This window comes from Pelecanus crispus, chromosome 3 (genome assembly GCF_030463565.1).
Source record: "Pelecanus crispus isolate bPelCri1 chromosome 3, bPelCri1.pri, whole genome shotgun sequence".
In the NCBI taxonomy this organism is placed as follows: domain Eukaryota; kingdom Metazoa; phylum Chordata; class Aves; order Pelecaniformes; family Pelecanidae; genus Pelecanus; species Pelecanus crispus.
Window position 1 is genome coordinate 40,878,014 of NC_134645.1, and position 71,790 is coordinate 40,949,803.

Genomic DNA, 71,790 nt, shown 5'->3' on the forward strand with positions numbered 1-71,790 from the left:
TATGTTATATAATAAAGAAAACTTTCTATTTCACTTGCTAAAAGCATTACATATAGCTTTACTTGGATAGTACTATCAATAAATAGTTTATATCAACCTGTAGCAAAACATTTCTGGGGCCTTTGAAAAAGGTGACTGGAAATAGTCAGCATGGCTCTACGAAGGGTCAGTCATAATTGACCAACCTGACTGACTCCTGTCAAATGACCAGGTCTTCAGCTGAGGGGAGAGCAGGTGATGTTTTTTTACTTTGACCTTAGCAAGGCTTTCTACAGTGTCCCGCAGCGTACTCCTGTTTACAGTCTGAATGGGAGGATGACTAGACAAGTAAAAAATGGTTGAAGAGTCATCTCAAAGGGTAGCTGATGGTTCATACTCTGCCTGGACAGCAGTGACAACTGGAGCTCCTCAAGGGTCTGCTGTGACCCACTCTTTTTTTTTTTTTTTTTTTTTTTAAATGTCTTTATCAATGACCTGGAGGAGGAGGTGGAATGCACCTTCATCAGGTATGTGGTAGACATAGAACTGGGTGGCTCAAAGGCAGGGTGGCTGCCCCTGGAAAGGCTAGAGGAGTGAGCCTGCAGGAATCTTACGAAATTCAACAAGGGCGCATACCAACTCCTGCTTCCAGGATTGGTAACCCTCCTGCAGTGCCACAGACTGATTGGATTGTAGCTCTACGTAGAAGGACCTGGTTCTGGTGAACAGTAGGCTGAATACAAGTCAGCGGTTCATGCTGGTAGTGATGAAAACAGCTTTATTCCCCTTTAGTTGGCATTTGTTCCAGATGTTCACAGACTGCATCTGTAATACTGTGTCCAGTTTTGCTCCCCTTCTCCCTAACCCCAACAAGAACAACATTGATAAACTTGGGGCAGGTCCACCAAGATGGTCAGGGAGCTGGAGTGTATGACCTGTGAGGGCGTGCTGAGAGCCTTTCATGGCCTTGTTTACGCTGGAGAAGAGATGCTTAGGAGGGACCCAATAGCAACCATCTGGCACATACAAGGACAGATACCAAGAAGATGGAGCCAGTCTCTTTACTGAGATGCACAGTGCAAAAACAAGATACAGTGGTCATAAATTGAAATGGGTGGACATATGTTGAAAAAATTTTACTGGAGGGATGATTGTTAAGAGGTTATAGGAGGTAACCTGTAAGCCTCTGGAGGTTTTCAAGACCCGAGTGGATAAAGCTCTAAGCAACTGGGACAGAGTTCAATATTGACTACACTTTAAGAAGGAAATTGAACTGGATGACCTCCTAAGTCCCCTCCACTCAGAATCATTCTTTGAAGAATTACCCATGGCAGGGTCCTAAGTAGCCAAAATAATCAATACATTTTGTTTTATTTGGAAACCTGTTTCCTTGTGTGAGTGGCATTTATTTCTAGTGCTGATAAATAAAATAGCTTGAACATAGTTATTTACTCTTGTTGACTATTTTTGATATTAAGTGTTAGTTACTTGAAATCTACCTATTGAGTAAACATTGAATAAGCAAGGTACCTTCATTGAATAAGCTCATTTCATCTAAGAAAGGAAAAATATTCTTTCTCAGTGTTGAAAAAGAAGTTTTAGAACTTTATAGGGATCTGTATGTCTTGTCTCTCGCTTGCCTTCACCCATTATTCTGAACCATGTTGTAAAACAAAACAGTTTGTAGAGTACTTGTTGTTTGAAGTTACTGGGGGGGAAAAGAAAGATACTGGGAAGGATAGTTACTGGAAAAGGAAACTAAATCTCAGCTTCTTTGATACTGGTTCACTTCCCTCTTTGCCCAGGCCTATAAAAAGAATCTGTTATCCTGGATGCTACATGTAGACATCTCCAAAGCGGAGAAGACTGTAGTCAGATTCATGCTGCAGAAATTGCATGGTGGGTTTAGCTGTGATAGCTCTTCTCATGTGTTTGTGTGAAAAGCTACTTTGTTTCTTTCTGGTAACCAAGATAACTTTGGTGAATAGTCAGGTGTGTTTCTGCTTTTGCTTTTAAAGAAATCTGTAGTGGCTGGTAACAGGCTTCTTAGTCATAGTTTCTGTGCTTTAGAATAAGTTTGAATCTCAATTTTTAGTCTTTTCCTTTGAGTCCAGGATCTGGATATATTCTTGTAAATTATTGCATTAGTATGCCAGACTTTTCCATCCTCTCTCCACTTAAATGTGTATGCACATGCATAAGTATATGCAGGCTCTTTCTCTGTCACATAGTTGTACATATTCCTGGTTTGGAGATGGATTTGCTTACACCTCTGTGAAGGTGGTATGTATTGATAGTGGTAGCTTTTTGGCAAGTAGTGGCCATTGAGTGGTGTAGCTTAGATCACTTCATGCTTTCATCTCTAACAAGTGAAAGGCATTCACATGATCTTTTGCTGCATTGCCTTAGACAAGCAGGAAATTCTTGCCTACTTTGGCCGCTTCGAGTGGTTCATGTATTTTATTAGTTCCAGTGTAGAAGTTGCTGTTAAGCAGTTCTTGAGCTATAGATTTTATTGAATATTGTGTTGAACTTGGGGAGAAATTGGTCAATTCTTCCATCTTACTACTTTCAGACTCACAGGCTCTTCTGCTTTATTCACTCCTAATATACAAGGAAGAGTCTCTAAAGTGAATCTTTATCAGAAGGACAAAGATCTGGAAGAAGTTTGACTTTTGTACTACATTCAAGGTAAGACTTTCAAAATTGTCCATGATCAGATGACAAAAAGCATGAATACTGAGGCTTGCAAAATGGTACTATTTCTGTCTTCTTGGCTTCTTGCATATTATACTATTCCTACAGAATATTATTAATATTTATTAGTATTAAATACTTCTGCATAATTCTGTGGAAATACACTAATGAGCAGAGACATATAAGCTAGCTGTGGCTATGTTCCTTAACTAAAACAATTAAGTAGGTTGCTACATGTAACTAATGTTTGTTATGCAGAGCTGTCTTTTGGGTAGCATAAGTGTTCCTACTTCTAAAACTGATACACTAAGCTGCATGATTTAAAATGGAATGTCTTGCTAAATTGGCAGTGTCTTAGTAACCCTTTTTGGCTTACTTAAGGTCCTGTGCTAAGCTTGTTGTAATGTCTCTGTGAATGCAGTATTATAGCTCTTGAGTGACATTTCCAGTCAATCTCAAAATATCGGGAAATAATTGCAAGTTGGAGGGCAGGTTTGCTGCATTTTGGAAGGAAAGGTAGATACATGTCTTTCAATAAAGCTATAGCTTCAAGCACCTATGCAGTTGTCATCTGTCTGCAAGCTAGAGCACTGATCAACTGGTAGGAGCCATTGACATCATTCAGCAGAGTGATACCATTGCCTTCAGCTTCCATGCACAGTTTAACAAAATGTTTAATAATATTTGTTGTGTCATTCCCACACCGTCCCCAGGGAAGAGTGGAGGATATAACAAGGACTAAGGGGATAAAGCCTGTAGCAGACAAAGTGGAATTTCCTCCAGGGGGACCAGTCTTGGGGAGTATGTCAATGGACTGGGCTAGCATCATGTTCATGGCACTCAAAGGGAGGAACTGAAAAAGTGGTTCAGAAGAATGGAGAGGCACGTAGCTATCCCTTGCAGAGATGGTAGTTTGTGTAAGAAGGGGAATACAAGGCCATAGTATCCAGCCATAGAACAGATGGTAAAGGCATTCATATGGAGTCACTCAGAAGGACGTAGGAGATGTTTAGGGGACTGGAAAGTACAAGTAGCATTTAATGTAGGCAGCTGATTGCCTAATGCTAGCTCTTCAGTTTTGCGGGGGTGGAGACCTACTGAAACTGGCACTCATTGTGCTGAGTTCAGCACCTATTTGAAGGCTCAGATCAGCAGTCTTCTATTCACATACCTATTTCTAATTTGTTGTGACTGTGCGGTTCTGTTTTTCATATAGTAGGTTTTACTGAATTATCTGTGTAATCCCCAAGCTGAATGTCTACTTTTCTTTTTAAACTGCTAAATTCATCAGATTCTTTCAGTTGTCATTCTGCAAAAGCCTGAATACTTGAGTATTCCTCTGTGAGCCTTGATTTTTTTTTTTTTTAATGGATACCTAGTTTAATCCAGGCAGTTTGTTAAACCTAATATAGAATACATGCAGGTTAAGCTTTACATGTAGTAAAGTGGTAAGGCTGAGATGCAAGCTTTGGGAGATAACCATTTTAAAGTATCTTGACATGTTGCCTCTATAAATGGGATAACAGAGTAGGGTGTCTGCCCCCTTGCTACAATTAATGTGTTCTTTTATGCATCTCTGTGCTAAGATGTTCCTGTCACCATTCAGTCCAGCAAGGGCATGTCTTGCAGCCAACAGTGTACAGGAGCAGTAACCTTTGGTGAAGCTGGAGATGGTGTCTTAATCCGTGTTATCCAAAAGTGCCTGCAGCTGATGTCTGACCTGATGAATAGCGTAAAATGAATGTTGAATTATTAACATGCTTGCTTCCCGGAATCCTTTTTGCTGTCAAGTCCATGTAGACCTATCGTTACTGCATTGACTGCCTGTAATGCCCTTAAGCACCCTCTCTAATATTGATTTCTGAAAACTGGCATGGTCGTCTTGCATGGTAGTTTTAACATTCTTATTGATAAAATTGCCCTTTGAATTTTTGCAGGTATTCGACATGTATTGTGATACTTGCATAGTGGCAAAATTAAAACAGTTTTTACCTCATAGATCCTTTTGAAACTTCAACACTGAAATATATATTGCAAATCAAGAGAGTTTAAACTCTATTGATTAAAAGTGAGTCAAACTGATTTATTGTGAAACTGAATTTGCACTACTAATTGGACAAAACTTTGAGTATTTAAGCTTGTGAGTTGCCATATGGCTGCTTCTTGCCAAGTACTCCTCTGTTTAGATGACAAGTGAAGCAGTTCAGATAGCCTCAATGCAGACACCTGAAAAAGATTCCATGTGTCCAGGCAACGATACTGGAGACTGCTGCCAGAAAAAAAGGTAATGGAAATTTGCTTCCCTCTGCAGTTCCTAGAGATAGTAATTTTTTTAGACTTCAGACTTCTTCTTAAAACATTTCTCTAGCCTGATGGAAAAAGTAGAGCATGCTATAAAAGTGCAGGGGGCAGTACTGTGTTCTCTGAAATAGTCTGACAAGCCATCTGTGATCTGAAACCTAACTTTCTATAGCATACTGTGGATTGAATAGTATGTATCATGTGATTACAGGTATATTCATTCTGTTACAGTATGGCAGTGTATCATTACATATCATGTAGGATCAGCTGTTTCTCTTAAGCATTTGTTTGTAACTGCCTTATATGCTTTGAGATATGCCTTACTTGAAATAAACCAAATCAGTTCGACTGGGTTGATTTAGGAAGACGATAAATCTGTGTTAGCAATAGGGGAGTGACTTTCTAAGCAAGTAGACCCTCTTAGAAATTTTACTATGTCCTTACATTTTTAAGTGCTGATTCTCTTCATACTAATACAGTACTGTTACTGATGTAACTTTGCTAATAGGTAGAAAAAATGTCTTAATATAGAAGAGACTAAGGAAAAGATAAAAAGGTGTTCTAAAACTGTAACTGAGGTATAAAAATAGCTACGTATTTTAACAATTCCTATTTGGAGGCTTCAGTTCCTGTATTATTTAAATTAGTTCTTTTGGAAGATTGCATGTGTGTAGGCTGTTGACATAACAGATGCTTGAATTATCTCTTTCCAAGTTGTGTGCTTTGCAGTAAACATTAAAATGTCTGTAGCATAGTAAGTGTTAATATTTGGCAGCTTGTAGTACTGGTGTTCTTCTGTTAACAATTTGAATGTGCTGGTGACTTTATTGTGGTGTTGAATGACCTTTTTTTTGGATTTAATTTAACTCCTTTTGTGTATAAACCTAGCAAGTGGTTAACATAGCTAAAAAAGCCACAAATAGATCCAAGTGGTTAAGTAGTGTGGCAGAGAATTTATGCCTCCTGTAAATGTCTGCACAGGTACATCAGCAATGTCAAAGTGTGTTTTTTGGTTTTTTTAATCTGCTGTGATGGCTCAGTTTTAGTTCATTTGTATCTGAAGGCTTACTCTTAGAAGATGAGGGTAGAATAAGAACCCTACTTGCATTCTTGGGCAGCAGGGAAGTCCTTCCCCTAGTCATCAGTATCATATATAAGGAAATAAAACCCCACTCTTGCTATCCCTTATAAACTTGATAAAACTTGATTTTTGTCATTGTCAAACATATCAATGTTAGGGAAGTGTTACTGGTGTTAACTGAAATACTGTAATTTTGATCTTTTTGCTCGTTTTCCACTCCACTTTGTGGAGTTTAAATTCCTTCTAAATTTTTTATATATTCATGGTCCTGCTTAGGGTTGTGTGTATTATACATGTAAGATAGGGAAAAATGTGATTAGTTCACATGCATACATTGTAATGGCTTAATTCCCCTGATAGACAAAATGGGATGCTTTTGAGAATTCTGCGTGGGATATTTGCTCTAAAGACAGGTTCGGTACATAAAGATATGTTGTAGAAACAGGATTTAAGCTTTTTTCTGTCAGGAGCAGCAGAAATACAAGATGTGGTATTGAAGATAAAAAAACCTCCTTATTGGCTTCAACGGTAGTAGCAAGACTTCATTCAAAAGCTGCTGACTTGTCCTAAATGCAATGCTAGCCACTTGATGCTAGGGTGAGATTCTCTACCCAGATAAAAATTAATTTTTGGGAACTCTAGCTGTTAGCTGGCTTAAAAATCACTGAACACTGTTCAGAGAAGAATTAGTCAAGATAGCCTTTTGCAGAGAATCTGTTCTCGTCCTTTGTTAGCATTTCCTATGAGAGACTCACAATGATATAAATCCTTTGAGAACTGTCAAACTTCCTGACTATATCCTACAGCTAGAGCATCTTAAAATTTTGGAGCTCAGTCACCTTTGCTGTCTTAGCAATGAAAGTAGCCAATTATGTCAGGTTTCTTACCTCTGTCCTACAGTGTTTTGAAGTCTGTAACAATGGAGTTGCTTTATTATCCAAATGCACATACTTGCTACAGAATTAACCGATCTGAAATCTGTTGCTTTCTCTGATTTTTCCTGACAACTGCTTCTGTTAAGAGCTTTTTGTGGTCTTACACTTAAGATGTTTTCTTGAAAGGCTTAGCAAGAAAGGGCTAAGCCCTTTCTGCTGCGTAATCAACTGAGAAAGTTTTTATTTGTGTGATTACTTCTGAATTTGAATAATACCATAGTTTCCTAACACCTTGCTCTTTTTCCCGGGGAAAGGAATGAGAAACTCTGGATGCTCTTTAATAGTGCTATAGTAGCTAGGGTGGATGAGACAGTTCACTTCTGTGTGAAGTGAGGTGTGGTTTAGGGACATGCTGTTTTGGCCCAGAGGACTTCTGAGTAGATGTGCCCTGTAATGTTATCAGATGACAGGTGTGGTGGATTCTTTCTCAGAACATTTCACCAGTGTTCAGGCTGTGATTTCTACTTGTTTTAAGCAGATGGATATTTACAAAATCTAAGTAATCTACCTGGAGTGACTGTGGTGTGTGTTTTTTGTTTTTTTTTTTAAACATTGATTTGAAGGCCAGATGTTCAGAGACAACACATGGACAGATGGTGCAAACTGACTCATTAGCTATTGCTATATAGGTGTTCTAGCTCGTAAGATGATAATAAACTTAACCTCATGGGGAAAAGCCATAGGAACGTGCTGAAAAGATAAGTACTTCAGTAATAGTAAACACAGTCTGATGTTGCCCATGCAAATCACTCTGGTGTGTCTGAGCTGGAATTTCGAATCCCCATCAGGAAGATGGATGTTTGCAGACTCTGCCCTTTGCTTTAAGAAACAAGAAACAGAAACCCATGCAGAATATGAATACATCTTCCTCAATCTGCGACTCCTGGATTGCAGTGGAAGGCATATCTAGAACTTCACTTACACTATAGCCATAATGTAAGCTATGATAAAAGCTAGTTAAGAGACTTTTGCAAGCTATTCTCTAGAAAGTCCTAGCAGCCCCAGTAAATGTGTTTGTTCAAAGCAGAAGTCCTCTGCTTACAATTCTTCTTTGTAGTTTTAATTGAGATTTTTTTTGTGAGAGAACACTAACACATAAATGCAGTATACTTTAACTCTTAAGGATACTCTCTTCTCCTTAATTCAACTAAAGATCAGGTAACTGAAGAAGAAGTTTTGTGCTTGGATATTTTTACTGAAGTGTGTTAGATGGCCTTTCTCTTCACCGTTCCTGAAACTGGGTGTTTGAAAAGCTGTCCAGCGTAACTGGTGGAGAGACGATTCTGTATTTCTGTGCTTGAGTTATGCTAAGCATAACTCTGATCTCTTACAGGAGAACAGAGGAGTAAGTGCTTGCCAGGAATCTCCCAGTAGGCAAATGTAGATTGCATACGTACATTCTGAATTCTAGTAAGGCTGGCTTTTGGTATTCCTTCATGTTTTGCTTGTATAATTCAAGAGAGTTTGAGTTACTCATCAGCTAGATGAGCAGTCTCTGCTTCAGGCATTCACTTGTACCAGCATAGCTATCTGTGTGGCTGAGCAGCAGACATTAGCATGGAAACAGGAACAAGCTGCTGAGAGCAAATATTGCTTAAGCTACCGCTACTGCCAAGACATCTATGTAGCCATAATGCAAATTTGCTGATCTAAAGCTTACTTAAAAGAGAATTACAGAGAATTTAGGAATAGGAGGTGCCTTACAAATACGTATTAAAGATAGGTCTGCAAGAAAAAAGTTCAGAATAGCTTTTCTAACTGCTTTCTAGATGTATCAAAAGGCAGCTTTCTGATGCTGCAGTTTAAGTCCACCACTGTGAGGTGATACTTAAAAGTATGGACCTAACCAAGATGCTAAGCCCATAGTATTACCAAGCTTTAGGGCTAGGGTAAAATACTAGTCTAATAGTGTATTCCTGTTGGAAATTCAGCCTTGAATAGTTCAAATTACTAACTTGCAATAAAAATTTGAACTGCAAAGTTCAAACTGCTGAACTAAATTCTCACCAGAACCCCAGGTAAATTTATTTTAAGGCATTTGCCTTTTTAAGAAACCCTGGGTGTTAGTTCTAAAATACAGTGGAAAGATACCATTGCACTTTTTACAAAACCATAATGCTTCAAAAAGGATAAAGCATTTAAATTACTTCATAGAGTTTTTAGTTTCAAACTTTTGTTTATTCTCCTTCCTTTAACTGTTGTAATAGTGAACATTTTAATGCAGCTTCCACATTTGAAGAGGGGCAAAAACCAACAAAAAAACCCCCACACCAACAAAAACACAAATCAAGGCTTTGCCCAGTCTTGGTTGATTCACAAGGTTTTTGTATAGAACCAAGAACCACTTAGCAAATGCAGAGAGAATTCATTATCCTTTTATTACAAAGGATGAGCAACTTTCTCTTTAGGGTAAAAGTTGTATATTGTCTCAAGTAATTACACAGAAATTAACTGCTTTTTTAGTTTGGGCTTTGTCATATATATAGACTAAGGAAGAACTACTGCATGAACTTGCAGCACAACTAGTGTGCTCCCTTGGCACATGCTCTTACATTCCTGGTAAAATCAGGTAACCTAATGAATGCATCTTTTAGGAGAGGGATGTTATCTTAGTTTAGCATATGTTGGGAACATGCAATTGGGAGATTGCAGTATACTAGCTAACCTGTGGTAAGCTTACACTATTGCTCTTTTCCTTCTCCCTCCTAGTATCTTTTACTTCTGCAAAATCTTTTACTGTCTTCTGTGTGAACCTGTTTACAGTTCTGGGGGGTGATGTCGGCAGTGGTGGCGTTATGATGTCATAAGGTCAGTTATGACATATTAGATTATAGCTCATTCTGTTGATGTTCAGGGAGCAGGTTGGTTGGTTTGTTTACTTGTTTTAAAGCAGCACTGGTTTGGTTAGCCGTAAAAGCTCAGAGTCATACCTTGTTGTAGAGCAGAATAAAGCCAGTGTTTTTCTGGTGCTCCTCTGACCAGAGTCTGGAAACTTGCAAAGGACTGGGTATGGTAGTGGGTTTTGTTTGTTTTAAACATTAGGATTCAGCTTGAGGATCATTAGTGCTTTGCCACTGGCGTCATTAGGTATGGATTTAATCATCAGGAAGAACAGCATTTAATGGCTATCCTTCTGTGAAATAACACGAGAAGTTCTTCACGTTTCTCTAGACCGCATAATTTTTTTCATGTGCTTACTATTGAATACTGGTTTTAGTTCTTTAGCAGTGATTTACTTATGATGGCTTTGGCTGCATAGTCTTTCCCTTCTGAAGAAAATACTGTAAACATGGTGAAATTCAAATTCTTTATTAGCCTATGAATATGTAAGTTGTGCTCAATTAAAAACTATTCGACTGTAGAGTACTGGTATCTTAGCAAAAAACTATAAAAGTTTACTGAACTAACTTAGTCCTACTGAAATATTAAGTGTTTATGTACCCGAAAGATTTAAGGAGCCAAAATAAAATGCTTAATACATCTTCTAATTTCATTAAGCCTTTAATAGGAAGCATTCAGCTTTATTCTTGTGATGTAATGCATGATTACCAATCTGGATAAAACCTGTGTATGTGAGCATTTTCTACACACAAATTACCGGGGGCCAGATATAATAGCTTGTTATCCCAAAGCTGTATCATGAATCTGAGTGTCTTTTCCTATGGAAAAAAGTTGTGCAGCTTATTTGGAGTCACTACTATGCAGAAGTAAGTAGAAGTAATGTCCCCTCTTTGTGCAGTGTTCAGTAGTAGAGTATATATCTTAAGATATTTTTGTGTTTTGAGATGCTAAATACCTGCATTTCTTCTGAGAATTAGTGTAGATAGAATTTGGGTGAATAGGAGCATATTCTGGGGTAAGATGCTCTTAGCCCAAAATACCTACCTTTGAATCTGCCCTACTGAAAGCAACCTGTCTCCGGGCTGAAAGTCACCCTTGTCTCATGAATGCTCTTGCATCCTCTGTAGAGTAGAAGACTTTGGGAGGGGTCAAGCCTCTTGCTTCTGGGAAGCATAACGCTCATCTTCTGGTCTGCTTTTGAGAGTCAGGCACTTCTGAAGACTACTGGAGTAGCATCAGAACTGAGGCTCTTCAGCACTTCATCATGCAAGCACCCAGTACCCTCATAGTTAAGGGTATCTTCTGAAGATGGGAGACAGTGCTCGAAGGGAGCTGTGTTCTGGTCACGCATTTTGTGTTTGTGCCCTAGTCACTGTTGTATTTAAGAAGAGGGAATTAAGCTACTTTGTGCAACTTTGTGAATCTGCACTACTGGTGTTTTGGTTTTTTTTTCCTGAAGTTCTTGGATGTGGAAACAAGTTTTTTTTTACTGATCAACTTTTTAACTTTTTTTTGGGAGGGCTTTTGCCATGTAGTCCAATACAATGATTTAGGATACTTGCTGTCTAGTTCTTTCAAAATACTTTTTCAGAGTTCATTAATGATATAATGGATGCTGCTTAAGGTGTAGTTTTACAATACCCTGAGCAAATCTGAATCGGCAGCAGCTGCTGGTTTTGCATTTCTGGCATTGGCACTTGTCTGATCCTGCATTTCCTAAGCTGGGTCAGACAGCTCAAGTGGCAGAAAATAATTGACTTTTTCTGGCTTAGTTTGATTGCTTGAACCATCTATCCTGTTGTGGTGCCTAAGAAGAGAGAATGTTGGGGAAAATACAGAGCTTGCAGCAGAGGGACGTTACAGGCATAAAACTTGCTGAACCCCTACAGTTGTTCTTCAAACGGTAGCAAAGTGTTCCTTCTTTTGAGGAATTTCTTGCTTGTGACACTTTTTGGTAGTTGAAAAGCACTATTTAGCATTTGGAAGAGACAAGCCATAATGACATGTTGTCATAGCTCTCCATTCGTTGATCAGTGGCCTTAAAGTTAAGGTCTGCAGTATGTCCACTTTATCACTCATTCAGACTCATCAGAGTGCTGTAATCAGTTTAAAATCATCAGTGTTACACTAAGGCTTGTATTTCCCTCATGCTGCAAAGCTGGCTGTTATCGAGAATTCTTCCTGTGATAGTTCCTTCTACCTCCTACTGTCCTTCTACTAGGATAGTTCCTTGTCATGGCAACTTTTGTAAGATGCAGTGGTTTGTAAGATTAAATATGTAGTGCCTGATCCATGAAGGAATTTGGGTATTTGCATCCTGTTCAAAACAATGAGTTGATGTGTAAATGCTTTTGTATCTGAATTGTTAGTTATCTGCTGCTTTTACATTTTAAGCTGAATTTATGGTTAATTTTATAGAAACTACTTTTAAAGAAACGTAATGATTCTTATTTCAGAGGAGCTGAAATACTTCTGCAACTGAAGCTTATGCTTTTGTTTTAAACTCTTGTGCAATTTTATGTCTAAACAAGCAGAATAAAAAGCTTACAAATTATACATGCTGCACTTGGTGGGTCCTGTCAAACACTCCAGTGTACTGCCATGTGAGCAGGTGAATAAAATTAAGCAAATAGCACTGTTATGTTAGCAGGTGTGCAAAACCTATTCCTTCTGTTACTGAATTTAGGGACTTGAATGCCAGGTAGTAGGCTAGATGACTTTTTAAGTGCTAATCTGTGCTGGTGAAGGAAATAAGAAAAAAAAAAAATCTGATTCTTTGTTAGCATGAACCTTTAATGTGGTGTTTAGAGAGTGTACTGAAAGGTCTTTTGACATCCAGGTGTAGCTTTAGTTCAAGCACTTCTATTTAGGAAAAACTTGTATTCATGAAAAAATTCATGTACTAATCTGTTGCAAACCATTTGGAATACCTAACTACTTTCTCTGTTTCTTTCTAGGAAATACCAAAATAAAGCAGATGTTGTGTCCTGTACTGTTATCTCAAGGTTTTGCAAGTCATTCTGTTATGTGCTTCTTGGCAGCAGGAATGTAAACTAATTCTCTCGGCACTGAACTAGAACCTTGACAAGGTTGCAATTACAGGTAAGAACAAATTCTGCCACTTGGAAGTTTATGGGAAAGTATAATTGCTCTTATTTTGACTGTGTTTTAATTTGCAATTGACCAAGAATTTAACAGGAATTTCAGAACAGATTGGATAAAAGGATGTGTTTTTTCTTCTTTAAATGCATTTGAATTTTGCTTAATCTTAGTTTTAATAGGGAAGAAATATAACTGAAAGTATAGCTTCTCTCTGCTATAGTACAAAACACTGTTAATAAATCGAAAAAAAAAAATGTAATCTTTCACACTTAAATGTGTGGTGACCCAGATTTTGAGGAAGGTATTTTCTCTTTCTCACACAAGACTGTACAGTGTAAGTCAGGAAGAGCCATGAAGTGTTTTGCCACTGTGTGGTGAGATCAGTGTACTGTCTGTGTGGCTTTTTTCCCCTCAAGGTGTGTATTTCCTTAAATGCGCTAATAGCAGCAGTACTACTTAAGTTAACTTTTTTTTAATCAGTTACAGAAAATCTCTAAATTTTTGTTACAAGTCCACTGTAGCTTCAACTCTTGAATCACCTTTTCAAGGGTAAAGGTTGATGTCTTCTTCCAGGTCAGTGAAAATGTTTTGGCTGCTGGTTTTGTATCATAATTTTATTGGACAATGATGGAGATAACTCTTGTCCCACTACTCAATCAGTATCTTCTGCACTCATGTGTAGGGAGCTAAAAGGCCATGGTTGTTTTTTTACTCTGACTTCTTTTAAAAAAGAAAAAAATTCCATGCTACAAAACTATATTAATGAAAAAAAAAAAACCCACCCATCCCACACCACCACAAATACCTGTCATAGAGATTGCATGTTTTTGTTTGTATGTTTCTGAATAATTTGTTTCTGTTTTTAAACAGGGAGTATGTGTTTTGAAGACTATACATGAAATAGCTTTATTGCATATGCTGAATCTGCAGTATTATGATCAAGTTAAGGCCTTTCAGTCTTGATTTCACATTTTGGTATCTTTGACAGGAAGAGTTGCTTGCCTTAGGCTGCACTTGTCAATAATGGCAGGACAAGAGCCTGGACTGTTGGTATCAAGCAGTCTAGTCTGTCTTACTCTGAAGTTGGATGATGCATAGGTCAGTGACAAGTGTGTGCCAAGGAGGTGGCATTGATTGTTCTACTGCTACGATGAAAGAAGGGATCAGATGTGTTTGGGGGTTTGGTGTTTTTTTGTAACTGTGGTCTTGATTGAATGTTTGTACTTAATTTGCAGTGATGTAACAGGTTGAAAAAAAGGCATGACGACTCTTATGCTGTGCAAGTCATAGACTAATTTATGTTGGAATGGACCTCTAGCACTCATTGAGCCCAACCCTTGTGTCTGACTTAGATTTGTGTGTGAATCAACAAGTCACCCCTCAATTATGTAAATAAATGGTTTAGTGTTTTGCTGTGGTTCTGCAGACCTGCTGCAGAACACTTACTCTGGTCTTTCAGACCTGTATAGGAACAATTTATTGATCATATGAATTGGTGATTCATTGCTGCCCTATTCTCGCAAAAATGTGCCTGAAGCTTTTGGTAAACAAACATTGGAAAAGGTAAGAAAAGAAGTTGTCTTAAATGCCTAAATATAGAATAAGGAAGAACTCGGTGACATACTGCTTCATGCTAATGAGTAAAAAACATTCTTCAATTTTTAATACCAATAATGTATTGGCTAAAATTGGCGCTTGCTCTTCAAAATCTTAGGTGCTATTTCTTGAATAAAAACCTGGCTGCTGGTGGTTAGATTGATTGAAAAGGAGCAAACTGAATTTAACTCAAAACAGTTGGTCTCTTACTGAATTTAGAGAACAAGAAAAATGATTTTGCATAGAAATAACTATAAACTTTATTAGGGAAGAATCATTGCTTTGTAGTATCAAAGTGCCTCATGCATCTGTTTTTAGTAGCCCAGTAAAGAAGTGAGAACATGCTTATTGGCTACAGGAAGTGTGAGCGGATACAGGCAAACAAGGAATTTCAGTTAATATCATGGGATATAAATCTTGTCATAGTATGGTCAGTAGGGATAAACAAGAATACAGTGCTGTCTTCTGGGTGGTATAATAAAGCCACATCTCGTTGCAGAGTTTAAGGACAAAAATGTTGCTTCAGGGTTAATCAGCCTGAACAGGTAATACTTGGTTTAAACAAGTAGGCCCATTTCACTTGGGTGCCAGCATACCAAACTCCTACTTCAAGAAAATGGTACAAGAGCATAAATACTGGCTTACGCAGAGCTGTCTTGGCTCTTACAGACTTTAGCCTTCATTCTGTTCCCATGGAGGTGCTAAAAGCAGTAGCCTGTTTGCTTTGTACTGTCTGGGCCCAGTGGTGTTGTACTTGGTGAACTAGCCTGGGTATTTATGTATCTTACATATCACTTTTTGTATGGTTAATCTGTAACTCGGATAAACTGTTTGCAGATAACAAAGGCAATTGAATTTCCCAGACTTTCATAGTGTTTGGAGGAAATGTTGGTAAAGAAAACCTGACGTTGTTACCTGGAAAATTAAGATGAGTGACATTAATGAAGAGATTGACTATGGTAGTGTTTCCTACTGAGAATGACACTGCATTCCTCTTCTTCAGTAAGTCCCTAGCCGTGGTGCCAAAGTGAACTAAGGGCTGCTTGCTGTCAGAAGTCATGCTGGCAAGCACAGAATTACGTGTGGCTAACTAGGAAGGACACTGCATATTTTATTTAAGCTTTCATTTGTCCACAAAACTGTGTGAAGTTGACTTCTGCAACTTATGTAAGGGTGAAGCTGCATGATAAAGGCTTGGTGACTGTAAAAATGCATCAACCTGGGCACTGATGGCTTTGTACTACATGCTGTGATTGCAAAGCTAGATTCAGAGTCCGCTTTCAAGTTTTCTGTGGAGTTCATCTTGAATATCTGAGGTATGATCTCTAACTTTGCACCTACCAAACTGCATTCCAGAAAAATAAGAAGCCACAGCACAGAAGTGTGCAACTTGTCCGTGAGACACAGACGGTTGCCATATAAGCTGCACTTGAAGATATGCAGTTAACTAGCTTCATCCATGTTTTAATAAGGTGCAAGAAAGCAGAATATGAAATGAACCTCTGAAAAGACCACAAGCATGTATGTTTTTTCTGGTCTTAACCTAGCTGAAAAGGTTATAGCTCTTAACCTAGCTCCTGGTGCTCCTTTCTGTTTTTTCCCCACTGTCTTCTCTGTTGAAGGTTACTGCCCCCTTGGATCTTCTGTCTAAGCTGCTGGCTTCTAAACCCACTGCAGTCAAAGTCACAGTTTCAAAATACTAAAGCTAACTTTACACCTCTTCAGTGAAACAGTTCAAAGAGTAAGGGCAAAAATGTCTCAGCCAGCAGTTCTGAAAGAAAAGATATTGCTGGTACAATGTAGTTGGTGAGTAGCTGAGGCAGAGCAGAAGCGATAACATTTTCAGGTATTGCTACTGCCATTGAAAATAGATGTGAATTCACAGTGTTAAATTACGCCTGTGATTGTTTTGTACCTCCAGACCAGTTTAAAATGGCTGAAGCACATTCTCAGATCTTCATCTCCTTTTTAACTTGGTGGTTTAACAATAGTGTGGTGGGGGGATGCTGTGTGTTTTGTTTGTATTTGTTATTGTTTCTTTTCCCCCAACTGTTGTAACAGTAGAGATGGAGAAATTAATTTCAAAGTTACAGCTATAGCTCCTAGGCATGTATTCTACCTGGTGATGGGGATGACTTGCAAAATTTTTGAAATTCTGGGTTTAGAAGCCTGTTGGGCTGCTTTCATGTCATCCTGGCAGGAAAAGTTTTTTATATCGGGCTCTATATTAAAGGTTTATATTGATACTTAATTTCTTTGTGTCAGTACCTTTGGTCAGCTGAGATCCTTCCTGATGGTGACTCCATTTGGCAACAGATTATTTAAAAACAAAACCAAAACAAACCTCAAAAGAAATAAACCCCTTAGCAAGTGGACATGAATGGTAATCACTGTCCTTTTATATATTTTGGTTTTGAGTGAAAGTAAAATACCCAAATCTCATTCCTAGATTCCAATAATTGCTCTTTGACTCTGCCAGTACTTGTGGCTATGTATTTAAGAGTAGCTGTTACAGCCAAGCTTCAAGTGGAGCTCTTGCTCAAAAATTAAATAACTATTTCCCTAATGTAAATTTTTATAGTGCCAGCATTTTCAAGGTTAGTAAGTCAAAAGCAATCCCAAGTTTTCTGAGATCAAAAATAAAGATCTTTAAAGCGGGTTTCACTCATCAAATGGACTTGTATTTGGTATACATACAGTATAAATAGATAGCAATAGTAAAATATGGTGATAGTATAATGATAGTATATTGTAAGTAAACACAAGATTAGTAAAAGATTGCTTACAATATTCTGTCACTACTTCTTGTTTAAGCTGAAGGGTGCAGGGAATCTTGATGAATGTCAAAACTATCAACAGTCTGTGTAGACACATGTAATGTGTAGAGTGTGTGTATGCACATACACACAGGAGAGAGAGTGTAAGATGGAGACAGAGGGGCTGTCTACCAAGGCTAAGTTTGAATTTTTTTTACTTAAACCAGAAAAGTTATTTCTTCCTGCACTTTCAATAAGCTTTGAAATTGTTTGTCACAGATATTTTGATTATTTATTTGTCACTTAACATCTTTAATATCTAGTGCAGCATTTTCTCTGTTGAAACTTTTTTGTAATAGCAGGAGCACATGTGTTTTGTAACAGGAAACTCTGGCACTGTTTCTTTTCCACTGCACTGACTTATTAAAAATTATTGGCCTGTTGAGTGAATCCTTCTGAGGAAGAGACATTTTACAGTATACTTTTATGACCTAAGCCCAAAAGATTGATGTTGGACTATTCTCATTATATGAAAAGATACGTTATTGCTTTTGGGACTGTTGGCTGTCAAGGTATTAGTCTAGTTCTGATGTTCTCTTTGAAACTGACATGTGATCTGAAAATTATTTTATAGTATCTACAAAAACTTTGATTATGACTTTTAGACCTTTATAATCTAATTACATTTTGGCTACCTTTCTGACAGCCAGCAAGTAAATATTTCTGCCTGTTAAATATAGATCTATATGGAAAGGAGCATGCTTTTCATTTAAAGTAGCTGCCTATTTCTCCTTCAGAAAATCATGGATATCTGTAACTGAGCCAGAACCATTTGCTATTTTATAAGTAGATCTTGGGAGAAAATTGGTGGTTGTGGTTGTTTTTCTTTTAAACAAAGAAATTTAAAATTACTCACAGACTTGATTTTTAAGACCCTTTACTATATGGCTGATCTAATACCAAAGAAAGTCTTCACTGTGTAGCTGTGGGGAAAAGGATGCTTACCATAAATTTGTCTTCCATGTCAGAGGACATGGCTTTTGTCTTCATACTTCCATACCTCAAATGGATTGATGTCTTTCGTTTCCTGAGGCTGAATTATTGCTTATGTTCCCTGTAAATGAGATAAGGACCTCACGTAGGATTTGTTTCAGGTAGGAAGCATCAAAGAAAAATATGTTAGGAATTCAGAGAAGTAAGCCTTGGGTTAGGTTTTTGCCCTGGTAAAGGGATGTCGGCTTTTGTTAGAGACTCACAGCCCTGAACTGGAAATGGCTTAGCTATTGATGTAAAACCAGAGATGAAGAGTGTACAGTAGAGCAGTAGCTAGAGCTGCTGCTTTAGCACTGTATTGCTCAGACTCAGTTTCTTCCATTGCCAGAGAGGGGGAAAGGCTAGTATTTTCTTCCTCTAAAGGCCTTCCAAAAGCCTTTGAGACTTGGTGATTATTGCCACCTACCAGGTGATTGATTTTTTTTTTTTAATTATTGTTCTCTTATTTCTCCCAGAGATGGGAAGGCTACTGGAAGAAAGGAATCCTAGGTTTCCATTCTTGGTCTGAAGAATATATACTGTTTTAGAGAATAGTCTGTGGAGCATTGATGAGGACCAAGGCCTTTTCCATTTCCAGGGAAGCTTTGGGAATTACAGTGGACATGCTCTTGTAGATTTTGAAAGTTTCAGCTAATAATCTTATGTGGGGTAAATATTTTCACCAGAAGGAAATTAAATTGTTTTCTTGGGCCATCGGGTGGATCCAGTTGCTGTCTTCCAACTATGTAATGGGAGGGTATAGAGAAGGTAGGGCTATGCTCTTCCCAGAGATGTGTAATGAAAGACTAAGAGGCAAAGGACACAAGTTGCACTGATGGGAGTTCTGTTTTCATTATGAATGTGGTCAGACATGAACTGGTTGCTCAGAGGCTATGGAATCTCCATCCTTGGAGATGTTCAAAACTTGACAAGGATCTGAACAGCCTGAGGCATCTTTGATGTCGGATATCATATTGATTGAACTTTGAGTAGGGGTTTGGACTAGATAAGCTCTAGAGGTCTCTTCCAACTTAAATCATTCTGTGATTCTGTAACTTGTGAATTCTGACCTGACTTAAATGTTATCTAGGTGCTTGTGTTAAGATTGACTTGTACCTAGGCTAGTGTGCTTAAAAAAAAAAAAAAAAAAAGAGATGGAAACACCAGGTTAGACCTATGATAGGCTTTGCCTTCTGTAGGATTTTTGCAGGTCAGCTTGGCTGAGTCCCACTTTTAGGTGCTCAAGTCTGTTTACTGATCTAGCCTGAGGTGTTGAGGGACAAAGGTAGATGTGAGTACCAGGGTACTGTTTTTCTAGTGGAACTGTTTTCTTTTTGGAAAAAACAAGTAGTGTTTTGTTTGTTGTGGGTTTTGTTTAGGTTTTTTGGTGGTTTTGGGTTCTTTTTAGGCTGCTTTGCTAAAAAAATAAAGTTTGGTATGATACCACAAATTTCATTAAAATATTTCTGATTTACTTTAATTTGTACATAGGTAAATACACAGCTGAGTTTACTGCTAGAGATGAGATAGTTGTGTGTATTGGCACTGTAGATGTGAAGTTCACATTACATTTGTGCATAACACCTGATAAGGATATACTGTACTCACCTGTATGCCATGTTATTTGCTTGTTATTTCCTGTAACTTCCTAGTATTTTTAAAATGCTAAAAGCTGTTACTGTTAAAAATGAAATTTTGAACTGAACAGGTGTTAATCCATTTTAAGTTGTCTTTGTACCTCACTATCACTGATAATTTTGATTGAAAACCTGAGTTTCAAGTCAGTGAAATCACTGTTTCTTTCTTCCATGCTCACTGAAATGGCTTGACTTTTTCAGCTTGTCTTCAAACCAGTTGCTGCCTTATATAGTCTATGTAACGTGCACAGCGATAGAAAGATTTCGTCTATGTGTTTGGTGCCTGTTATAGGACCAGCCATAAGTTGATTCCTAAACTTACTGGTTTTATTCATTGCAAGTTAATCTCTGCATCCTTTAATAAAGATTTGTAATATTAAAATAGGATATTTAGAATCCCAAGAATGTAATCTTGAATAGTATCATCTTTTCAGGTTCTCACTCCTTCTGTGCTATAAGAACTGAAGCTACTTATGAAATTGGTAATGCTAAGATATGAAATTTGTGATTTTGGGGTTTTTCTTTAAACAGTATTTTTTATTTTACATACATAAAATACAACGCTCAATACTGAGCTCACAGGCTTTTGCAATTAGATAGGTTTTGATCTTTTTCCTTAGTCATATGATTTCTTCCACCCTTTTGATTTTTAAGAACATAAGGACATAATCAATTAAAGGAATCTCATACAAGGTCTGAAGTGTTGGAGGACATCTGTCATTTTGGCAACATTTCAGTTGTGTATTACATTTTACTGATAAGAATGTTTTTGCGTGCTTTCGAAATAGCTTTATATTGTGTGTAACTTGTGAATGAGTGGTCATCAGCTATTAAAATCCTTTCACGGATCTCCTTTACTGATGTCAGTTGAACTATAAAACTATGTAGAACCTGTTCAGCTCAACTGAGAACATCAGTTCCTCAGAGCACTAAGAGCACTTGTTTGTGGTGGTGTGTAGCACTGCCTTGCTTTGCTTTTATGACACTATTTGACACTGATTCTCTTGCTTTTTCAAAGCAAAATCAGATCTTTCAAGAGAAAGGGTTGTGAAAAGCATTTTGGCTGTGTATCTCAGTAAGTAATGAATACCTTATTTCTGTTGCTGTGTGTTGCTTCCACTGATTCACGGTTGTTGTGGTTTAACCCCAGCTGGCAACTAAGCACCACACAGCTGGTCACTCACTCCCCCCATGGTGGGATGGGGGAGAGAATTGGAAAGGTAAAAGTGAGAAAACTTGTGGGTTGAGATAAATACAGTTTAATAAGTAAAGCAAAAGCTGCACACACAAGCAAAGCAAAACAAGGAATTCATTCATTACTTCCTATTGGCAGGCAGGTGTTCAGCCATCTCCAAGAAAGCAGGGCTCTATCATGTGTAAAGGTGACTTGGGAAGACAAATGCTGTAACTCTGAACATCTACCTACCCTTTCCTCCTTCTTCCCCCAGCTTTATATGCTGCTCATGATGTCACATGGTGTGGAATATCCCTTTGGTCAGTTGGGGTCAGCTGTCCCAGCTCTGTCCCCTCCCAACTTCTTGTGCACCTTGTCTCCTAATTTGGCTTTACTATAGATTCTGCAGCTGAGCATGTGTACCTTGTACATGGAATGCCCATTTTGGAGAGCATAAAAGGCTCAGGACACTTTCTTTGTCACACAATTCCTTTTTTTTTTAAATGGCTACTTAAGATAATTTACTACATACAAGACTTCTGTTATAACATCAGACTTCTTGAGAGCAGAAGATTGGTACGTACAGACAACTGTTACGCAAGTGTAACGTTCCCTAATAAATGGGAAATGATCAAAAATCATGCTAGTATCTCATAGCTGAACTAGAGGGGGTAATTGCACAGTGTTAGCATTTATACTGTCCATGCAAAACCTCAATTTCTAGATGAATGTTTAAGAAGTTATCATCTTTAGCAAATCTTTCTAAACCTGGAGTCTCATTAGTGTTTTATCACATGTCAGAACAGATAGTTTGAAGACTTGTAATTAGAACATAGGGTAGTACTCCAACATAAGAGATGTTTAAATTCTGGCATTTCTCAGTTGATTTTACTTAGCCAGGTGCTTTCTCTCTACTTGTTTTTTTTGAAAGAAAAAGTACATCAAGTTATATGATGGTCAGTCTCTTACAGAACCACATTGCTCCTTTTGCATAACGTTAGTAGTACCTGAAACAAAGGTCATTAAACCTGAATTAAGACAGACAGTAAAATTAGACTAAAAAGTAAACCAGATAAGGAGTTGCTGCAGTATTTGGGGAAGTTTGTCTAAATTAGTATTAAAGTAAGAGTGGGAGATACATTTCAAAAGAGGCATAACTGGTGAGCAAACTGTCGGTGTTTGTGGAATGTTGGAGATCCTTGGCACTTCGTGTAGGTCACTGTAGCAGAAGTTTGGATTATCTGGAGGGAAGTCTTAAAGTTTATCCTAAAAAGGGAGGTGGAGTGCAGAATCTAACTGCAATCTTTTCCTCATTGCATTGTGCTATTTTTATCTCTCCTGGTCGAGTAAATTGTGTATGCTGAAAATGTGTTTAGATGAGGGGAATGATAGAAGTAAGGATTTCTTAACCTCTTTTTCTGACCTGGTAACAAACTCTTAAACCAGAACTAGATTATCATGGCTCTGCAGGCTTGGTGGGTACTAGTGTGTCAGAGACCTAGTAACTCACTGCTCAGGATCAGTCACGGCAGAATTCTCTCAAATTCTTTTTCGATGAAGGTTGCTATAATTTTAACATCCAGTCAGTAAGGGTTTCATGGGGCAGTCATTTTTAGCATGATCAGATGTTGTGGTATCTGAGTTTCTGAAGTTTTCAGAAAAATACAATGGGACCTGTGGATTAGAGAATGTATTCTCTGCTGACTTCGTAAAGTGCAAGGAGAGGAAGTCAGAAGTCTTCTAAAGCTTCAACATAGATTACTCACATTTTACTCTGCAAGCTTGCTCTCTGGAGATGGTTCTTCCTCATATTTTGAAGTAGGTCTCCAGATACTGAAGAACTTCTAACTTTCTGTGGATTATTTTCTTCCCTTAAATAGCTCATATCTCTTGGAACTGGCTACATTTTAAAATCAAGATCAATGCATTTTTGAACTTAAAATCACATGTAAACACGTGAGTGCCTTTTAGGGATGGTAAAAATGGAAATGTTGTTTTACAAAGAACTAAGTATAATTTATTAAGAGAATCCTGTGAGTAGTTTTCTTGGATCAAAGTGGGATTTGCCTTCTTGTTTCCTTTGGCAGATGGTCTACATTCCCCTATTGTTGCGTTTGTTGTGCTTTACAAGAATACAGTAGCAGCACAGTGCGTGCAAAGCTAGTGAGACCAGTCAGTTCTTATTTATGAAGTATTAGCTTTTCTTCATGCCATGATAAAACTGGAAAGAGAATAGAAGTCATATGGTTGTTATTTTTCCATCATGAATTAGTTTCTGCAGAGAATGACAAAATTGGCAGGGCTGCAAAGGTATGTGAACTACTCTGCTTTCATATGGAGAGCCTTTAATTTTGATGAAGGAGCTCTTCAAAAGACAGAATGCCCCACCAAAAAAACCCCCACCAAAAATGCAATCAGGGGTCTGTTATGTTCACGTCATTCATGTAATTTATTAATTACTTTTCCCCCCGATTGTAGTTGTTGACTTCTGCACACATGCATGCTTTATCACTTGTTTTATAAAGAAGAAACACAGGAAAGGGACAACAAAGCTTATATGGAGTGGTGGGTTTATAAACAAGACTTTTCTTCTCTGTTTTCCAGATTCAATATTGCATAAACATGGGTGCATTTTTGGATAAACCAAAAACTGAAAAACATAATGCTCATGGTGCAGGGAATGGTTTGCGTTACGGCCTCAGCAGTATGCAGGGATGGAGAGTGGAAATGGAAGATGCTCACACAGCTGTTGTAGGTATTCCCCATGGCTTAGAGGACTGGTCCTTTTTTGCTGTCTATGATGGTCACGCGGGATCTCGTGTTGCAAATTATTGCTCCACGCACTTATTAGAACACATCACTAACAATGAAGACTTCAGGGCGACGGAAAAACCTGGATCTGCTCTTGAACCTTCAGTGGAAAATGTCAAAAGTGGAATCAGAACTGGCTTTTTGAAAATCGATGAGTATATGCGCAATTTCTCAGACCTCAGAAATGGGATGGACAGAAGTGGCTCAACAGCAGTGGGAGTTATGATTTCACCTGAGCATGTATACTTTATCAATTGTGGTGATTCACGTGCTGTTCTCTATAGGAATGGACAAGTCTGTTTTTCAACACAGGATCACAAACCTTGCAACCCAAGGGAGAAAGAGCGAATCCAGAACGCAGGAGGCAGTGTAATGATTCAACGTGTTAATGGTTCACTGGCAGTTTCTCGAGCTCTGGGGGACTATGACTACAAATGTGTTGATGGTAAAGGCCCCACAGAACAACTTGTTTCTCCAGAGCCTGAGGTTTGTGAAATTTTAAGGGCAGAAGAAGATGAATTTATCATCTTGGCTTGTGATGGAATCTGGGATGTAATGAGCAATGAAGAGCTCTGTGAATTTGTTAAGTCTAGACTTGAAGTATCAGATGACCTGGAAAAAGTGTGCAATTGGGTAGTGGACACTTGTTTACATAAGGTATGTAACTGTTTTCTCCAAGCAGCTGTTCTAAAATGATCTTCTGTTTAGATGGGTACAGTGTTAACAGCAGTTCCTGGCCTATTCTTCCCCTTCTCCCTCTTTCTTCCCTCAAACCTCTGTACCCATTTGACTATATATCCTTGCTGAAGAATATACAACCATCTTCCTTTGTGCCTGGAGAGGTGATAACAATTGCAAAAATAAAGGTTTATTATTTTCTCAAATAGCGCTTGCATATAGTTCCAACTTAGTTTCCAAATAAAAAATTTTTAAAAAGCATAAATTCTGTGCAAGGTGTTTTGGGGTTTTTTTTTGTTCTTTCAAGTTGGGCAGTGTTCATATCCTTTGCATAAAACCAGTGTTTGCGCTGTCTCCTCTTCAAGGTATGGTTTGTCTGTCATCTGAAGTGGTGTTCTCCACTCTTTTGTAGCTTAGATGGAGAAGCACTACTTTAGCATCTGAGCTTGGTTGTACTCCTCAAATTTAGAGTTTGTTCGGAGCAACTACATGTCAGTCTACAGATGTTTCATCGGTATACCATTTCCAGCATTCCTTGAAAAGTGTAACTTGTACTAGTGCAAATAGAGTTCCTTCATTAGGTCACAGAACAAACATGCAATTTTGAAGAAAATATTAAAATTCAGAATTCTAATACTAAAAGGGTAAGTGATTTTCTTCAGAAATAGGGTTGGATTCCAGGTTATACCATACACTGTACGATTGGTTTAAATGCTGTGGCTTTTCTGACCAAGCACTTGACCAGCCTTGTTAAAGGATACTGACTCTAGTATACTTTGAGTAAAACTGAGCTCTGACCTCATGTTTATTTTATGAAGTCAGATCCTGGATCTCTGCAGTTTGTAACAATATTAGAATGTTGTTCTCTGTCTTCAGGATGTGAATTGTACCACATAGTATTAACTGCTGTAAAAGATAGGTGTCCCCATGTGATTGGTACAAAAGGGAATGTGGAATAACTCCTGAGCACTGCTGAAGGAATTTATTCTAATGTCAAATTCCTACTTAACTCCTTCAGGAGGAGGAACAGTTGTGATAGATGATAGGAACTATCTGGTAGGTTGGGTTTACACAGAAACAATATGCGGAGACTAAACATTCTTAAATTTCTGCCCCCCAAAAATTAAGATCTTTATTTCAAACCAGGGGTTTAAATTATGGTTCTACTGGATCTCCTTGTAAAATACTTAGACACTGTGTTTTTAAATTTGGCTGTGGATTATAATTCTGAAAATTAAATATGAGCAAGAAAGTGATATCAGAGCTTACTAGTGAAGAACTGGCATTAAAGTTAGTATCTGAAAAAAACCTTATGGCTAATGTTGCTGTTACAGATGATAGTCTGTAAGGTCAGCTTGGCCATCCTAAATGAATTCATATTTTGTACTTCTTCAAGTTGCTATGTATGACACAGGTGCATTCTGATAAGGAGACTTACAATGAACGTAATGCCTTACATAAACTCTCTCGAACTGAAATAAAGAAGTAGCTGGAGCTAGCTATTCTAGTAGTATAGGATAAGTGTTCTGCATATCATTTTGCAACATGAGTTGTTTTTTAACTTGGCTTAAGGTAACATTAAATGACTGCCTAGTCTCTGACCTGTTTTCTTGATATTATTTTTAAATGGTTGACATGTAAATAAGTCCATTAAATATTTTAAACTTTAAGACTAAATCTACAATAAAAATCAGTAAAATTAATTCTAGCAAGCAGTTTAGTTGGGAAACTTAGAGGTTCTTATTAATCAAAATACAGTTTTATTGCAAGGTTTCTTTTTTCCCAGGTATACCTTTAATACTGTATTTGGAACAAGTAATAATAATATCATGAGAATAGAAAAATGAAAAATAAGACTAAAGATCCTAACTCTTCTTTTTTCTTTGTCATATAGGGGAGTCGTGATAACATGAGTATCGTACTAGTTTGTTTTTCAAATGCTCCTAAGGTCTCAGATGAAGCAGTGAAAAAAGATGCCGAGTTGGATAAGTACTTGGAATCACGGGTTGAAGGTAAGAAATCAGTTTTGTTCATTAGAAATGCTATCACAGCCTTCTTCAGCATGAAAACAAAACCCCCGAAAGCCATGATGCCACTATATATTGGGTCAAATTCAGGCCTGGTTACAACTCTGAATTTTTGTGTGTCAGGAAAAAATGTTTTAAGTCATGTGGTTAGTTTATCCTGCTATTCCACAAACATTTTCTTAATGTGAGCTTTAGGTTTTTACTCCTGTCTTTACAGGTCAAAATGCAAGCACTGGCCTTTCAGAGTGTTGTATCAGCTAAGTAAATTGTGACAGTTTAATGTCTTGCTTATAAAATACCATTAAAAGGGATACTTGTGATACTTGCTCCCTTATTTTTTTTGTGAAAGTTTTTGACAAAAAGAAAATGCTGTACTGGGTTTTCATGAAGGGACAACTTACGTAATTACCCAAGGTTTTTTAACTACTTCTATTTAAACACAGCTGTGAGTTATTTTTTTTCACATGGACAACTTTTTTTAAATGCACTTTTGTGAAAACTTAACAGAGTATAAATTATCAAAATAACTATGAATACAAGAGCCTTAAATCATCCTTTTGGATTCTGAATGCTTACCAAGTGTCTGTGTAGGTGTGAATAAAAACAATATAATCATCTAGACCTTTCATTGACAACTACACTTAATTCCTAACCAGTTTCATTTAGTCGCTGATTTTATAACTCTGCTTATCCAAAAGGCTGAATGCAACCTCTTCCCTTAAACAGAAACAGCGAAAGGAAAGTTAGCTTGACTAAGACTGAAAGACTTGCCCTTGTATATTTATTGCTTTTCTGCAGCATTCTTAATGTCAGAAAAACTGACATTTGAAGCAGGCTTTCAAGCTGTTGCTTCTAATTTAAAATCTTTCATCACTGGTTAAGGCTGTTCTAAGGTCTGATGACAGCTGTATGTAGTGGCCTTCTGGTCTCTTCAGTCTTCTCAATTATTCTAGTGATCCAGGTATAGCTCAGTTTTGGTAGAATTGACTGAAGCTCAGGGCTGATTTTGAAAGTTTGCCTTTTTTATAATACTGTTCTTACGTTGGCACAGGTTTTTGCAGCAGCAACCCGGGCATGAAAATAACTGAATTCTTGGAACAGTTTGTCTTGGTGTTACAAATGTTGCTAGGATAATACTGTGAAGTAGCATCATTGGAGAGAAGCAGTAATCAGAGGTTTTGAAAGACTTGTTGTTTGGATTCTTTAAACTTCTGTAATCTCATCAGAAGAGTACTGAAGCACTGTCATCCACTTATGGTGATGCAACTTATTAACCCATTTGTTGGAGCTATTGGTTATAGCAACAGTATTCAAGGAGCAAAGGGTTTACTGAAGAGAAAGCTGGCTGAGAGAATTTGTATACTTTTTTGACTTGTTTCAGGCCTGGACTAGAATATTCTGATCACTAGATCTAAGTTTAACTGTGCTTCATGAAGAGGTGGTCCCTTCGCAGATGGATAATGAGTTGTGTAGCCTTCTTAGATGTGTTTGTTCCAGGTGCTGAGACCAGTGGTTTAGCTTTATACTATAGTATTTCTGTCCTGATGGTACTTTTCTGTGTTCATATTGAAAAATGTGATATTGGCAGTCTACCAGACTGTTCAGCAGAGTTCCATGAAAGTAATTTTAAATTTGGGTGCCAAGGTGTTTGGGGCTTTGCAGGTCAGAACCAGCATGATGCCAACATCTTGAGACTGTAACAAGGTCTCAATAACATCAGCTCTGGCCACTGATTGCCTGAGCTTGAGCATTTATAGTGAAAGAAGTTGTGACTGACCTAACTTTCTCAACATGGATCCAGAAATTTTTGAGGTGCCCAAGCATGGTGTGTATAATCTGTAGAGGTGAAATACTTAATTGCCTTTCTTACGACTATTTGATGAGATTTACTAATACAGGACTCTAGCACTATCACATATGAGATAAATGCCACTTCTGTTTTTCTTGTTGGTTTTGGTTTATTTGAACATCTGAGACACGCTCTGGCTTTTTAACATGCTGTAATGGATACTGAAAGGACTGATTGGATGTGCTTTTATTAGAAAGTAGTTAATATCCAAATAAGTAGCATTAGGTATAAATGAGAAGTAATCAGTAGAACCAAGGAGATCAGGAATCTTCTGAGCGTATACAACAGCAAAAATCCCACAGCTAACCATTTGTAATTTTTCTTAACACTAATTCAGTGTAAAATACAACAGTGACGTGGAAATGTACATGCTACCTCTGTGACCTGGTTGTTGTGGACAACTGTTAGTTTTGTCACTTTAGTATCAAAAATTCTCAAACTTATTTTAATGCTAGAAATTACACTTACTGTAGATATTTAATTTTTCATTTGTGTGAAACAGCTGTGAAAATCACTCATGTTCTTTGTCTAGATATCTTTTTTTATTGCATTCTTACTTAAGCAAATGAGGTAAACTTAGGAAGTTTTTTGTGTTTGTGTCAGTGTCCCAGTAATCTAGATGGTTGATGTAACAAACCTTATTTTTTAAATATATATAAGAAGGCCTTCAGGCCATGATAGGGGTTTTCTCTGAATGTGTGTGTCTTGTGTGGTTGTCTTTCCCTCTTGTTTAAATGGGATCTAAATTGAAATGGCTTGCATATTTGTAGTTTCTGTTGAGATTAGAGAGAGCTAATGGTCACTTCAAATGCTAACTCTAAGCATGTTTCTCAGAACTTGGCTTACATCCCAGGCTTCCTAGATGACACTAGTTAAGATAAATACATATTATCTTCCTATGTCTGAATAGAGTACATGAGCTGTTAATGGGCTCTGGGAGAGAGCCAGGAGCAGTTATCTTCACTGACAGCAGTCAGGTGTGCACACAGTGGGTACTGGTTAGTATTCCCTGCTTCTTCGTGGCTCCTCTCTCAATTAGCAAATGGGTGAAAAATGTATGGAACTGCAGTGTGTTTTATTGTTTTCATGAGTGAATGTTAAGAAGATTAATAGAAAAGCTGGCAAATAACTTCTGATCAGAGTGACTGGATTCACTGAGAATGACGTAGGAAGCACTATTCGCTAGTAACAACGCAGTGTTGTAGCATAATTGAGTTACTGTTTTAACATATCAAAATAGCTTCTTAGCAAAAATGTATTTTAACTGTATTGCCGTATTTAACAAACACTACATGCACAAAAAACAAGTGGAGAGTTTGGAGTCTGAACTGATGCAGAGCCATTCCGAATGTAACTCAATTGTTAAGCTGAAGTGCTCCAGAGAAATGAGTTGCTCCAAAGCTTGGACTTCTGTTGCTTCAGCTCTTCTCGATCCCTTGCCCCGCACCCCCCCCGCATGAGTTCCCTGTGTCATTCTGTGTTCTGCTAATTGGACAGAGTGCAAGGCCTTTAAATGTCAAGCATTTAGCAAGGAATGAGAGTTAGCATATTTGAGGAAATTCTTTCAAGAAGTGGAGAAAATAAAGGAAACGGACTTCAGAAGAACTTGAAATGCTTACCTGTTTTCTAAGAAATTTTTGCATTCATAATAAATTCTATGAAATTGTCATTTTGACAGAGTCTCCTTAACTTAAAAAAGAGTTGTTGGACTGCATTTTTTACCTTACATTTATGCCTTGAGTATTACTAGTTCAGAAGTGATACAGCAAAGCTTTAACAAAATGTTTCAAACCAGTAAGCAGCATGAGGAGAATTGTTTGGAAATATTTTGGATTCTTTTAAAAAAGTAGTCCGATTTAAAGGTTTAAGGAATGAGCAGAAAGACTTTAAAAAAAAATGTGGGGGGGATATGATCTCAAGTGTTGGAGTAGTAAGGAAAAGCTTTGGAAGGTGGGAATATTTTTTGATCAGGAAAGGACAAATGCCATAATCAGTTTTGCATTCATCTTTAGACTAAGTGTAGTCTGGAAAACAGTGCATAAAAAGAACTGTGCCTGAAAGGTTGAAACTGCTTTTAATTCTAAAAACTTAAAGCCTGGTAAGTTGTGATGTTGATAATATGGATTTGATCATCTCTTCTAGTTATTTTCAAAAGACAGAAGTTGTATTTCTTTAGATGTTATTCTAAATACAGTTTACACCTTAGGATACTCTTCTTCAGGGAAGTGTATTAATTATACTTGCAGTTCTGATGTGTTTTGAGGCTCTGAACGTGGTAAGCTTGGCAGCTAAGTCCAAGAATCTATGTTCAGTTGCAGCAAGTGATTGTATATAGTGAGAATCTGTAGTAGATTTACTAATGTTTAAAATACCACGCTAGATGATGACTTCCTTTCAAAAGGCAAATAATGGCCTTTGTTCATGTTAAATTAGTGTGCAACAATGTTTCTTTATCTGTTAAAGAATTAACAGCTCACAAGTTATGTGCACTTGTTTGATAGCCAATAACAATTTTATTTATACATTTATACCTGTAGTAGAAACATTCTGAAAAAAATCAGCTTGTCATAGAATTACTAAGCTACAAAGATGGAGATGTCAAAAATACAAGCTATGAGTTCTTACATACTCTCGTCTTTCGGGAAGTGACTAGTTTAAATCAGGGCAACATTGGCACTTAGTATAAAATCCTTTGGACTTCCTGAAGCAATGTTAGTTTGATCAGTGGTATTTGTTTCTAATGAATGTACACTATTCAATATGGAATATTTTTCTGTTTTCTTGTGGGCCTTAAATTTCAAGCTGACTGGACTAACCCATCAAACCTTTTAGACAACAGGTTCTTTTCACTGCTATGCTTGGGCATTTTAAGCTCTGGCTTGGAGAGAAAGGCATTGTTTGAGGCATGCTTTTGTTTGTTTCAAAAAAAAATAAAAAAATGTTCAAAAGCAGTTTAATACTTACACATTTAACATTTGTAGTCTGTCTTGTACATTCCTAAGTAGAATGTGTGTTTGTATAATGAGTTGAGTTAGCAGTTCCATAAGATCTTTCCAGAGTTACTGAAACAAAAGAGAATTACTGTTTTTTACTAAAACAGAGGTGTGGGTTTTTTAACAGTTATTTAAAAAAAACAAACTCAGCAAGTGATAGTTTACAGACATTTCTAGTGGAAGAACTGTATACCAAAGCTCTTTTTCTAGTTTGGGTCTTGAGGTTGACAGAATGTGTATAACTGCATTCCAAAGCTGCCCATTCAAGAGTATTCTGAAATACTTGTGAGGCTGTAGTCAGTAGCTTGTGATAGTCATTTATGATGGTGAGGACAGCTGTGGTTCTGTTTTGAGTCACTTAATTGGTTAATTTCCAAAGTAATACAGGTGTTGGACAGTAGTTAAATTATGCTAGGTCAGTCTCTTCTTACTGTCACTTTCAAATGCTGCTTCCTGTTCTCTGTTTCTCTCTGTTTTTTAGAGATCTGAAGTTTGGTCACAGGAAGAGAAAACTAGGCACAGAAGTCAATTCAATACTCTGATATGTTTCAGTTTATTTGAAAGTGTGTATCAGGCATGCTGTTAAAAAGAAAAAAAAACAAACAACCCGCCAAAAAAACCCACACTAGCCCCCCAAATCATAAGTAGGGGCTTAAACAGTTTTAATAGTAGATGAATACTCAGTTAACACAGTGAGTTGGATGGTGCATTTTACATATGTGGAATATATACTATGTAAAACTGATTTGTCATGATCTTACAGCTGGAAATCAAAGGAGATGCTGGAACATAGAAAACTTGTAACGCTGTCTGGTTGGGGACTTGCATTATATAAAATTGAAATAAAATTTTGTCTGAATTTTCAAAATTCAGATCTCTGAGTTAAGTGTTAGGCTTTTAGTGAGAAGTATTTTAGGAGTATAGTAGTAGACTTTATAGTGGACTTTCATGGATTTGCATATATGATAATATCAGGAAATGATTCTTCCAGTGTCTGAATTGTATTAGCAATGCAGATGCAAAAGTTTCTGCAATCATGTTTTGCACATTCAGGGAAAAAATTTAATTGCAGGGTTATTCTTAACATTATAGAGATGAAAGTGAAAACCTTATAAATGCCTATAAATCTGTTTCTGAAAACATTTGGTTTCTTTCTCTAGTGGCCTTTTGTCAAACAAATCCACAGTGTGTATCTGCTAACTGATGTGTAATGAAAAAAGGTCATGCTTGGTCATTTGCTTTAGTCTCGGATTTTCTATTAGGAGGCTTTTATTTGAAGAGAGGGGACATGTTCTGGATGAAATTATTCACTCTGATATCAGGAAAAGAAAACGGAGATGGTCAGTTTCACCAGAATTCCTGAGTTGGCACCTTCTAGAAATGGAGAAAAGATGCTTGTGGTTCTCTTCAGCACTCCCTGAGAAGTGGTTATACAGTATAAAGTAAAAGTTTTCAGTACCAAAAATTATACAGCAATCCTTAGTTGTGATTGCTTTAATTAGCTTTTAAGAAGATATAAAAATCTTATGCTTGCATTAATATTTAGTGCTTACTTCTGTAGCCTTTCTTATTAATTCTTGCTGTTTGTCTATAAAAAGCAGTGTATGCATAAGACATGTTTCCTATCAGATGTGACTCAGCAAAATTATGTTATAGTGGTACAGCCTACTTCTAGGTAGGTAGAACTGCACAAAGGGATGCAATGTATAGGAGGACTTGTGGCTGATTTGTGTGAATGTGTATGGAAGAAGTCATCAAAAGCCTAAGATTCAGGCGTATGTATTCAGCTGTCATTTCCTTTGCTAGCCGTGATTCATTCTTAATGGATGGATGTATGATAATATACGTAAAGTTTCATGGAAGAATGTTTTAATCACTTCTAGTAATAGTATGCCTAACTTATTCATTACAGAGATTGTATGGTGCTGACTTAAAATGGGGCTTAGAAGCATAGTGCCTTATTTGGTACAGGGCAGTAAAACTATTCTAAAAGTAGAGTTGCTTTTAGGGGGCTTTCCTACAGATCTCCCTCATACAGAGTAAGCAAGTACCTTGTAAGCACTTGTTGTTTTTAACAGTCCTGAGAGAAGCCTGCATACTGCTTGCTTTCTAGATAGGTGATAGACATCAAGAGAGGTTTAAACACCAGGAAACTTGGGATACAGTGTTTAAAGTAGGTAAGTGATATGCTGTTCTACTAACTTCAGAAACTCAAATTGTAGCTGCTTCTGGCTTTAGTTGCAGGCTCCAAATCAGGCATACAGAATATAATCAATTGATTGTAAGATGCTTAAGTGGTTTGTTTATCTTTGGATAGTAGCCAAGATACAGACTGACTGAAGTTTTTTTAGGATGATATTTGAGAGGATTCATTCTTCTTAATTCTTCTGTTTTGTGGCTTGAACAAAGAATTTTTATCTAGAACAATGTCAACAGGAAATGGCCTTTCATTCCTTAATTTAGTTGATTTTAGAAAAAAATCTTTCTTAAAAATACATGACACATGCATAGAACTACAATTTGTAGATAACTTAGTGAACTTTTTCTGCCATGGTAGTAGTTGAATGACTAAAGGCTGATGACTGGAAGCTGGTAGTGTTATGCCTGTGTGAATGTATATGCAGCTATTACATGTTTGTCATACAGCAGCTTTGATGAATAAGAACATGTGAAGATTTACTTCAGTTTAGGCAGTTCTTTTCCAAGGCAGAATAACTTACTAGCATTGGACTTGTGTGATACTTCTGCTTTGAAAATGGAATACCATATTATTAATTATTTGTTGTCAGTTCTATATTCTGTTTTGGCCACTTGAGTGATAATGGGCCATTATGTGTGCCTCTTTATTGCGTGATGGTCTTAGTGTTTATGCACTGGAGATTCAGGCCTTTGAGAATTAAAGCCTTTGAGAATTCAAGGTGTTACTCACGAAGAAGTATGACTGAATTCCTGGGAAGCACTGGCTTTATGGCATGGAATTTCTGAGTATGTGTTGCAATGCAATGGGAAGGTAACTGAAACAGACTTCCAGCTGTCGTCTTTTTGAAAGAGAACAGGCTGCTGTCTCCAGGATATTTCATCCATTTCACAGTCTACTTCTGAGTTTCTCTGAGAGAGAATGGCTAGAAGCACACTGGAAAGGCAGGCTATGGATTTGAATAGCTCTGTTCCACCATGTAAAGACTGTTTACCTAAAACGTATAGAATGTTTTCCTGGTTACATGTAACTTCTTCATAATGTCTGTGTTAAAAAGTGATAGTATCTTGTATTTTAATGTCTTAAGGAATGGGTGGTATTAATTCAATAATCTAAGGATTTCTTCTGTTTCTAAATTAGAAATTATGGAAAAATCGGGTGAAGAAGGAATGCCTGACCTTGCTCATGTTATTCGTATTTTAACTGCGGAGAATATCCCTAATTTACCACCAGGAGGTGGTTTAGCTGGAAAGTGAGTACAGTACTGGAATTTCTTGAACTGTTTAGTTCACTGAAACAAATACTTTTATTTAAATGTTTTAAAGTTTTCTTATTGTAATAGCTATACTCAAATTAAAGAAAAAAGGGGTTTTTTTATATTTTAAGCTAGTTTACCTTTTGTGTCACTGTTCCCATTTCAGAATGGTAAGAGGAAACAGGTTGATCATATTCTGGTACATAACATACTGGTTTACTGTTTCCATATGGTCATTTAAAAAAAAAAAAATTCTTAGCTTTTTACTGCTTTACATTTGTTAAGAACTATCAATCATGTAACTAGAATATCAAAATACCAGCCTAATTTTCCTGACGCCATGTTCCTTCCACCTCCTAGTGTCCATTATAAGTTTGGGTCAATGCTTGTTTGCTCAGTAAACATTCTTGTAAGAGAATTGTTTTTCTTTGCTCAGTCTTAAACTGAATGTTAGATAAGCAAGAATACTGAACTAGGATATGTGTTTTAAAACTCAGTTGGAATAAACATTGAGAAGTTACATTGGTTTTCTGGGGAGGCTAATGATGATGTTCTGATAACCTATAATTTAAGGATTTTAATGACAGAATTTAGGATTGCATAAACAATTGTTAATCTAGAATTCCCCAAACAGTGGGACCCATTATTGTGTCCTGGCATAGGTCATGGTGCTTCTGGAACCTTTGTATGTTTCAAAATATGAAGTCCTGTCCTCTGACCATTTGTCTATACATCTATTTTCATTGTGTGTACCTAGTAATGATCATTGTTTGCCATGATTATTTTTTGCTAGCCTTGAAAGTATCTGTATGTTCTGGGCCTTTTTCTCCACTTGTGTGCATTCCAGACATTCGGAGAGGTTGTGGTGTGTCTGTTCTTAATGCCTCCCAACTGCTGAATCAATTGGTGTGTTTTGTTGTTTTGCTCATTAATAACTGCATCATGTACTGCTTCATTATTCTGGAACCTTTTCATATAAATTCTATTTTAATTTGCTGTGACCCAAGTTACATTTTTAATGGGTTTAGGTTCAGAATTTGCCTATTGATGCCTTTGTCTCCATTTTGACTTTTGAAGTCCTGTGTTACAGAAAACTGGCTTCAGGAGGTGTACCTGCAGCTTCTTGTAAGAGAATATCATACAGTACTGAGTAACTTTTTCTTGGCCTTCAAGCTTAGGACAAAGACAGGCAGTGACATATTTAGTTAAATTTACTTGCAGGATTGAGCTCCTGAATGGAAGTTTTGAAAAAGTACGACTGCACAACCCAAAACCACATACCATGTAACTTAAAACTTTTGACCTTAACAAGAGAATATTCTTTGTCTTGAGATCCTTATCCTGTGATGTTACCAGGACATGAAGAATTCACACTTTGTCCTTCTGTTTGAACTCCAAGACCTGGCTCAAACAGGTTGCAGAAAGAGCTTGCCTGTGGCTGACATCCTTTGTTTTAGCATCAGTTATAGTTGTTCCTGGTTTTTAGTATGTCTGAGCTGGAGAAATGCAATGCAATGTTACCTTGACTAGCCTATGTTTGCAAACCTTAGGAGCCTCTGAAGTAGCTCCACTTCTACTGGCATTGTATACTTCCTTCGAGCATCCCGCTTGTGTAGAAGCCCGTACTGGCTCATTCTTTGAGACAGGAGATCTAAAGGTGTCAACTCTGCTGTGGTCACTTGGTGGTGGTGTTTTATCCTTTAAAATCTTAGTCTTCAAAGACTGGCTTCTGGCTTGACTCAGAGCTTCAAATGCTGCCAAAAGAATGGTCACTTGCTGCTGAAGAAAAAAGTTCTGAGACACCCTGTCACTTGGGCGTTAGTACTTCCACTCAACATCTTGCTCCTGAATTTTCCCTTCAAAGGAAAGTACAAAGAAATATGCTGTTCAAAGAAAGAAAAGTGAATTGCAAAGGTAGGAAAATTCCCAAAGGCTTGAGTTTTAAGTCTGATTTCAACCCTCTGCAATGGCTATCTGCTGCTTCTCTGGCAGCCTTGCTTGGACTGTCTAGGTGTTTGCTGTTACTTTAGTGTGAGGTACCATTGCTCTCTGTTGTACAGGCGTTTGGTCAGAATTGTGCCATTCCACCATCACTAAATGTGGAACTGAAGGGAGAGAACCCTTTCCTGTATCATCTGCATAAAGAGTCAGTTTCTTTTCTCTAGGAAAATCTTCCACTGGTGCTGATGGATCCCATGCTAACTCAGCTGTGCAACCCCAGAATTCTTAAAGCATCGACTTAACTGATGTGCCCTTGGAGAAGTTGTGTTCTTCAGTGGACTTCTCATATTGGACATTATTTTTGAAAGGGCTGCTATCCATTTAATTCTGAACTTCTTTCCTGGAGCTCATTCAGACACAGCCCAAAACTTTCATGTGTGAACAAGCACAAATTGCATATACACTGGTGTCTTGAGGCTTCGAGTTGTCAGGTGTATCTATTTTGTCTGTCTTCTGCTTGTCTTGGTCTGGTGTGTCTAGATAAATGCTGATTTCATCATTGACATATATTGCCTCTGAACACATGATAGCACGATGTCTTTTCAGTGTTGTAGGCTAGTGGTCATCCTGAGATTTGATGTGCTGTCCCTTGCATTCACTGGTCTGCAAACCATCTCCCAGAGGTCTGAGTATTTTAGTAGGTAGTGTTTTAAATGCTGGATCATGACTGGAAAAATGTATTCTGATGCTGGACACTAGATACTGAGACTACCTGATTTATTGCTTTGTCTCACAAGTCAACATACTTGCAACATTCCATTCAAAAACCGAACTCTTCTGTTTTGAATGTGCTTTGCTTCCATGGTGTGAACATAAGAACCTCATCATACTACATCAGACCAAGGATCATTCTAGCTCTGTGTCCTCTCCACAGGATAGCTGAAAGTAGATGCCTAGGGAAGAACATAAAACCACGAAAATATGTAAAATACTTCCCTTATCATTATTATTTCAGTTTTCAGCTTCTTACAGCTGAGGTGCTTCCTGATCTTGAGGTAGTTTATGTACATAGTGACTTAGAATTTCTCTTCCATGAAGTTAAATATGTTCAGAAGGAGCCTTATAAAACTTTTAGCATCCTCAGTATTCTGGGGCAGAAAGTTCTTGTTGTATCAAGAACCATCAGTGTGTATTTTTGAGACATTTGCTGCCATTTTCATTCGATGCCCTTGTTCTCTTTGTTTGGAAGAGTCAACAGTCTGCAGCTGGAACTTCTAAATATGTAAAGGGCAGGGTAAGGTAAGAAAATGTTTTGCCTTGCTTAGTCTTTACAAATCCTGACTTACAGATAAATCCCCAGACATCATATTGAAAGTGAGTAAAGACACTGGGAGTGGGCTTCATCTTTTTAAGAGGCAAGTTAAAGGCAAGACATCTTAAACACTTTGAAATTATTACTGTGTTTAAACTTAAGTTCTCAATGTTTTGAAATCCTTTGTGCTTAATTTTTTTAAAACTTCTCTTTTTAGGCGTAATATTATTGAAGCTGTGTATAGTAGGCTGAATCCACACAGAGAGAATGAGGGGGTAAGTTCCCATTTTGATGACTACACCTCTCTGTTAATGAGAACATGAAAGTAGTGTCATACATTAAGCAAAAGTGTACATCACTGCCAATAAAGCATTATGAACATGAAATATGTATTGTAGCATACAGTCCATTTTGACCTTGTTTTGGATGGATCTGATATAGAATGTCATCCTCAAAGACAGCAAACTGACACCCAATTTTGAAAGACTTTTTGAACATTTGATTGACTACTCTTTTTTCAATCAAACCTGTGAGACAACAATGCAGGGTTTTTCTAAATGGTAGTTTATTATTGTCAAAAATTATGGTCAGCATATTCATTACTTAACTAGCTATTATGTCTGCTGTCCAGAAGTCTAGTAGAAGAGGGAGCAAACACACTTCCTATTGTCTTCTGTAAGTGTGGAAGACCTTGGCACACTGAACATAAAAGATAACGAGGCTAATATTGACAACTTTTTTAGAGTTTACACTATCTTTAAATATCCCATGGGCAGTGGTCTAAGGAACGTGTAAAGTTATTTTAGTTCTGATTTCTAAAATGGCTTACGTTCTTCTGCCCAGTTCCTAATAAGTTGAATTTTAAATAGTATGTTGAAATATGGTTTACTGTAACTTTAAACCTGGTTATTAGGTGGTTCTTAAACACCAGTTATTACTTTTTATACTAATGTTATCTCAGTTGTGGTTAAATTTGTTTAAAAAAAAAAACTTTGGAAAACTGAAGAACTGATAAAAACATCACTCTTCGTACACATGTTGTCATTCCCTGTACAGTTTATGTGAACTAATCTGTGAAGGTACCATTCATCTTCTAGTAAATACTTTGTCATATCTTTTCCTCTTCTGAGATGGCTACAAGGTCCTCAGTCAAGTAGTCATTACAATGAATAGTGTTGGGGAGCTGTCAACTTTTATTTTAAATATTTTGAAATGATCAGTTGTGCACCTTGAGATTGTGAATATGCAGCCTCACCACAATTATTATTGTGGTTTTTCCTACTGTTTTTCTTCTCTTGGCTTCCTGTATTTAGTTTATTCTCTTAAGTTAGAAAGCTTGTGTAGGTGGAAGGGGCCACTATTCTGTTAGACTACAAATAGAGAAGAAATGTCTAACTTCACTTTTTAGGATTTGTTTAATTTTTTTAGTTCGAAAGTGAAAGAGTATCCATTTTTTCATTTAATTTTCAATGAATTGTGCAACAGGACCCCAAAACAGGCTAGAAAAAATTTTCCTCTTTTCAGCTTCTTTGGTCCTTCAGGAAACTCTGCACCTCTGTCAGCCTGCTACTACTTTTTGTGTTTAGCCATAATTTTGTTCCTGCTTTTGGGGTAAAGTTATTGGTGAACGTGGTTTATTTGAAGATTATGGCATAGGTTTTGTAAGTTGATTGGTTTTTTTTAAGGAAAAAAAAAAGGTTGTCTAATGGTAATTTTCTATGAATATCATATGCTATAGTTGCAATTATGATGCATGTTTTCTAAGTCAAAATTTACTTTTCAATAGCCATGCAAGCTTGCTGAAAGTCCTAACATACAGTACAGCATCCTTTTGTGTATTGCCCCTTCCAGGAATTTTTTGTATGTCATCTATTATGATTTCATAAAATGAGGTAACTGAACTAAATATGCAAGTTACTCATAAAAGAATATAGCTTTAACCCTTATTACCATTAATAGCTTTGACCTTTATTGCCATTAAAATCCCTGGATAGTTGTTTTGAGTCCTTTTAATTTGGCTTCTTTAATATGAAACATGAGCAGTACACTCCAGTCTAGTTTGTAAACTTTGCCTTCTGTTGGTAGTTAGTGCAAATCTCAATAATGATTTGGATGACGTGTTTTAAATACAGTGGATTAAATTTTAGTTTGGTCTTGTGGTAAGATGTTATTTGCTAGTCAATACCTTTTCTTCTTTCCATCCTAAGTGATTCTAACCCAGAGCAGTTTGAGAGGAGGATGTGCCACTGGGTGAAGGATGCAATTCCTGTTTGCACTTTCCTAGCAAGTAGGAATTGTTATCTTACTGTCCTTGAAATGGATGAATTTAGTGGACCTCATCTCTGAGGTGATGGAAGCATGACTTCCTTGCTAGTCTTACTCAGTTCCAGGTATATATGTAGTGATCTCTTAGTCTTTTGAACTGAATACTCTAGTGCAAGGCGGGGAGGGGAGTAAAAGGGAAGCAAGCTGTTTGTTCAGTTACTCAACATCAGACTCTAAACACTTGATAATGTTGCTACACATCTCGCATTTAAACAGGAAGCAAAGGTAGGAAGGAAACATACAGTACATCCCAGTGATGCCATTTCCAAGTGAGACTGAAATCTAGCTAATAATGCCCCTGTTACTAACTAGTATGAAGCTAGAGCGGATCTTTATACTAAAAATTATGAGCTACAGACACAGATGCTGAGTCCACAGAGCATGAAGGTGCACTGACTTGCACTTGAGAATCTTTCCCCATGTGTAAACAGCGTACATGTGTCTGTTAGAGCCTGGGCGTAGTGCAGAATACTGCTGTTACTAACTAGAAAGTCTGCCTGTGGCAGTCATCTTCACCTAATGATTTTATGTAAGGCTAGAAACATTTTTTACCTTGACAAAATAATAATGTAATTCATTGCTAAAATATAATGCACATCAGTAAAAATTTTAAAAACCACCAAAAAGCACAAACACAAACCCCACAAAAACAACCCAAACCAACCAGATTAACTTTTGCAATTGAGAATGACATCCTTCTAAAGACTATGCTTCTTAGCGTTGAACAATTTAAACTAGTTACCCTGAGTTACTGTGAGCTGGATCATAAGCTTTGCAGATAAGTTCTTAGTATATAAATCAAAATCAAGGCGGTATCTTTTTCTAGATTAGCTCTGTTTTTATTCAGCACTGTAAAGATTTCAGTTAGTGCTGTGCTTAGAATTTTTTTGTCATCCAAGCTAGTGATTGTAGAGTAACTTCTTCTAATTCTTCACATGTGCATTTTCTGAGAATCTTCAACATATAGCCTAGATAAGGAGATGTTGTGTAGAGTGAGAGACTGAGGAGTGAAAGGATCTTTACTACAGCAGTATCCAGAGATCACTGGTGTGGCTTCAGGGTATAGCAGTCATAAGCTTTATCTTTTAGGCATCTCAGCAGAGTACAAGTGTTTTGTAAAACCAGGGCTGGAGAGAGCCCTGCATTGGGCTCACAAAGAGCAGCTTTGCCAGTGTTTCAGCAGAGAGAATTCTGCTGTAAATGTGGTGGCTTGTGCCTTTACAACTGCGAGTGAAATCATAGAAATCTGTTACGTACTGGTGCTTGGTGTTTTCAGATCTTTAAAGGGAATTTAAAAGAACTTCTTCATAGCTAAATAATTGTTGCCACTGTAATGTTACGATACCACCGAGTCGGTGTTCTAGTTAACATGTTAAAGTATTATTCTTTCTCTAATGCATCTACTTCTTCCACCATTTTTTTTTATGTGTTCCTAAGGCTAGGAGGCTACTATCCAATTAGGCTACTTGGGTGTATATGTATCCTTAAACACAAGGAACAATGTTAAAATTACAGTGGCTGTGTTAATAGTTCCAGTGGCATTTGTTTAAAGCCATGTTTGAGTATTTTGTTTGAAACTAACCATAATTCTCTCTTTTTTTTACTAATATTGTACTCTGGCACTTTGGTAAATCAAATCATATGTCATTAAGGGCTGCTACAGATAATTTTAAAAATGTAAATGGACAAAATTCTTACACCCTTAAATATTGTAAATCCTGTCCCTAATATGTAGTAGCCCTTTTTATATACATAATTTAACAGAGCAAAATGTGTAAGAATTGTGAATGATCATGTTAAATATAGCTAGCAAAAATTTATTCTTCTTTTTATGGTCAGTAGCACTAAGTTGAATTAGCACATGAAGGAAGACAAATGCTAACTTGCACAATAACATTAGTTTTCAGGAACCTCTTCTAGCCACACATCATTAGGGAGAAATCTGCATTATAGTGTATACAAAGTGTATAGTATGTGAAAGAGGCTGTTTCTGTCCTACTGTTTGTGGGGTTTCTTGTCTACTAGCACTGAGGGAGACGAGGGAAGCACAAAATAGCCTGCCATCAAACAGGGTGCAAAGCAGGATGTGAGTTTGAACATCAAACACTAACAGAACTGTTACTTCAACTCCTACTAGCATTTGAATTGTTTAGGAGTCTCAGAGCTGCTATTATATTGCTTATTGCTTTTACTCTTCAGTGTTGCATGGGAGCAAAAGTATTCGCTTCAGTCTGCCAGGAGAATTTTTAAAGATGTGAATATTGTGAAATGGGGAGATTCAGGGTGTATGTTTGCTAATGTCAGCCTCGGAGAAAAACTGATGGGCTGGAGAAACTATGGAATTTAGATGTTCTCTGAACTTTAAAAAACTGGAATTCTTCAGTTATGCTGCCTTGTTTAATACTAGCTAGATAAATACATAAATAGGGGTTTTTTTGTCAAAACCTAAGAAATAGGATACATCTATAACCTCATCTTGATGCCCTGAGTTTTCACTGATGTTGTGCTCATGAGGCATTAAAACAGTCCTGTTTCATGCATTAAAACTGACTCCTTTAACTTCTCACTGGGCTTTTGAAAAGCTATCTGTATATGAAAATGCTAGTACACGGGAGTCAAAACACCTTGAACTAAGACCAGCAAACCACAGTGGAAGTATGTATCTATTTATGCAACAAATTAAGCTTACAGCATAGCATTATATGCAGTGACATTCATTTTTGTGGTAAAATTGTCCCCTTTTTAACTTAGACTGTGCTAATCAGTTTTGGGGCTTCTATTCCAGGAACATTACAACATCCAAAACCCTACTGAACCCAAGACATTGTCTTAATGCTGCTATTAAGCTTGTGAGTGAGTGACTGCAATACTTGTAGTTTATGAAGCTTTTGGACTAGATGACAATAAAATGAGGTCAGCATGAGAAAAAGGCAGTCTGGATTTTGCTTCTAATGTATTGCAAAATCTGCCAGCTTCCAGAGATACAGTTCCATTTGTATAGCTTGATAACTTACTAGATATTAGTAATTTAAGATGTAGTATTCCCTTAAAGCAACAGTACAGCTTTAGTACTTGAAAGCTAAAATATCTAGTATCAGTCTCAGCACTACAATAGGTGTGCACGTCTATTGCAAAAAAAAAAAAAAAACCAAAACCCCATAATTTTTTTCAAATGAAGGCTTGTAGCCAAGTAAGTCATTTGCAGAGGAGACCTCCATTCCTTAATCAGTGCTTATTACTCAGGTTTTGTGCTGTAGGTTGCTAGATTTTACTTTGAATTCTACCTGTTAATTTTTCTAGCCAATATGCACATCTGCCAAAAATAGTGGTTTACATTGTTCAAACACCACCACTCCTGGTGCTGATAGGTAGCTGCGCGTTTCTTTCATGGCAACATCATGCATGCGAAAATCAGTCTTTAATGCAGGGGAACTGTTTTCTAAAACACTGTGAGCATTTATTTTGATGCAATGCTTCAACTAAACTGCTAGCAGTAGAGTTATCTATTCTCTTTAGTAAGTTTTTCACAGGACTGTGTTGCTATTGGCTGTGCAGAAATTCACAAGTAAAAATATTGACCTGTTGGCTAAAGAAGTTTAAATTTTCAATTTCTTCACTGACAACTGACCACAGTTGTGGGGAATGTCAGCTGTACTCATTCATCAAAAGACAATTTGAACCAAGATGGAGTTAATTGGGAAGAGGTACCATGTTGACACTGTCTGGCTCAAAATAAATTGAAATGCTTAAAAATGCTGTTGTAATAGGTATCGTTTCTTAAATTATTATGTTGTATAAAATAGACAAACACGGATGATATTGTTCTAAGGTGTATGTTGCTAATAAGGTGGTTTAGATTCAAATAGAGCAAAGCTGATGTTTTCTGAGTCAGAAAAATTGTGTTGTTTTTTTTTTCTTTTAATGTTGTTAGAAAATATCCTAGTTTAACTACTGATTTTTTTGGGGTCTTGAATCTTAAAAAAAGGACCCTGGCGAAGCCGAGGAAAGTGGAACGCAGGGAAAATTGGTGGAAGCACTCAGGCAAATGAGAATTAATCATAGGGGGAACTACCGCCATCTTCTGGAAGAGATGCTGACTAGTTACAGGCTAGCTAAGATGCAGGGAGAAGAGTGCACTGCTGAATCAGCTGCAGCATCTACTTCAGATACTCATGCTGGACCCGGGGACCCCGTACCAGCCACCCACACAGAATCTGGGGATCACCTTGCTGAAGTACAGAGCTCAAATGGAGATTCAGGGATGCATGAGATGAGTGATAAACAGACGTAATGTTTAATATAGTGGATTTAATGCTTCGCTTCACTTGGTGTATTTTCCTTTGTTTATATCTCAATGTTTGTTACATTTATCCTAGAAGTCTGTTTGTTTTTACTTTAGTTATTTGTACAGATTGTTTATACAAAGCTTTTTTTTCCTTAGAAATTCAACTACTATGGTATATTATAGTAATTGCATTTTACATTGTGTAGCAAAGCAGTTAACTTCCCATTTGAGATTTTGATTTTTTTAAAAATCCTGTGGCACCAACAATAGGAATCTAACATGCTAATGCAAAAATAAATTTTAAAACTTTTTCTTTTAAGTACATTCTTAAATAATAATTTTCATGGTGTGTGTTCGCTAATTGTAAAGTAATTCATATCTTAATTGTACCTTTTGTGCAAATTAATTGAATTATACAAATTCTTCAGTCTTCTTTTTTTTCCCCCAACTTCATATACTGCATGTTTGTATTTGAATTGTGTATAGTTTATATTACAACTAAATTACAAAAGCTAATTACATTTTAGGTTGTCACTTATTCTTCATGAAATGTTTGATTTTTTTCCAATTTAGATTGTATCCACTGTTCATCATAAATATCTATTTTCTAGACTGCTGTATTATTACTTCCCAGGTTGTAGCATAACATATATTCAGAAATGAAAATGTACTTAGATTTAGTACCTAGTGTCAAGTTCTAAGAATTTGTGTTTAAGTGAAAATAAAGAATATGCTGTGGAATAACGTCTGTATGCATATTGACTCTTTTAAGCAAGTAATAAACTTCCTTTGAAATGCTGTCTTCTGACATGACTTGAAACTTTTATAGCTTCTGATATTAACTCATGATGTTCATTGGTTCCTACAAATATTTGAGTAATTTGGGTTTGGCTTATTCATCATAATCCTCTACTTGGGCAAAATTTCTCAGGTTCAAGTTTAACATCAGCCATATAAATGAATAAACTGGCTATTCTACGTACGTTTACCTTCTACCAAATCTTTTCCATGTCTTTTGGTGTTTGACACATGTATGTATGTGCATGTGGGTAGATCAGTGATAATGGTGGGAATTTGCAGTGGTGGTAACTAATCTGCTAATAAGTTAAATCCGGAATTCTTGTGTCAGTGGTCAGTTCATAATATAACACTTGCACAAAAATATCTGTTCAAAATAGGTACAAATTTCACTGCCTTAATGAAAAAGAGCCTGTGGGAGTTTCTTGAGGCCCAGGGATACCTGAAGAGCTGAGTTCCTTAGTATTTTATAGACCTTTTTTTGTAGTCCATAGATGTAGTATCTATTGATAGCTATGTTTTAGTACAATTTTAGATAATACTTAATTTTTTAAGTCTTTGTGCTTATAGCTTTTCTGGGTTCATGTGTTACAAAAGTGAATTCCCTCATGAGGTTGAAGAACAGAGAATGTGTGTGTGTGGAAGTGGGCAGGAATGGAAAAAAAGGAAAATGTCTGTTTTATGCTAGTATTCTACTTAATTATGCCACTTAAATCCAAAGTGCAACAAAATGTTTTCATTTGTATTGGTGAGTAGTAATACTTCTCCTCTTCTTTTCCTGTAGGGTGCTGGAGATCTAGAAGATCCGTGGTAGCCTTACAAATCTACTGAAATGCTTTTGATTCTGAAAGGGGGAAAAAAACTTTTAAATCTGTTTTCTTCAATACAAGGGAAAAATTCTGGTGGATTTCCAACATTTTGTGGAATGGGCAGAAAGATATTAAAATTTACCATCATTTGTTCATTTTTGTGTTTTCTATTATTGCCACTCTTAGCATTGCCTGTACTACAGTATTTTTACCAGCCTCAGGCATACTGATTACATCTGTAAGGAACTTTGGTCCTAGGAAGGAAGGAATGATTCTCTCAGCAGATTGGTATATGTACCTGAGGTGCATGGGATTGTAGGTGTACTCTGAAGATACACTATGGCTAAATGAAATGTGCCACACACAAGCGTGAGAGAGTACAAGTAATTGTTTGAGACATTACTTATTTCACTTTACCGAGTTGGAAGGCTTTGCAGCTCTGTGGCTTGGAAGTAATTTCAATTGGGCAATATGCTATCAGATTTTTTTTTTTTAATTTTCCAGTTTTACCTGTATTACCAGACCGTTAGGTTTCCCTGCGGTGTCCAAATTGTGATATGTTGCCTACTGCTTGCTTGAAGATAAGTGTATTTGGCAATAATATATGAAGACTCTAGGCATCTAAAAACAGTAAGAATTTTACGCATGTGTACAACACACCCTTAAACTATTGCTAGAGAAAATATTTTAAAACCAAACTGATGAATTTATAGTTAGTAGTGACTTGCTTTGACATCTCTCACAGCTGCAGGTTTTTTAAAAAATGCTGAAAATTTGCCTTTATTATAATGTAAATTGTGATTATTTTTTTGTTCTATGTGGTTTTCTATAGTTTTTTGATTTTTTTTCAGCTTAAGATACAGACAAAAGTCTTGTGTAATATGGGTATAATTTTTAATTGTTTGCATTATTTTCAAAGTTCAAGTTATCACTTTGAGATTACTATAAATACACTTAAAGTTATCTATTTTAAATTAAGAAAATATTAGAGATATTTTCATGGTTCAATGACCTTTCATTTTATAAGCAATGGGCATGGTACAGAGTGGCTGTCATGTAAGGTACTTGAAGATTCTTAGTTTAATTCTATTTTTGCAATAACCTTGACTTTTTTTCTGACTTCTTTGCGTTGTGCATGTAATGAGTCCAGTAAATGCTGAAAATGGGGAAGAGTAAAGTATTTATCTGAAATAAAAGCTATTGGGGAGGGGAAACAATGAATGTATCCATCTGTACATGATTTACATGCTGTGGATGCCTTGTAGACATTTTCCTATTTGTTCAAACTGTGTTTCAGCGAGGATGTAATTGCCCTTGTGTGTAGTTTTAAGCTAATGACAGTCATCAACTGGTTTTGTGTGAAATGGAATTCATGGTATTTTTCTGTAACTTTATCCCCATGGTGAGTCTGTAAAAACCACACGCTCTTTCATACTGGTGCCAAAGGCCAGCTTTCCCAATCATTTTGATTCACTGTGTACCTGATTTTTTTTTTTGTCTGGAGAGGATTATTGCCACAGTATATTTTATTTATTCATTAGATTTTAGCCTTGTAAGTTAAAGTGTTCTAAATGATGATGTTAACAGGTATTTGTCCCTTTACTGGTTTTTTTGGGGTTGTTAAAAGATAGGGAATGAAGAATGCAAAATGGTTTATTGTTCAGACTGTCCGCTCTGGTCCAACCCTGTACTGATAGTACCTTCCCAGTATGATATTGTGATGTTTCATACAATACAGTGAACATAACCAACTTGTTATCTTCAATAAAGGATTGCTAAAACAGTGTGATATGCTTTATATTTTCTTGAGAAGGATTTATCAAGAAGATGCAAGTGTTCTATAGAAAAAGATAACCAAACAGAATTTATGAGGTGTCTCTTAGTGATGGATTTGTGTTCGTTCTATAGCAAATGTGGCTCTGTGTCACAATAAGCCAGAAGCCTCAAAGGGGGCTTCTCTGTGGGAGACAGAAGAGCACAAACAACACTTAGAGCTCCTAGGGCAAATCCATCCCAAGTTCAGCTGGAATGAGTCTTATTCCAGCTATGGGAGAGCATTCATTTAAAATCTAAAAATTCAGATTAAACTTGACTTTTTAGTCAACTCATTTCTTGATGTTTCTTAAAGATCTGAGGTTAGACCTATAAAGTTTTACTTCCGTACAGTGTTTTGGATAGAAATTTCTCCAATCTTAACGCTTGCATGTTAAAACTTCTACTGATTTTTTTTTTTAACTTATTAATGAAGTTGTTCAGCTGTATGGGAAAGGACCAAAATCCTCTATGTTATTAGTACTGCATGGTAATAACCTGTCTGAATACTTAGTGTTACTGTGGAAACAAGTGTATTTATGAACAACCTGTAGATTTTTGAGTCTATAAGCTCTGTAAGTTCTTTGAACTTTTTTGTTGGATCTGCTCGTACAGCATAACCCCTGCATGTTTTCCTCATGAACTGCAATTTTAACACCTTGTTCCACTGGTAAGAGTCTTTGTTCTCCATAGGCTTCAGTCCTGTGAACCCTTATATGTGTAGGGTTTTTTTACATCATGTAGATAGTCTCCCTGAAATAAAACGGTTTATGCTTTTATTGTATAGAAGTGAAGCATGCACATAGGTTTTTCAAAGAGATGGACCATAGCTTGCACAGCTATAACAAAATGTAAATCAAGACCTCTTCCCCGCCCCCCCCACCCCCCCCCCCCCCCCCCCCCCCCCCCCCCCCCCCCCCCCCCCAGATAAGCACTACTTTCCATTCATGCACCCACTAGGTTCCAAAATTCTAATCATGTTTTTAGTTTAATCAAAATACTGTTCAGATTTCAGCAGCCTGGGAAAAAAAAAACCCTATGCTTTTTGACTTTGTAGTGTGAGAAGTCTGAATGTTTGATAAAAATTTGTTCAGTGTATTTGCCATAACTTGACAACTTTAACATTTGTTTTCAAATTATGTTCTCTTAGTTATATTGCCTCCTGGTAAACTAACATACAGATACTTCTGTAGAATGCTGAGAGCGGGGAGTGTCTCTTCCACCTCAGGTCTTTTTGACATGTCAAATTCAGCTTGATTCTTTTCTTCTCTTCATTTTTATGACTTCTGTAACAGAAACAAAGTAGTCTGTATTGGTTCTCAGGTCTGCTCTGTGATAATCTTGAGCAAAATAAGGATTTGTTTTAACCAATCCTCATTAACATGTAAATGGAATAGAGAATAAAGAAATAGATGCAAATATAAGTGGTGTCATCCTGACCTTCTGAAGAGGCTTGTATGAGAGGTTAGCTACAATGAAAGTCTTCTCTTAATACACTGGATCGTCATGTGCATCTTTGAGCCTGCATGCAAACCTTTGCAGGACTTGGCCAAAACGTCCATACTTTTCATGCTCCTTGTGTGAACTAAGGCTGATGTTGCTATTTAGGTGAAGGAGTGGAGGAAAAAAAAAAAATAAAGACAAAACACCACCACAGTCAAACTGTACACTCGAAATAGTTAAGATGTCAATTCTCTTAACACATCACAGGCTAGCTGTTAGTGGCTAGGTAGCTTCTTGGTATCATGTATAAAGTGGAGTTAAGTCAGCCACTTCATCTGTGAGCTTTCTTATACTGTCAGCTGTAATCACTGGCTTAAATCTTAAACGAAAAGTAAAATTAGCCCCAGAAAATCAGTCATTTTTCTTTGGCACTTTAAAGGTTCATAGTGGAAATCAAAATCAATAGGAACTCGAGATTAGTTACAGCATTGAACCAAGCTTCAGTGGGCAATTTCCATTTCTGGAAGATGAAGCAAAAAACAATACTGCCTAACACTAGGTATCGGGTTAATTCTGGCAAAAAAGCCACAGTACCAAGCAGTTTTTAATCTATCAACTAATTTGGGTTTTGTTGGGCTAAAAAGCAAATTTTAGATTTACAGATTGTCTGCTGAAGGCTGGTTTTTAGCTCTAAAATAAAAATTCTGTCGGAGGGGGAGGTAGCTCCACTGGTGCAGGTGAGCAACTGCATGGGATGCTCCCAGAGATGAAGGCAGTTTGACAAACCACAAGAAAGTACCCAGTCCACTGAACTTTTGCAGTATAATCCAGGTAAGTATGCACTTTACGCAGTTGAAATGCCCCTGGGGTCTCCTGCATCTTTGTAACCCCTTTCTCTGTGTGCCAAGCTGATCTTGTCCTGCTTGTCTTTATTTGGACTGTGGCTGTATAGATCTGACTTAGCTATGCTTTGCTCTGAGCCAAAGACAAGTAGCTTTTGCATTTTAGCATGACTGCACCTCCTTTTTGTGTTTAGCTCACTGCTTGAGGCCATCTCTCATTTCCATCATTGACTTTGTTACGTGCTTAATCAGTGCTGCTCTGCTTTGCTCTTTTTACATCTGAAAGGTCATGTTCCCCCAAAAAAACTTATTTTTCCTTCTTCTAAAACCTTCTTAAAGCTCTCCTTTGCTGTGATGCCTGGATTTAAAGACTGATTTGGATTATTGAGAACTTCCTTCTCTATTGATGAGTACTTCCTGCTTCTGTCCTTGGCTGTCCTTATTTGTCCATATGCACCTTGACTAGCAATTTCCAACAGCGAAGGCTTTGCTGTGCTGTTACTGGGGTTAGCAACTGTGAATTAACATCAGCTAATGATTGCCTCAGCACCCACTTTTCAAACTTACCAAAGACTAATATGGATTCAAGCCATGGGGATGGGCTTTGGGGAGGGGGGGGGGGACCCACTGCCATTTTCCATCAATTTGGTCATCTTTTGGTGAACGCAGTTGCCCTTGCTAATAAAGGAAGAAAAACACTGTGTAGTAGGAAGATGCATTCTGAAGACTTGTGGCAACTAATTGAAACAGTGTTCTTGGAAATAATTTTCTTACCTGTTGTGTCAGGTCTGTTTTGGAAATTACTGTTACCCTGGTTTTCTGCTTTCTCAGACTTTTGGAATTTCAGGTGAGTTTTGGGAAAGTTGAGGCTATGTTGTAATAGTATTTGGTGTTGTAAGGACCCTGCCTTTGGCCTTTAAAAAATTGGAAACAATCCAATTCATGAGTCCCCTCATGTCAATCTTGGAAGCTCATCTGGTCTGTAAATGTAGTGGTTTTTTCTGGCCTTTTTCAGGCAGCTTCTGGATTCTGTTGGGTAGTTATGGGATGTTTTCAAACCAGTATATTTCAGAGAACTTCTATGCAAACTTATGTCAGAAAATGACCACATGGGATCTGCTTTTATCACTTTGAAAGAGCTGCAAACCTTAAAGGAAAGAAATTGGACAGAAATTAAGAGAATGAAAATTCTATGTCTTGTGAGATAAAACACTACTTTCAGGAGTTACTGTCCAGAACTTAAAAAGGGTACCCCAAAAATCTGAATTGTCTTTTTAAAAAATGGGCTACAAGAGCAACGGTGGTGAAAACAGACCTCTCTAACACCTCTCTACACTGACGTATTTTAGCTACTTTTTTTTTGGGGGGGGGGGGGGGGGGGGGGGGGGGCAGGCAGGCAGGGAACATGTAGTTTAGTAAATATCCTACATTTGGAAGTTAGGTGGAAACTTTGAAGTAAGTTTGTACATGTTAAAGTCTGACTGCATTAATTAAAAGATACTTCCCATTATTTTTGTAAGGAAATTTCTTAACACCATACCTATCAAATTCATTCTGTGAATATTGTTTTAGTTTTGGCAGGTTATTTGCATGCAAAAAGGTGAATATCTGCTTAATCTTGGACAAATTATCTGCAGTATTTAATTTGTTGTTCTTAGAAACTGGAGAATGTGCTCTGAGATTTTTTTATTTTTTGATCCTTTATCCAATGGTCCTCGTCAGTTCATTAACGCATCTAAGTTTAATGGTGCAATAAGGATTTTGGCCTGGGTATGTAAAGCAGATGTGTTTTTTTCTAGTGTGTTTAAAATAATAATGTTTCGGTTTTGGGAGCAAAGAATGTGTGAAATCAAACATACTTTTTCCAGCTCTCCTAAATCTGCATTTAATTTGGTATGATATGGTTGTAGGAAATAGTCTGCTAATGCAAACAACGTGCAAGGTGATTAGAAGTGTGGGGCTTTACAACAATTTCTCAATCTACACTTTTAGTCGTGGACACCTTTCTTCATTGTACTGGGTAACAAATTTTAAAATGGTGAAATATATTTTGCATTCATCTTTTCATTCCTACTCATCCTCACCTTAAAAACATTTAGCAAGCTCCATGCCGTTGCTTCACAGATTACAACTGTTGCATTTAACTTCTCACTCAACATATTAGAGGGGAAAAAATGCAGAGATCCAGGTAGGTGACTAATTGCAGCAACTTTTTTTTATATGCGGTTACCATATTTCAAGTGCTGCTTCTGTGAACTGAATGAAAAGAAAACAAAAGTTATATCTTACAGATATATAATATACAGATATATAATATATCTATATATATTTTTATAATATTATATATATACAGATATATAAGATACAGATATATAATATTACAGATATATGCAGATATAACTTCTAATATGGTCTTAGTAGCCCCTATGCTTTGAACTGCATTAAATAAAAGGTTTGGGATTAAATTAAGGAAAAGGAGGAAAAAATGTACAAAATGAGTATTGTATTGTCACTGACTTAAAGATGATGTATGTATGTCTGTCTTTCTATTCAGCCTTCAGTACTGAAATATTTGGAAGATCTGTCTTTGAAATGCAAACTGGTTTTGTTCTGAGTGGGTTAGAGTCCCACTGGGCTTGGTACTACAGACTCTTAGACAGCATGGCAGAGCTAAAAGCATGAGAACTGTGAGAGTGCATCAATGAGCGTAAAGGTCTTTTCCAACCTGAATGATTCTATGATTCTGTGTAATGACAGACAGACATTTGCTTTAATTATCCTCACTGGGGGGTGTGGGGAATGGATACGTGTGGTAGTTGTCACTCCACTATTTGAGTCACGGGGGTGAGGGGGATCTAAATGCGCTGCGTGAGTACTTGCTGAATGTGGGATTACGTTTTCTCTGGTTCACTAGCATAGATGTTAGGTGCCTGAAACTATTTTATGCATAATGTGAGATATGGCACTTGAAAAGCCCACGCAATTCAGTGGATTGATTAAGTTCAAAACGGAAGGCCTGGTATTCGCTGCAGGCGATGCTTTCCTCACCTTTCACCAAACTGCTTTCACCCTGATAACTGGATCCTTGAATGCCAGGCGATTCCGAAACAAAACTTCAAACTGTTAGGAGTGTTTATGCGTTCAAATGGCATATAATGTTACAGCTCTGTTGTCAGATAAAAGTTTCTTGGTTTCACTTCAAGATTTCCCTTCGAGGCAAAGGATCATAGTACAATTCCTAAAACTAATGGTATATACCATGGTGAAGACCTAGCTGAAATTCCTCTTGCTGTAGGAAAACTGACTCCAACAATCTAAAAAAAGCCAAAACCCAAACCCAAACCCACCCTTGAAAAAACCTGCTTTGACTGCATTTGTTTATCACTATTTTTAGAACAGGGTCCCTTTAAACCAGCATCGGAAGAGGCAGGCTCATTTCATAGGGGTTTGCTATAGGATGACCTTTAAAGGTCCCTTCCAACCCAAACCGTTCTATGATTCTATGAAATGTCATATTGAATGGGTTTTGAGACAGTTCCGTAGAAAAAGGTAGTCGTTGGGAGGTAGTCAGTATGGCTTGGGCCAAGTAAATAAAATTGTCCAGGGAAAGTGGAGTCAATTTTCAAATTGAAACTTAGGAACGTTTTCATGAGTATTTCTGGCCCCTGGACTCCCATTCCCCATCTGTTAATCAGGAGTGGTGCCATCCTCCTTTCCAGAAGCAGCGAGAGGAGAAATACCTTAAAACGAAAAGTCTGGTATTTTGGTGTTCTTTTCCTTCCTCTGGCAGTAGTGTCTGTGATGGTATTGGAAAGCTGTAGAGGATTACAGTTCTGGCACACGACGCTGCAGATTCGGTTTGGTCTTGCCGAAATGGAGTCGCATACAATGGCTTGTCTTGTACTATAAGCACCTTTATATAGGTGATAGGATGGCTGAGGCATCTGACATGGACTGGGTTGTTCAGTGGGAAGGGTGCCATTCATAAAGGGAGACGGATCTAGGGAGAGCTGTAGGATTATCTGGGCGGAAATGAGAATCTGCCCCGAATTTTGTGCCTTGTTAGGCCATTTCTTGTGAGACCACGGACCAACCCTCCCATGCTAAGCACAGTAAATACTGTATATTTTTAGTACATATGTATAGTTATACATATGTATTGTTACATATACATACCATATAGTTAAGAAAAATAAGCCCCCAAAAAATTAATCCTAAAGAAGGCAATATAGAAAACTAAGTATGGCTAGTGACTGTCACTACATTGCAAGAATATTTTTTTTTATGAACTAAGCACAGGGGGTTTTTATAGTAGTAAGACCCTAGAATGTATGGATCACACATATGCCTCTTGGAAGGTTTTTTTGTGTGCTGCTGTCTAGCGCTTTTCAAACAGCAGTCTTGTCGACATGCTTACCATGTGAATGCTGCTTGCTTACGTACTGCGTGCATTGACAATGTTTTCCTGGCGGTGGTGGCAAGTGTGCTGCTTGTATTCCCTTTGGTGTTGCACTTTGGTACAATAAGTGGGCAATTGAGAGGTGCTTTATACACGTACAGAAGGCAGGGGTAGAGCAGCTGTGGGATAGTACAGAAACTGGAGTTAATGTCTGCAAGGTGGTGTGGGAGAGGGAAGAGAAGGCTGCAAGTCAGAGGAGTGAATGTGCTGTGGTTGGTCGTATGTAGAATCATAGAATCGTTTAGGTTGGAAAAGACCTTTAAGATCATCCAGTCCAACCATTAACCTAACACTACCAAGTCCACCACTAAAACAGTTAAGGGTAGAGTAGTAAAGCAGCATGCCTGCATAGGAACTGGAGGGAAGTTGTGCTATGTGGCTAAAGAAGGGGCCATGGGGAGATTTGTAGGGTGGTGTTTAGAAGTTAATACTTAAAATCAGGTTTTTAGCAGTTGTTCTAACTTCTGGAAAGTAAGGATTGTCTTCAATTTCAGTCTTTATATGTTCAGACTAATGTGAAATTTAAAATTAAGTTCTGCCACCTATTACATTGACATGGTACGTGTATCTGGAGATGGCTTCCTAGAGTTGTGAAATTTTTCTCTGCAGAGGTCTAATTTGTGCTGGCCAGAGCACCTTCCTTGACTATAGAACCTTGCATGTGCCAGCTCTTGCCGTGCAGCATGCTAGGTCAGTCCACCTGAGTTGAAGAAGTGGTTTTTTGTTGGTTTTGGGTTTCTTACAGAAATGTGTACTTCCAGTTCTTCGGTTTCACTCCCAATGTTCACACTGATTTTACACGCTCCCTCGCTCACGTTCCTGTTGCTGGACTGTTATGGTCTGATGTGGAGTCGATGAACTGTTGGTCACAGATGGGCATTGTAAAAGCCTTGGGATGCAGTTCAGCAGTAGAGTGTGAAGCTGTCTGTGCAAAGATTGAAGATTTCTGATCTAAACTGAGCTCTTTCAGCAGGAAATTATTTCAGGGGAGCACAACCCGAGTAGGTTTGACCATGAAATGCCTGCTACCAATTCAATATATGTTAAAAAAGCAAATTAGTTGCAGGAAGGCCTATCAATATGCACCAATACAGACAGGGAATGAGTAAACTCATTATTCTAAGCTCTGGTGAGGCTCAGTGGAGTGGTATATATAACTGTGTGATACTACATGTGTGATTCTGCAAGTGGGGAAACTGAGGCACTGTGAAAAGCAGTACAGCTTGTATAGTGTGGTGATAGTTGTAGTCGTGCAGTGTCCGCCTGCAGAACACAGTATTCCTTGCCTGACAGCTCTTCGCTGAAAATCCTTTCATCCTTTCACATGAGGAAGTGACTAGTGCTCAACAGACCAAAACTTGCTCCTCAGTTACTATTCACTGAATGTAAATTGTTGTAAGAGATAAGTTTTAGCATAGGTAGATGTAGTAGCTTGCTATGGGGTGCTGTCCCTTAGGAACCCAAAGGATGGATGTGGTAGTGATGCAGTGCAATGCCATTTTATTTTTGAGCTTCTCTTCCTGTGGGGCTGCCTAGCTGTGCTGTCTGTATTATCAGTTTCCCATTCTGGAGGTCTTTCATTAACACCAAGTCACTCTTGAGCGTATAGCCATCGGAAGTTCAGCAGCAGTCTTTCAGGGTTTAATACTGTGCTGACCATCCCCAGCTCAGGCAAGGTAAAATTGAGGTCTGGGTCTCTCACTGGCAAAGCTTTTAAGGACTCAGCTGGAAAAGAAGGAAAAGAAAACTCTTCAAAAGTTGTCATCCTCTAGGACAGAAATGCGATGGACAAATGCCATAAAGGGAAGAGTGGTAACAGTGTAAATTGAGAAGGTTGCAGTTATGTGAGTGAGCTTCCTCCTGGAGAGGCAACAAATCTGGAGTTTACTCTAAAGGAAGTTTTTCTACGGATGTGTGACTGTATAGTGCTTGACCCTCTGCAGGGGAGGGCATCCAGAAGGAGTCAACTCTGCATGTTGCTGTTCTTGCAGCTATGCTAACAGCAAGAACTAGAGGATAATTGTTTTCATTAAAAGTAGTGGGAGAAGCCAGCCATGCTCATCACCCATGGGGGGCAGGGGCCAGGTGCCTCCTCCTTCCCCCGAAACCTGCCCCTGAAATGTCACGTGAGCCAAGCAGTAGCTAATTACAGCATTTATAACACCATTAACCTTTAATCGCATAGTCCATTAGCGGACTAAGAGCATTTTAAAAAAAAAAAAAAAAAAAACCACACCAAACCATGTCAGCATCCCACGCAATTACTTTTTGCCACCCTCCAGGACTTCAGGCTGATGGCAGAAACCTCATGCATGGTCCGGGATGCCCAGTGTGGAAGATACCGCATCAGAAACTTGTTCCTTGAGAGCGTGTCTCTGGACGGCTGCTCTCCGCGTCAAGGGAGGATTTTCTTACTGCTGAATGAAATGTAGCTTTAAAGGTCGGATTATCCATCAGTCTTGTGGGAGCCACTGAGGAAAAACTGACAACTATAGTGTTTGCCTCTTTACGTGGGTGTAAAACTGGCCCTGATTCTGTAAATAATGAGGTTATATTTAGAGGTAAAGTGCATTATGTCAGACTAGTTCCAGTGGTAAGAAACCATTTAATGAAAAAGCATTAGGCAAGAGAACTTTTTAACAATAAACATCTTCCTATGTGTAGCACATTAGGGTGCTTAATCACCCCTCTGTGTGGTTTTCAGTGTAATATGTATGGTATCGAATAACTGGCAAGCTACTTGGCATTTGTATAGCATCAAACAGCAGACTACTTAGTCAGCCTGTGCATCTAAATAATTATATATAAGAAATACTTGTGGAAATTAACCCCTCCATCTTACAGAAATAACCATGGCAATCTGTGTGGAGATAGCAGCTATTACTGCCCACATAGCGACTGGTTTTGTTTCCCTATCTAACCCTGAGGTAAACAGAATAACTGGCACAGAATGTGAAGTGTTTTCTTTACTATTTAATGCTTTTCAGTGGATTCTGCTAACGCAGTTGCATTGGCTTAGTTACTCCTGCTAAACTATAAAATTGCTCAGGAGGGAACTGTTTCAGAATTGCTTGAGAGCAAGCCAGAAGCATAATGCCTGCATACATAAAATATATTTTAAAAGGAAAAAGTTAAAGCTCGGTGGGAATTGTTGGTGATCTGCCTCTCTTAAGATGAAGTTTACTGTTTCCCTTTATCAAATAATTTTCAGGCGAGCAACTTCTCAAGTTGAGGAGAGAAAAAAAAATAGGTCTGTAATAAAAACAAAATAGCTCTGTGGTTTTATTTTTAGTCTATGAGGAAAAAACATTGGAGGGGGTACTGCATTCTTGGGCTTGTTCTGCAGGGTCCATGGTAGGTGATCGTCCAGACCTATTTTAAGTTCTGTGGCTGTATTTTCCCTCCAGGTTTTCTAGAAGAATTTTTAGTATTCAAGGTCCGGATGTCCAGCCTGAGCATACCTGTGCTCTGCTAGTACCTGCTTGTGCTGCAGCTCGTGTGTGCACGTAACAATGTGGAGTTGATCTGAAATACGATTGAAGTCTGCTGTAAGCACAGTCAGTCTGGCTGTAAAAACCATACGTTCACCAAGACAGCGACCTGTTTTGTTTCCAGGATGCTTTATATTCTGTTTTAACCTTACAAGAATTGAGTGGGTCCCTGTATCTTTGCATGCCCCGTAGCCACCGGAGGGAGGTTGAAGGGGTGCACACGGATTCATCCGTACACAGCCTCTGGTTCGTGCACGCTGTTTATCTGCCGCAGCAGCGTAATCCTCCTCTTTTCAGCCAGACACTTGGCAATTGAGACACGATCTGTCCTACTTAAGGTATAAATAAGCCTTTAATGTTACTTGGGGATTACATTAGGACAAGAGGGGCTCTTTTGAAGACGCGGTTCCTGTGCGGCGGGGTTCGCGGAGCAGTCCTTGGCCGCTGCGCCCCTGCAAGACCTTTGAATGAGGGGAAAGTAACGGCTTCCCAACCACATGTACAGAGAGCAGTGGCAGCTTCTGACTACCGAAATATCAAGTTGGCCTTTATCAGTTGTTAGAAGTATGCATACGAAGGGCAACCCCCCCTGTATCTTTAACCCACCCTGTATCTTTAGATCAAGCGCACATGTCCATGCAGGCAATTAGCACCATTAATTTTAGTGGCTTAAAGAAAAGGGTGGAGCTGAAATACTGCCTTGGAACCGGAGTTTCAACAGTGTTTTGGGTAGCAGTGATGTGGTACTTGGGTGAAGTGGGGTTAAGTCCCTGATCCCCCACGGTTTTCATGCGTGACTGTGGGTAAGCCGTTAACAGAATTTAAGCCCTCTCCCTGGTTTTGATTCCAGGAGCGTTTGTGGGTGTGACAATTAGCTGCTTTCTACTCCCTGACTTTCTCTGACTCCCTGACTCAGGCATGAGTGTGCTAAAACGAATGTTAGATGTGCAGGCTATGATTTGCTGGAAGAGTTGCTCCGTCGAGTAGTTGTGCTTTGTGTCCTGGCCCCTCTCCCTGCCTGTCCTCCTCCTTGTGCTGTGCTGGTAGAAGCATTTGTGTGGTCTCATGGGGACCAGGTGGATTAGGAATAGAGCTGTCTGAAGAATGAATTTTTTTTTTTTTTTTCCCCCCAGCCAAATCTGGTTCCCAATCTGGTTCACTGTGCAGCTGCCTCAGCACTTCACCTGGCACGAAGCAGTGGGCAATGCAAGGCAGGAACAAGCAGTCAGGGATAAGAGTTGATTAAATGAGTGTTAATGCTGGTGAATTAGTTGTAAACCTGCATCTTAAGTCGTGGTCATGTAGCATTGCCTATTGAGCAGCTATTTGTTATGATAAATTACATGTCTGTGTCCCAGCGATATGCCAGAGATGCTTTCTGGGACTTGCAGAAGTGCTGATCTGCATGTGGAGTATGTAAATGCGTTGACACCTGCCTTCTCTTGTTGTATGCCCATGCTGCAAAATAGGAAACATGAGGGTCCTTGAACTTGGGCTGCATTCTTGTAGGTGTTGGCTTTGCACAGTGTTGTCATCTGGGAGACTTGGCTTTGTTCTTGTGGTGAGTGATGGGGTTTTTGGAGGGTCATATGCATTGCTGGGGGGTGCATGTACATACATATTCTGTGCCTATGTTTCTTATATCTCTTCATATATAGATCCATATTCTCAGCTCTGATTCTGTATTGTGGCAGCCACATGATTTAGAAATGTGCTTATGGTCTAGGGGGGAAAAAAGGGCACACCAAACAACCAAAAAACCCCAAACAAACACAACCCAAGAACCCACAACTGAGGGTGCTGTGCGTCTGGTCCTGCACTCTCCCAGCGCCAGCGCTGAGCCCTCTGTGTGCACCTGACCGTCCCGAGTCCCGTTGGCTCGGCTGACCCGCATGTCCACGGCAGGCGGCTGCGTTTTGGTCATCCTTTGCTCTTGCCTTTGCTTCCCGCTTCGCTTGGGTGCTTGAAGGAGCTTTTGGGAAGGAAGCCACAGGTGTGTTTAAAACTCCGAGTTTGGGTACACAGCAAGGCAGGGAGTACTGAGGTCTTGAGGTGTACGTGACGCAATCTAAATATTTTCTGTATTTACACATTTGCTATTTTAATCTGAAATGAAGTTATTGAAATGAGGTGATTTAAAGGGGTGGGGGGAGCAGCTGGTGTTGTGGCAAAGACGAAGTATACAGCAAACAGAGACTGACGCATTCAAACCAGGTACCAAGTACAAGCTTATGCCCTGAGTGCCCGTGCCTGCCTGGAAACTTTTACAACTTCCTGATACCATGATGTTAAGACTGCAGAGTCATTAGAAGGGAGACTGTTTCAAATAATTTCCTGACAATACTGAATTACAGGCACTGAAACTACTGCTGCTATCTCGCATGCTCCGGCAACTGCCTGACTCTGCACAGGCTGAGGTTGCTGCTAGGCACTGCTGTAAGGAAGGGGAAGGATTAAATCTGTCGGAGAACAAGACCTCTTCTTAGCTCAGTTACGGAAGAAATAACATGGTTTTGAATCAACTGAATATTGCATGTGGGATTTTTTTTCAGCCATTAGTTTATAAACTTCTTTCATGGTTTGAGGCAAACATAATAAATACTTTTTTGAGCCCAAACCCAACTTTTTCTCCACAGCAGCTGCCCATGGGAGTTTCCCTGGGACCCTGACACTATGGTTGTGGGCAAGCGTTTGCTTTTACATGTGATAAGGCAGCTCCTTGGCAAATGTAGATTGCTTTGTGTTTCCTTCAGTATGCCTGGGCAGAGGGCGCTGGCTGGAGGGGCTGTCTTGGGGGATGCAGGCTCGCTGGCTTCAGGGCAGCTGGGCCCTAGGGCACACAGATGTGTAAATCTGTGCATGCTTGTGCAGAGTTTGGGCATTGGGCAGTGCTTTTTCCTGGCTAGAGTAGTAGAAAGGTGGGGGGGGGGGGGAAGGGAGAAAGGAAAAAGTCACTTTCCTTCAAACAAATTTAAGAAAAAAAAAAAAAGAAAAAAAGAAATATTTTAATAGTGGGCAGTGGGTTTTTCTCTCTTGAGTCCTGCTTGTGCCTGTGCAGAGCTATCCTGTCCTGACCTGGGGATGGCCCCGGGTGTAGCAACCTGTCACATGCCGTGAATCGCAGGATCGGTATGTGCCTTATCATGGTTACTGCTTAAGAGTTGTGGGTGGGCTGGGTTGAGTTAGTTTGAGGGGTTTGTTTTTCTAAGCTGTGAGAAACAAAGTGCAACCGGCCTTTGTATCTTTTCTTCTTAGTTGGTTTGTATTGTTGCTTTTGGGCCAGAAGTTGTCAACACCTCGTTCTTGCTGTCCATGTTTAAATTACTCACGCTCTGACTGCTTTAGGCAAGGGAGACCATGACCAGTCTGGAAAGCTGCATATTTACTAAATCTTTTGCTGGTCAAAACCCTCAAATTTTCCCCTGCTGTCAAAAGGAAGAGAAGTTTGGTGTACTGGAGAGAGTAACAGTAAACATAACTCTGGTACAAGCTTGCCTCCCTGAAAGACTGCGCTTTCTTGTAGCATTTTGTTATCTTGCTGAAGATGCTTATTATACGGAAGAGCAGGAGCACTTTGCCCTTTTTGTCTCTTTTTGAACTTTGACCAGTTGGTCAGGATTGATTATAAACCCAGATGCTAATTACACTGCTTTTCATTTCACTGAACAAAGGTGTGTCGGCACGCTTCCTTGCTGTGGCCGGAGTCTCCAGGACAAGACCCATGAAGCAAAATGGTTGAGGAGGAAGCTAAGAGCTTACCTATGGAGCTGGGCGAGAAAGGAGGTGTGGAGAACAATGGATTTGTTCAAAATGAGGCTTTTGATGACAAGGAGAGCGATACCAGTAGCCAAGAAGAAATGCCAAAAACGCACATTGTTGACATGGACCCAGTGGCTACAGAGGAGCTGGCGCTGAAGCCCTATGCGGGGATGCCAAAGGAAGTCTTGCTGAAGTTCTCCAGCCAAGCCCGGTACAGAGTCACCAGGGAGATTCTCTTCTGGCTCATAATTGCCGCTTCTGTCATGCTTGTGTGCGCTACGATTGCAATTATTGCTCTCTCTCCAAAGTGCCTTGACTGGTGGCAGGCTAGTCCTATTTATCAGATCTATCCTCGTTCCTTCAAGGACAGCAACATGGATGGGAATGGGGATCTGAAAGGTGGGTGAATTTCCGTTCTTGGTACGTGCAAAGCTGTGTAGAAGTAGTCTGTGTGTGCATACATGTGTATATACACTTAAAAAATAGAGAAATCTCCCAGTAGAGAAAGCCACCCTACTGGAGAGGGGAATAAAAGTTGTCTGGTTAGTCATTAATGGCAGCTCATGTTGTCATTAATAGATCTAGGACCTTCTTGCTCAGGTTGCTAAATCTAAGCCTGGAGTTAGAATGGATGTTTAGAGGTGGGGCTGAGAGTGACCAGCAGCACAACTTCCATCAGAATAAAATATCTCCACAAAACTGAGGTCAGTCAGGAGGACGGGTGGTGCTGAGCACTTTGTCATATTAGGTTGGCTGCCTCTCCATAAGAAAAAGCGCCAAAGAGGAGAGAAAGATGCATTACTTTTTGTTTGTGGTCTGGGTGTTTTTGAGCTCTTATGAATGCATTGAGTGAGAAGGGGTGGCAATGTCACTTATTGGTAGCTTAGCTGAGACTTAAGTTTCAGAAGGGGAAGGCTCAACACCATAATAGACAATAAATCTCTAAACAAGAATAATAATGTAATCTATTGGCAAGTGAAGAGAAGAAACCGTTTCTGTAGTTGCATGCCAGTAATAACATGTCAGGAAGACAGGAGAGTTTGGGGTTTAAAAATACTAGGGGAGGCTGGAGTGAGGTGTCCTTAAAGGAAACAGCAGCAAAACCCCATAAGAGTTCTTTCCTAATGGCAAGGAAAACCTGGGATCTTTGCATTAAAATTGTGCTTCCCTTTGGGTGGTTTGAGCATTAATTGACGTTCCTTGAAATGGGGAAGTAAAGCTGTTGCTGCATTTTAACAAAATATGGGAGTTTGTTTTCAGAAGTGAGTGTTAAATTTATTAAATGAAATAGTAAATCTTTTTTACAATACAGAGGAGAAATTTGCTTTGATCTGATGTTTTTTTGAAATTCCTTCTTTATCTTCCTTATAAAAGTGGCTTTGAATGTTTTCTGTTCTGTGGTCTCGTGCTATCCCTGAAGAAATGTCAAGTGAAAACCGGACAGTTATATATCAAAGGGATCTGTGCACCATCTTTGAGAGACCACAGCAAGTACATTTCAACAGAAATATTTTGTCTTTTCTAAACAGATGATGCCCTTTTCTTTTGAACAGGTATCCAAGAAAAACTGGACCATATCATGTATTTGAATATAAAAACCATCTGGATCACCTCTTTCTATAAGTCCCCCTTAAAAGACCTTGGATATGGAGCTGAAGACTTCTATGATATTGATCCCATGTTTGGATCAATGAGCGATTTTGAGAATCTGGTTGCAGCCATACACGATAGAGGTAAGCTGCAACTCCGAGCAAAATAACTCTATTAACAAGTCGTTCACTCGTATTATACAGGTGTATCTTGTAGCGCTAGGTTATGATCTGAGATTTCAATTTGTGCGTCTGGCACTTCCCCCATGGTGGCGTTGAGCAGAAGCAGATGGAGGTGCCAGTGAAGGGTACGCGGTAGCTCCACAGCAATGCGAGCTCTGTGGTTGCCGTTTCCCGCCCTTGGGTGCCGGGGGAGCGCTGGGAGCAGGACCGAAGGCGCGGGGAGTTACAACAGCAGCCGCAGGCTGCGGTACGTCCTCCACAAGGCACGGTCCCCTCCGAGGATGTTCGTGGGTGGCAGGGCTGACATACTCTCTGTGCTCCCTGGTGCACATGGGTATGGGCGTCAATAGTCCAATGGGATCAAGGCTGAGATGCAGTTGTTTCTGACTTGGAATTTCATGACTGATGGCTGCTTTCTGGAGAAAGCAGGAAAACAATTACTTCCTTCACACAATTGCTTCCTTCACAAAATTGCATTCTTGGTTGGTGTGTTTATGCCTTAGACCAAATGTTTGCTCAGGTGTTTCCCCTTACAGATGTTGGGCTGAATGGAAAATGGTCTGCCAGTCCCAAAAACATTTGGGATTTCAAAAAATGTCTAGTCTTTCAGAAGGGTGACGAAGAACGTGTGTTCACTGATGCTAGACTGGCGAAGTCCTTTCCCAGCTGGGAGGTGGGAGACAGGTGTTGAAGTCAGGGTTAGTGGAAGTGGTTCATAACAGCAGAAATCTGTTCTGATTTTTTTTTTTTCTTCACCCTCCTTTCCCTCCCTGCTGGGGAGGGGAGAACAGTACCAGCAAGATGTAGTGCGGCTACTTGCATACTTCCGTTAGACTAACTGCACCAGTAGTCTGGGGCTTTTTGTTTGCGCTTGTGCATTCCCATATCAGCAGCCAGTGGGCCTGTGCCAGCTCAAAATGTAATGTGCTCACCAGGCCCTCAAGCCTAAACCCTTCCAGCAGGAGCCCTTCTCCTTTGCCTCTGGAAAGGAAAAAGCCGAAACACTTCTGATGCTGCATTAAGAAAAAAATGTGAGCTTTGTCTTAAAAGGTTGAGTGTAATATTTTTTTATGGTTTGATTTTTTTTTTTTTTTTGGCAAGGGTTAAAGGTGATAATGGATTTAATACCAAACCACACAAGTGACAAACACCGATGGTTTCAGCTGAGTCGCAATCGGACCGGGAAGTACACGGACTACTACATCTGGCAGGACTGCACGCAGGCTGCCGGTTTGGTCACTCCTCCAAACAACTGGGTAAACATGGGAAGGGACACATGCAAATCCCAAGCTGGATGCAGGTTGCCACATAGCAAAAGCAGCTGTAACATAATTATCCCAATGTATACTGGGTTGGTTATAAGTGCCTGTGCAGAGGCACAAACTGGTGTTACTAAATGAGATTAAGATTTAAACCAGCTCCTCTGAAATCATAGGGGAGGGAAACAAAACAGTGTGTTCTTGGGGTTTTTTTCCCCTTTTTCTGGTGGGTGATGTCATGGTTTAGCCCCTGTCAGCAACCAAGCACCACACAGCTGCTTGCTCACCCTCACCCCTGGTGGGATGGGGGAGAGAATCAGAAGGGCAAAAGTAAGAAAACTCGTGGGTTGAGATAAGAACAGTTTAATAATTGAAATATAATAATAATAATAATAATAATTGTAATGGAGAACAATGAGAGAGAGAAACAAAACCCGGGGGCGGGGGGGGGGGAAGTGATGCAATTGCTCACCACCCGCTGACCGATACCCAGCCTGTCCCCAAGCAGCGATCGCTGCCCCCCGGCCAACTCCCCCCAGTTTCTGTACTGAGCATGACATCATATGGTATGGAATAGCCCTTTGGCCAGTTTGGATCAACTATTCTGGCTGTGCCCCCTCCCAGTTTCTTGTGCACCTGGCAGAGCATGGGAAGCTGAAAAGTCCTTGACTAGCATAAGCAGTACTCAGCAACAACTGAAACATCAGTGTGTTATCAGCATTCTTCTCATATTAAATCCAAAACACAGTGCTATGCCAGCTACTAGGAAGAAAATTAACTCTATCCCAGCCGAAACTAGGACAGGTGATCAGGCCAGAAAGTGGGTCAGCTATTTCAAATATTATGTATTTGAAATTTAAACAGATGGGTGCATGATTAGGAACTTGTATATTCTAAAATCTCAAGGTGGAATTAATATTTAGTACCAGCTAGTGTCATTTCTCTTTAAACTTAGAGCCTTAAGAGCTATCTTAGCTTTTGGAATCTTTTATTACAGAGATGATAAAGTTAACATTTTGACATGTTGACTCTTGTTGGCACTTCAAAGGGATAATACCAGATTGCAGAAAGCTCTAAGTTAACTAAAGCTATTTTTAATAAGTTTTAGGAAAAACAATTCCAAAAGAAATGTTCCCACCCATGTTTTCCCCTCTGTTCTGAATAATTCCCAGTGAAAGTCTACTCAAAAAAAAAAAAACCAAACAAACCACCAAAAAAGAATGAAACAGAACATTGAACAAGAAATATATGTGGCGAAGTGTAAGTAAAGGGAGAGCAACTAGCAGGAGAAGGAAATATAAAACATAAGTACCAAAATTTAGTCCATTGATTAGGCATTTTGTGCGTTAGTATATGCTTGTAATGCACCACATCTTAAAGTATGCGTAGGGGTGAGTGTTTGTTAAATTAAGAGTTCTGATTATTTCCCCCCTCCTGTATATGAGCAGGTGAGTGTCTTTGGGAATTCCAGCTGGCAGTTTGATGATGTGAGAAAGCAGTGTTATTTTCATCAGTTTGGGAAAGAACAGCCAGACTTAAATTTTCGCAACCTTGCTGTCCAACAAGAAATCCATGTAAGTATGTAACCTGCTGCTGCGCCAACAGCAAAGCAGCTATTTCTACACTTAACTTCTCTGATTATTTGTGCTACACAATTTACAGTCTAGTTGGAAGTAAATCAAGGATTGCAGTGTATGTAAGCAATTGAAGCAAGAAGGTGTGTAGACCAACATTAAGTTCATAAGCAAAATTCAAGCTTTATGCCGTAATGCTTCCAGTATTGGAGCTACTTTGCTTTTTAATTTAAAAGCAAACAAGCAACCAAAAAAAAATCCAAATAAAATTGTCCTTTAGTGGAAGTACTGGCAGTGGGTGGTGTTGCGGTCCTCTGGATTTTAAGAAGGTGTGACTATTGCTTTTTTGCTGGCTTAAGTCCCCTTCTCTCACAAGTGCCTGGCAAGATCTTGATGGGTTTTTGGAACAGGCTATTGCACTTTAAAAGGAGCTTCCTTTCCCTTTCTCTTCCCACTAAACACTATCTTAAAATTGCTTTGATGCTTCAGGACCCTTCTACTTTTCAGGCCAACCTTATGTGCAAACTGTTCATACTTAGCTCTCTATGAACCAAACCTGTCCTTCAGCTGGAATAGCTTTTCCCACCCTTGTTTATGCTTATTTGTTTTTCAGCTCTGACAACATCCCGCTTCAGCTTTTGTTAAGCTAGGTTAAATGGGGTGGGCTTTTCCAGTCTTCCCTGAAGTGAAAGACTCTCCATCCCTTTGTTTAGCTGCTACTTATTCCACTGAGCGCTTCCAGCCTGAGGTTTTTCTCAAATGCAGATGGCCAGAAGTAAACAAACTTAACAGAAAAGCTATCTGGACAGAATCTTGTACAGCGGCATAGGTACTTCTCCCTCTGTGTCCTAAGATTGCTTTGAAGTTGGTGCTAGTAGTCAAATAATCCAACATGACTGCTGTCTGGAAGCAGTTAACTGCTATCAGCTCCAGTCTGCCTCAGGAGCCAAGGATGAAGGCACTTAGCGCCTTTGGATGTTGTATCAAGGACAACAATTAATGGAAGGATTTGCCTGGAAGGAAAAGCGGCTCTTTGCACTGAAGCCCGTGCTGAAGCAGAGCTGAATCACTCAAGTTTTTATCTCTGATACAAGGAGCTGTTAATTAGCCAGTCAGATGTGGGGAAGGCACCTTGTTTTAGCAAAGAGATGTTTGCATTTTCAAGGAAGTGAGGCAATGCTGATTTGAATTACAAGGAATGCCTGGGCTTGTGGATAAGGGGGAGATAGTGAGTTTCAATCTGTCTACATCTCTGATGCCTTTACTGGGGAGAGAGCTGGACAGCCCTCACAGCGAGAGTGCTTCACCACAGCAAGGTGGTGCCCTGATGAAACCTCATGCCTGTCTGCATCAGGTCTCCCACCAGATAATGTAGAATTCATGAAAATATGGGGAAGTGGGCCTGAACATGGGGAGTCTGACAATTGCTTTTCTTTTTTCCTTTAAAAAAAAAAAATACCCCATCAGGTAGTACAGCTACCTCAAGCGTTTTGATTTAGTCCTTCAGTGTTTGCTACTTTGTACTGTTGAATTTTGGTGCATTTCTTTGGCAGTAGTCTTCACAGCTGCCCAGTTCTACTGTGATTGTCTCACTGTCTCTCTGGGGCCTCTCCCCTCACCGCGGGTACTGCATGTGCATGACGAAACAAAGCACCTTTGGTTGTACCTGTTAACTAAAGCATGACGTGAGACTGCTCTCGACACTGATTCCTGCAGAACTCCGCTAGTAATCTCGCTCCATCTTGGTACTTCCCTTAATGCCACGTCTTTCCACTCACACCTTTTTTCCTAGCATCGCACATACTTTTCAGTGGTCCTGGCTAATTTTTTTTTAATGGTACCTGATACATTACTGAAACTCCAGTAGCAAATAGATGCTGCATTTCCTATGCAAAGAAACGCAATGAAAACTGGTAAGTTTGGCCTGATAACACCAACCTTGGCAAATGCTTATGAACATCATTAATTGCTCGAGCATGTTAAAGAATAATCCTTGTCTAGTATTTTAATTCAAAATCCTGTTTCAGAAGGTTAGGTCTGTGGGACTGAGCAGGAAGCAAACTTATGCTTCCAGAGAAGCTCAAGTCCTTGGTTTAGCCAAAAGGTATGTGGGAGCAATGAAACTTAGCAGCCACTGTGCTGTAGCTTCCTTGCGTAAGTAAAAGTAGATCAGTCTCAGTGAGTACCATATCAGTGCTTGATATTTGCACTGCTGATACCTGGTGTTGCTTTTGTGATGAGCACATGCATAAACACAAATTAAATTTTGGTGGACTCAGTATTGGGCAGACACCATATCGAGAGCTGCTGCTTTCAGAATGGCTCTACAAGTACAGCTCGGTAAGGTGGAGTCTTTATTTGACAAACAAAAATCCGTAAAGCAGAGTGTGGAGTAGTTCTACTCCAGCCTATTCAGGCAAGTCTACTTCATGCATTTAAAAAAGGTAATTTGATAGCTGTCTTAAAAGTTTTTGTCCTCAGATGAAGAAGAGTATCTGGTCTAAAAGAATGTTTGCGAAAACACTCAAGGAAGACTGAACTTTAGAGCTGTTTGTTAAAACTAGAGCAATTAAAACTGTGGAATATAATAGGTACTCAAGTAGGATATACTTTTGCTAATAGTGACTAACTTCTGAATTTGATAGTGAAATTACAAATTGATAGCAGTTAACTTGAATAATAATTTTTCACGTTCCTGCAAAATCAACAAAATAAGCCTGAAAATAAAATAAAAAATTTCACATCAGTCAAATAAGACAACAAATGTTTTAAGAGCTGTGTTGTATAAAAAGAAAAGTGGTGGCACAAGGTCTGTGCAGAAGGACATATTCTTGCATATTTGAATCAGTGTGTTCTAATTGTGTGCAGCCATGATGGGTGTTCACCAACAACAGCGCTTAGCATGAGCCCAATTGTTTTGATGGATGAGATTAGAAACAGCTTTTAGTGAGGCACACCCTGGCTTTGGTCTCATGAATTACGGGAGAAGTTACCGACCAGGCTTTTTCTTTTCTATACTGGATGAAATAATAAGACATGCTCTATTTAGATCTTAGTTTGATCTTAGATCGATGTGATTAACTTCTAGTAAAACTTGAAGTACAAACTAAAAAATAAACTGTTACATATTAATACCTACCAACAGGCTTAGTTTTCTTTTTAAGTATGTACTATTTTGAACAGGGTGGGCTCACTTGGAATTCTCAACTTTTACCTTTGTCTAGGATATTATTAAATTTTGGCTCGGCAAAGGAATTGATGGATTTAGTTTCAGCGCTGTTAAATTTCTTTTAGAAGCAACACATCTCCGAGATGAGCCTCAAGTGAACAAGTCCCAGAATCCAGTAACGTATATGTTCTGTCTTTGCTTTTTTTCCCTGTATTTCCTGCTGCGGATAGAGAGTGTATGTTTTTACTCTTTTGGGTCTTGATTATGGCTTTAGAAAGATAGTCAGTTGTGTCCCTTGGAAGGCAGGTGGCTCCTGGGCGCTCTGCAGAAAGAGCACATACAAGAAAGGGGTGTAGGTCAGTGAGATACCTGCAAGCAGGAGTGCTGTGGGTGGGAAGAGAATTGTCCATAAGCACTTCATAGTTCTGTTCTGACAGTGTTGTTTGAATTTTCTGTTTAAAATAATTTTATTTTCAATATATATTCTAAAAAGACCAGTCTTGTGTTTTAATAGTTGATTTCTTGTCTTTGGTGAGCCCACTACAGGAGGTAAGCTCTGAGCTCTTGCCTAGTTGGGATCCCATAGCAGTCGCTAGTGTGTATGTCTTCTACATTGCTAGTAGGAATCACAGTAAAACAAAAAAAACCTTTTATTGGCAATATGTCCCAGTGAGAGGTGGCCACACGCATTTAGAAGCATGCACCCTGTTATTTATGCTATTTGCTTTTGCTGTGAAGTTAGTGACGTTCCCAGATAGTTCCAGCACTAAGGCACTGTTGCCCTGTGGAGTCTGGGATCGCATAAAACTGATGAGCTCTGCAAGTATCGTTGCCTTTATAAGTTACGACAACAACATTGTCCATCTTTGCACCTGGTGTGTGGCCACAGTGCCTGCTGTGCTCGCTGCTGCAGATGGGCTCGGTTGGTTAGTGCTGTGAGTGGACTCTCCCTCTTGAAGGATGGGACCCAAAATAATCAGCCCTCTGCTATCATATCTTTGGAGTGCCCCAAGCGCAGTTCAGCTCTGTGCTGTTAGTGTTAGTATGCTAAACTCATTTCAGTTAAAATTTACCTGGACTGGTGCATTATCTCAGGAAAGGATGGGAAGAATTTGGAGAGTTCTGACATCTAAAATACTGGTGAACTAGTGGGAAATATTGCTTTTTTCTTTAAGGAGAGTATCACAGCCTATTCCCAGCTCTACCATGACTACACGACCACGCAAGTTGGTATGCATGATATCATCCGTAGCTTCCGTCAAACCATGAATCAGTTCAGCAGTGAACCTGGCCGATACAGGTAATCATTATTACAGCTAGTTAGTTTTTCTCTAATATTTGTCACCCTGTTGCTAGCGATAAAATGGTTTTTTTAATAACATAAAAAGTTTTCTTCCTCAAATGCAAATAGTGGTGAATAGGCTATATTACCTCTTTCCCAGTGTGTGAGGGAAAGGAAATTAATTTGCCCTGGTAGTTCTGCTGTGTCTATGGACTGTACAAAAGTAAGCAGAATGGGCAACCATTCGGACCAGAGACACTGTAACTAATCAGCCCTGTGGCTGATTTATTGTATAGTATTAATAGGACCGTTCATGTCAGACACATCGTCAGAGATTGCTAAAATCACAGAATGGCTGAGTTTGGAAGGGACCTCTGGAGGTCATCTGGTCCAACCCCCCTGCTCATCGGGGCCACCTAGAGCTGGTTGCTCAGGACATTGTCTAGATGGCTTTTGAACATCTCCAAGGATGGAGAGTCCATGACCTCCCTGGGCAACCTGCTCCAGTGCCCAGTCA

General features: G+C 38.7%; 2 protein-coding genes across 9 annotated transcripts in view; both read left to right on the forward strand.

Moving 5' to 3' along the window:
* The first annotated feature begins 1,812 nt into the window (after window positions 1–1,812).
* PPM1B (protein phosphatase, Mg2+/Mn2+ dependent 1B) lies at window positions 1,813–48,200 on the forward strand. Of its 8 annotated transcripts, none has more exons than XM_075706671.1 (9): window positions 1,813–1,878; window positions 2,555–2,670; window positions 12,792–12,936; window positions 23,736–24,599; window positions 26,515–26,632; window positions 34,827–34,938; window positions 35,949–35,969; window positions 38,412–38,469; window positions 44,505–45,009. In XM_075706671.1, exons 4-9 carry the CDS (start codon window positions 23,754–23,756, stop codon window positions 44,808–44,810), a joined length of 1,461 nt encoding a protein of 486 aa, XP_075562786.1. In that variant the 5' UTR covers window positions 1,813–1,878; window positions 2,555–2,670; window positions 12,792–12,936; window positions 23,736–23,753; the 3' UTR covers window positions 44,811–45,009. The 8 variants fall into 8 exon arrangements, with proteins under 8 accessions (XP_075562786.1, XP_075562781.1, XP_075562780.1 ...); XM_075706666.1 differs by lacking the exon at window positions 35,949–35,969 and adding an exon at window positions 4,863–4,960 and having other exon boundaries at window positions 1,814–1,878; XM_075706665.1 differs by lacking the exon at window positions 35,949–35,969 and having other exon boundaries at window positions 1,814–1,878.
* A 13,944-nt stretch (window positions 48,201–62,144) lies between these two features.
* SLC3A1 (solute carrier family 3 member 1) overlaps window positions 62,145–71,790 on the forward strand; it is a 15,531-nt gene continuing 5,885 nt past the window's right edge. The window contains exons 1-6 of the mRNA XM_075707646.1: window positions 62,145–62,616; window positions 63,771–63,950; window positions 65,091–65,245; window positions 66,697–66,822; window positions 70,047–70,166; window positions 71,167–71,291. Of these exons, the coding sequence (XP_075563761.1) occupies window positions 62,190–62,616; window positions 63,771–63,950; window positions 65,091–65,245; window positions 66,697–66,822; window positions 70,047–70,166; window positions 71,167–71,291 (1,133 nt within the window). The 5' untranslated portion in view covers window positions 62,145–62,189. The remainder of the gene's footprint in view (window positions 62,617–63,770; window positions 63,951–65,090; window positions 65,246–66,696; window positions 66,823–70,046; window positions 70,167–71,166; window positions 71,292–71,790) is intronic.

Bases quoted from the DNA above. Each gene is read 5' to 3' on its own strand.
- PPM1B (XM_075706671.1), top strand. From the start codon at position 23,754: ATGGGTGCATTTTTGGATAAACCAAAAACTGAAAAACATAATGCTCAT. The intron at 34,939-35,948 runs GTGAGTACAGTA...CTGTGACCCAAG, and splicing joins GGAGGTGGTTTAGCTGGAAA to TTACATTTTTAATGGGTTTA. The intron at 35,970-38,411 runs GTTCAGAATTTG...TTCTCTTTTTAG, and splicing joins TACATTTTTAATGGGTTTAG to GCGTAATATTATTGAAGCTG.